The sequence below is a fragment of the Aegilops tauschii genome, chromosome 1 (genome assembly GCF_002575655.3).
Source record: "Aegilops tauschii subsp. strangulata cultivar AL8/78 chromosome 1, Aet v6.0, whole genome shotgun sequence".
Classification (NCBI taxonomy): domain Eukaryota; kingdom Viridiplantae; phylum Streptophyta; class Magnoliopsida; order Poales; family Poaceae; genus Aegilops; species Aegilops tauschii.
In genome coordinates this window covers 287,760,855-287,832,943 of record NC_053035.3, presented here as the reverse complement: position 1 = coordinate 287,832,943, position 72,089 = coordinate 287,760,855, and the positions used below count along the sequence as shown (strand labels likewise).

General features: G+C 48.3%; 2 protein-coding genes across 2 annotated transcripts; both read left to right on the top strand.

Moving 5' to 3' along the window:
• The first annotated feature begins 40,860 nt into the window (after positions 1 to 40,860).
• Positions 40,861 to 46,968, top strand: LOC109779414 (protein DGS1, mitochondrial). The gene is made up of 14 exons (XM_020338032.4): positions 40,861 to 41,269; positions 41,591 to 41,705; positions 41,812 to 42,015; positions 42,280 to 42,408; positions 42,503 to 42,670; positions 43,401 to 43,595; positions 44,130 to 44,230; positions 44,384 to 44,473; positions 45,274 to 45,346; positions 45,424 to 45,452; positions 45,571 to 45,694; positions 45,937 to 46,047; positions 46,346 to 46,446; positions 46,534 to 46,968. Exons 1-14 carry the CDS (start codon positions 41,013 to 41,015, stop codon positions 46,646 to 46,648), a joined length of 1,812 nt encoding a protein of 603 aa, XP_020193621.1. The 5' UTR covers positions 40,861 to 41,012; the 3' UTR covers positions 46,649 to 46,968.
• A 2,975-nt stretch (positions 46,969 to 49,943) lies between these two features.
• On the top strand, positions 49,944 to 51,923 carry LOC109779415 (uncharacterized). The gene has a single exon (XM_020338034.4). It carries the CDS (start codon positions 50,093 to 50,095, stop codon positions 51,656 to 51,658), a length of 1,566 nt encoding a protein of 521 aa, XP_020193623.1. The 5' UTR covers positions 49,944 to 50,092; the 3' UTR covers positions 51,659 to 51,923.
• Positions 51,924 to 72,089: the final 20,166 nt, after the last annotated feature.

Sequence of the window (72,089 nt, the reverse complement as noted above, 5' to 3'; positions counted from 1 at the left end):
GGCCTGGCCTCCTCTAGTTGGCCAGGGGTGTGGCCGGCTCCTAACAGCCGGCTACCCCCCTCCCTCGAAACATGTGCCTCATTAAGGAGACAAGACGAGGTAAGGCTACAGTGAGAGCCCGCAAGGCGGCGGCACTGTAGCCAGGCTTACCTCAACAAAGCTCTCGTCATCAGAGGCGAGGCAACAGTGACCAGCCACCGATAAAGCCCCCAAGCGGTGGGGCCGGCCTGTCGGCCAAGAGGCCGGCAGCCGGCGGGACCCACCAGTCGGCGGACCCCAATGACTGGCGGAGAAGCCGGCGTGCATAGACGCTGAGGGCTGGGACCCGTGCCCAGCCGGATTACCATTGTATCCCTGGGGGGTAGGCCTATATAAACCCCCCGGGACACCCATGCAAAGGGTTGATCTAAGAATTCCACACACCACATAGAGGGAAAAGGAGAGCTAATCTTGCCCTTCTTCTTCCTCTAGCCAAACAGCTCAAGGAGCGCTTGTAGCTACTTGTATTGGTCTAGTGATCATGCGGAGACCCCGCAGAGCAAGACTAGGGGTGTTATCTCCACGGAGAGCCCCGAACCTGGGTAAGATTCGCCGGCATGCATGTCTTCGCCTCATCCCGTTTCCAGGCACCGGCGACGTTTTACTGGCTCCCACTATGATAAGCCATCCGTTGGCATATGTCGCACCTACCACCCGACATTTGGCGCCCACCGTGGGGCCAGGTGCACCGTCGTCCGGAGACCTATTCTGGACGGGAACCCTTTTCCTCCCGCGCGAGCACAGCCAGCCTACTGCGCCCGATGGCGCTTGCCCCGACGCGCTGCTAGGCGTCGACGACGCCTGCACAGCAAGCTGCCTCGCCGATCTTCTTGGCGAGACTCGCATCTCCGACGAGCCCGCGTCCGACGCGGGCACGGACTGCCCCAAGAGCCGCCTCGTCAGCCTCCTCGACCAGCTTCATGTCTCCAGCGAGCTTGCTGTGGACTTGGAGTCGGTCGGCTCCACCGACCCGATGCTTGTCGACTCCGACACGGCATCGCTCGATGCCTACCTGTCACGCCCAATATGCGACCCTATCCTAAAGAAACTCGAAGGTCCCACCAAGGATAGACCCGCATATTGAAACGCTTTTGCAAGGTGGATACCATTACATCAACATTACATAATAGTTGGGGATACATACAAGGCATACAAATGCCGCAAGAATACATCAATATATCATACATAAGATCAACATCCGACTACGGATGGAACACAAACAGAAACTCAAACGACATACACCCTGCTAGCCCAGGCTGCCGACCTGGATCCTATCCCCTGATCAAAGAAGAAGCAGAAGAAGAACTCCAAAACAAGTAACATCGCTCTCGCGTCATGATCATCGCAAAACCTGTACCTGCAACTGGTGTTGTAGCAAACTGTGAGCCACGAGGACTCAGCAATCCCATTACCATGGGTATCAAGACTAGCAAAGCTTAATGGATAAGGAAGGGGGTAAAGTGGTGAGGTTGCAGCAGCGACTAAGCATCTATGGTGGCTAACATACGCAAATAAGAGCGAGAAGAGAAGCAACGGAACAGTTGTGAAACTAGCAACGATCAAGAAGTGATCCTGAACTCCTACTTACGTCAAACATAACCCAAAGACCGTGTTCACTTCCCGGACTCCGCCGAGAAGAGACCATCACGGCTACACACGCGGTTGATGCATTTTAGTTAAGTCAAGTGTCAAGTTCTCTACAACCGGATATTAACAAATTCCCATCTGCCACATAACCGCGGGCACGGCTCTCGAAAGTTTATACCCTGCAGGGGTGTCCCAACTTAGCCCATTATAAGCTCTCACGGTCAACGAAGGATATTCCTTCTCCCGGGAAGACCCGATCAGTCTCGGAATCCCGGTTTACAAGACATTTCGACAATGGTAAAACAAGACCAGCAAAGCCGCCCGATGTGCCGACAAATCCCGATAGGAGTTGCACATATCTCGTTCTCAGGGCACACCGGATGAGCAAGACGTCGGGTTGGCATAGACCCTGGTTGCCCAGGGGGCGCCGGACATCGCTCGGTTTGGACCAGCGCTCAGAGGAGAACTGGCCCGGGGGGGTAAATAAAGATGACCCTCGGGCTCCGGAAACCCAAGGGAAAAAGGCTTAGGTGGCAAATGGTAAAACCAAGTTTGGGCCTTGCTGGAAGAGTTTTATTCAAAGCAAACTGTCAAGGGGGTCCCATAAATCACCCAACCGCGTAAGGAACGCAAACTCAAGGAACATAATACCGGTATGACGGAAACTAGGGCGGCAAAAGTGGAACAAAACACCAGGCATAAGGACGAGCCTTCCACCCTTTACCAAATATATAGATGCATTAATTAAATAAGAGATATTGTGATATTCCAAAATATCCATGTTCCAACATGGAACCAACTTCAACTTCACCTGCAACTAGCAATGCTATAAGAAGGGCTGAGCAAAAGCGGTAACTTAGCCAAACAACGGTTTGCTAGGAAAGGATGGTTAGAGGCTTGACATGGCAATATGGGAGGCATGATATAGCAAGTGGTAGGTAGCGCACAATAGAACGAACAACTAGCAAAGCAAAGATAGAAGTGATTTCAAGGGTATGGTCATCTTGCCTGCAAGGTTCTCAGAGTTGTCGAAAGCTTGATCCTCGTAAGCGTACTCAATAGGTTCCTCATTCACAAACTCGCCTCCCGGCTCTACCCACAGCAATAACACAAGCAAATGAACCACAATCAATCACGGGATATGCACAAGCAACATGATGCAAAACATGCATGATATGCGAGATGTGGTATGCGATGCATATGCGTGCTCCGGAAAAAAATAATGAACAAGGCAGTAACTTGGCAAACCAAGTATTCCACTGGAAAGATGAGATGATTTCGGTCGAAATCGATATAAAGATCACCGGAAACGGATGCACGGTTTGCAAATGGCAAGCAAAACAAGAATGACACGATTCTGCGATTAACAGCATGATAGCACTTAGAATACATCAAGCAACTATGCTACAGCACCCCAACATAGCAACAAAGCATATGACAGTAATCTACAGGAGATGCTTGACAAAAGATGAACACTGAGCTACGGCTAGATCACACAATAACAGGTTCAAACAAGCATGGCAAAAGTGCAAAAGATATCAGGTTCACAGACTTGGTGAAATTACTGGACAGGGCATAAACAGCATCAGATAGCAATATTCAGTGCAAGCAAAACACATGCTACAGGAACTTAACATAGCAAAAAAGGCATGGTATGAATATACTAAATTCATAGAACAAAAGTCCCTTACTGACCATGAGCCAAAAAGGATCAGAAGATATGATGGCACCCATGTAAACATAGCAAATTTCGTTAACAGGTTTCAGACTTAGCAAACAGAGCATGGCAGTAAACAGAATTATGAAGGCATCTTGGTGAGCTTGATTCACTCATCACAAAGTAATGCATGGAAAAACAAGCATACCTACAGCAAGATGGCATGTTTATGAAGCTAACCATGGCAAGAGCAACTTCATAGCATGTATGGATCAACTACAACAACCTTGACAAAATTGAATATCATGTTAACATTCTGCCAGGAATATTTTATAGCAAAAGTAGAGCAAGATTAAGACATGCTAGGTCACTCCATAATTGCAAAAGGTGGCATGGATGGATAGAGCACAACTATATCTACAAAACATCCTTACTGAACATGACCAAAAGAAGCATGGATCTCACTGTAGACACATGGATACATAGCAACAAAATAACAGCAGTAAGAGAGCAAAAATCTGTCCCTGAAAACAGAAACATCACGAAGCCTAGTTTGCATGCTAGTGATAGTCACCAGATAAATCACAAAAATACATGGTATACACCTATTTAAAGATGGCATGGCATAGATCAAAACACCTGTAGAGCTCATGCCCATAAGATGCACACATCAAATGCAACAAAAATAACAAATCACCAAGTTCTGATAAGTAACAGCAGTAAACATCATATAGCACTCTTGCACCAGAGATTTGGGCACCGATATGAACTCAAACGAGCATGCCACAATGGAACAAAATGAAGAGCATCTTGAGGCAAACATTTCGATATATCATGCACGCAAAACGAAGCCGTATGTAATGAGATATGATGCGATGAACATGAGCACATAATGTGAAAATACTTCGGGACTTCGGATCTGGGGTCAACCTCTCTTTGGATCTGGCACGCGAACCGAGGCGGCGGCGGATCTCGCCGGATCTCTGCCGGAGAAGTGGCCGGAGGAGAGGGAGACGGAGGTCGGGCGGAGAGGGAGGAGACCGGAGTAGGCGGCGAGGCGCGGCGTCGGGGCACGCCGGCGCGGGGCGCGCAGGTACCGGCGACCAGGGCCGCGAGGCGCGGCACGGGCGAGGTGGCGGCGGTCGGCGGCGGACGGCGGACGCGGAGGAGCGAAGACGGCGGGCGGCGGCGGGAGCCACGCGGGGCGCGGGAGGCGCGCCGGCTCGGGCGCGCGGGCCGGGAGGGCCCGATCCGGGTCCCGGCGGGCCTCCGGCGCCGGGGAGCGGGCAGGGCGACGTGGCGCATGCCCGTTGGCTCGGGGCGGCGGCGGCGTTTCGTCCGGCTCGGGCCGGACGTGTCCGGCGGCGCGAGGGAAGGGAAGACTAGGGTTTGGACCCGAAATTTCGGAGGGGGAGGTGTTTATATAGGCATAGGGAGCTAGGAGAGTCCAAATGAGGCACGGTTTTCGCCCACACGATCGTGATCGAACGCCTGAGAGCATAGAGGTGACTTAGATGGGTTATTGGGCTGGTTTGGAGGGGTGTTGGGCTGCAACACACAAGAGGACTTTGCGGTTACCCGGTTAACCGTTGGAGCGTCAAACGACCTCCAAATGGAACGAAACTTGACAGGTGGTCTACCGGTGGTGTACCAAGGCCATTTGACAAACCTCGGTGCATTCCGAGAACGTTTAACACCCGCTCACGAAAAGAGACAAGAGGGGTGCACCGGTGCATGTGGGAGTGTCGGATTGCAAAACGGACAACGGGGAAAATGCTCGGATGCATGAGACGAACACGTATGCAAATGAGATGCGCATGATGACATGATATGAGATGCATGACATGAACAAAATGCAAAACAAAAACAAAACCCGACCACGAAGGGAATATCATAACACATAGCCGAAAATGGCAAGAGTTGGAGTTACAAATATGGAAAGTTACATCCGGGGTGTTACACTACCCCTCCGATGTGGTAGTCTTCGACGACCCTCTCCCTCGAGCTGACAGCGGCAGCAGCGCTGTCACTGAGGTGCTGGTCATCAGCCACATCGCTGACTCAGGCGAGAATGCCCACGACGCCCTACAAGCGGCGCTAGAAGAAGAAGACGATGTCGGCCCGCCATGCTTTGGCCCCCGCATCCGCGACGAGCCCTTCCCCAAAGGGTTCTCGCTCCCTAGAGACACGCCCAAGTACAACGGCTCTGTGAAGCCGGAAGATTGGCTCATCGACTACTCTACCGCTGTCAGCATAGCAAACGGCAACAGGCGCGTAGCCGTGAAGTACGTCCCTCTCATGCTGCAAGGCACAGCGCGCACCTGGCTCAACAGCCTCAAGCCCTTCAGCGTCAACAGCTGGCTGGACTTCACGGAAGTCTTCGTCCGCAACTTCACCAGCACGTACAAGCGGCCTCCCAAGCCCCGCCAGCTCTCCTTATGCGTCCAAGGGCCCAGCGAGTCGACCCGCGACTACCTCACGCGGTGCGCCGAGCTCCGCAACTCCTGCGAGGGGGTGCACGAGGTTCAAGCCATCGAATACTTCACCGCCGGGTGCCGAGAGGGCACCCTCCTCAAGAACCGACTCCTCTGTGACGAGCCGGCTACCCTCGATGAGCTGCTGGTCATTGCAGACAAGTACGACACGGCCGACTCCTTGATGAAGACCGAGCTCCGAGTCGACGCCTCTGGAAAGGTGCTCGCTCCGGCTCCTAAGACGCCGGCTGGCGACCCCAATCGGCACCCCTACCAGAACGACCACAAGCGCAAGGCCCATATGCCGCCTTCCACCAGCCGGCAGGTGGCCACGGTCGAAGATGAGCAGCCCGAAGAGCGGCCCGCTCCCAAGAAGAAGGGCGGCAGGCCGGCTTGGCAGCCAGCCTTCTCCTACGAGCAGACTCTCGATGCCCCCTGCAAGTTCCACAGCGGCGCGAAGCCGTCCAACCACACGACACGAAAGTGCCACTGGCTCACCCGGATCTCCAAGGGCGAGGGGCTGGTGCTGCCTCCGCCTCCCGGCCCGCCGCCTCCAGCCCCCAGCAGCCGGGTGCTCGACCAGCAGTCGGAGCCATCCAAGATGAGTTCCCTGATGAACACACCGCCTACGTCGTCTTCACAAGCCAGGTCAAAGACAAGCGCAGCCGGCGCCGACAGCACCAAGAGGTCAACGCAGTCGCCTCCAGCAACCCCGAGTTCATGCATTGGTCTGAAAGGCCTATCAACTGGAGCCAGGCCGACCACCCAGAGGTGATGCCGTCCCCTGGCTCCTACGCATTGGTGTTGGATGTCACCCTCGCAACAAAGAGGCAAGCTGCCCGATTCTCCCGCATTCTGATTGATGGCGGAAGCAGTATCAACATACTGTACCGCGATACCATGGAGAAGTTGAACCTCAAGGCGAAGCAGCTCATGCCAAGCCGGACCGTGTTCCATGGCATCGTACCCGGCCTGTCCTGTTCCCCGATCGGCAAGATCAAGATGGATGTTCTCTTCGGAGACAAGGATCACTTTCGCAGAGAAGCAATCTGGTTCGAGGTAGTGGATCTGGAAAGCCCTTACCACGCCTTGCTTGGCCGACCTGCTCTGGCCAAGTTCATGGCTGTGCCCCACTACGCCTACCTGAAGATGAAGATGCCGAGCTCGAAGGGGATCATCACTGTAGCCGGCGACTACAAGAAGTCCATCGAGTGCGCTGCAGCCAGCAGCCGGCTAGCTGAGTCCCTTGTAGTGGCAGAAGAGAAGAAGATGCTGGAGCGAGTTGTGGCCATGGCCGGCAAGCAGCCGGCCTTGTCCCCCAACCCCAAGGAATATGATGCGCAAGGCTCCTTCCAGCCGGCCAAGGAGACGAAGAAGATACCTCTAGACCCAGAGAACCCGGAGAGGTTTGCAGTCATTGGTGCAAACCTGGACAGCAAATAGGAAGGCGAGCTCGTCGACTTCCTCCGTGAGAATCGAGACATCTTTGCATGGTCCCCAAAGGACATGCCGGGTGTTCCAAAGGATTTCGCCGAGCACAAGTTACACGTCCGAGCGGACGCGAAGCCGGTCAAGCAGCCTCTCCGCCGACTGTCAGAAGAGAAAAGAAGAACCGTAGGAGAAGAGATAGCCCGGCTCCTTGCCGCCGGCTTTATTATGGAAGTGTTTTTCCCAGAGTGGCTTCCCAACCCAGTCTTGGTGTTGAAGAAGAACAACAAATGGCGTATGTGTATAGACTACACCAGCCTCAACAAGGCCTGCCCCAAAGATCCGTTTCCTCTACCACGGATTGACCAAGTGATAGACTCCACAACCGGATGCGAGCTGTTGAGTTTCTTGGATGCCTACTCAGGATACCACCAGATTAAGTTAGACCCAGCAGATCGCCTGAAGACCGCCTTCATCACACCATTCGGAGCTTTCTGTTACCTGACTATGACATTCGGCTTGAGGAATGCCAGTGCCACTTTTCAGCGTTGCATGCAGAAATGCGTCCTCAAGCAACTCGGCAGAAATGCCCACGTCTACGTAGACGATATCGTGGTGAAGACAGAGAAGCGCGGCACCCTGCTGGAAGACCTCAAAGGAACATTTGCCAACTTGCGCCGATTCCAGATCAAGCTTAACCCCGAGAAATGCGTGTTCGGAGTACCAGCCGGCCAGCTTCTAGGCTTTCTGGTCTCCGAACGCGGCATTGAGTGCAACTCGGCGAAGATCAAAGCCATTGAAAGAATGGAGATTCCCACCAAGTTGCGAGATGTGCAGAAGTTCACTGGGTGTCTGGCCTCCCTAAACCGCTTTATCAGCCGGCTAGGAGAGAAGGCTCTCCCCCTGTACCGACTCATGAAGAAATCCACCCATTTCGAGTGGAATGACCAAGCAGACCAATCCTTCCATGAGTTGAAGAAGATGCTGACCACTCCACCTGTCCTGGCGGCGCCGACTGAGAAGGAGCCCATGCTCCTCTACATTGCCGCAACTAGCCGAGTGGTCAGTACAGTCATCGTAGTTCAGCGCCCAGAAGAAGGCCGAGCCCAGCTAGTCCAGAGGCCGGTGTATTATCTAAGCGAAGTACTGTCCAGCTCAAAGCAAAACTACCCACAGTACCAGAAGATGTGCTATGGAGTGTACTTTGCCGCCAAGAAGCTGAAGCCCTACTTTCAAGAGCATCCCATCACGGTCGTATGCACCGCCCCGCTTGCCGAGATCATAGGCAGCCGGGATGCATCTGGCCGGGTGGCTAAATGGGCCATTGCGCTGGCACCTTACACAATCTTCTACCAGCCCCGCACCGCCATCAAGTCCCAAGCATTGGCCGACTTCCTCGTCGACTGGGCCAAGACCCAGTACCTACCGCCGGTTCCCGACTCTACTCATTGGCGGATGCACTTCGACGGGTCCAAGATGCGCACCGGCTTGGGAGCCGGCATCGTCCTCACCTCTCCCAAAGGCGACAAGCTTAGATACACGCTGCAAATCCACTTTGCCACCTCCAACAACGTGGCTGAATACGAGGCACTCATACACGGGCTCCGGCTAGCCAAAGAGCTCGGCATACGCCGGATCCTGTGTTATGGCGACTCCGACTTGGTGGTCCAGCAGTCATCTGGCGACTGGGACGCCAAGGATGCAAACATGGCGAGCTATCGATTCCTCGTCCAGCAGATCAGTGGGTACTTCGAAGGGTGCGAGTTCCTTCACGTACCACGGGCCGACAACGACCAAGCAGATGCCCTGGCACGAATCGGCTCCACCCGATAGGCTATACCAACCGGTGTCTCTCTCCAGTGCCTCCTCAAACCGTCTATCAAGTCGTCTCCAGAGTCGGACTCTATCTTCGTACCGCCCGCCCCCAATGCAGCCGGACCCGACTGGAGGAACCCAGCAGGTGGCTCGGGGACTTCGACAAGCGGCCCGGGGACTGCCGTAGTCGCACCCGGCTTGGGGACTTCAGAACCCGGCCCGGGGACTGCAGCAGTCGGCACGGGGACTGCAGCGACACAAGAAGCGGTGGCCGACTCCAACTCTCCACCACCCAACCCACCCATGTAACACCCCGCATGTAACTTGCCATATTTGTAACTCCGACTCTTGCCATTTTCGGCTATGTGTTATGATATTCCCTCCATGGTCGGGTTTTGTCTTTCGTTTTGCATTTTGTCATGTCATGCATTTTCATATCATGTCATCATGTGCATTGCATTTGCATACGTGTTTGTCTCGTGCATCCGAGCATTTTCCCCGTTGTCCGTTTTGCAATCCGGCGCTCCTATCTTCTCCGGTGCACCCCTCTTGTTTTCTTTCATGTGCGGGTGTCAAATATTCTCGGAATGGACCGAGACTTGTCAAGTGGCCTTAATATACCACCCGGAGACCACCGGTCAAGTTTCGTTCCATTTGGAGGTCGTTTGGTACTCCAACGGTTAACCGGGCATCCGCAAAGTCCATTTGATTGTCCAGCAAAAAACCCCTCAAAAACCAGCCCAAAACCCACCAAACTCTCTTCCATGCTCTAGGTCGTTCGATCACGATCGTGTGGGCGAAAACCGCACCTCATTTGGAGCCTCCTAACTCCCTCTACCTATAAATATGCATCTCCCCCAAAAAACAATCTCAGTCCGAACCCTAACCCTCATCCCCGTGCGCCGCCGGACACTTCCGCCCCGGACCGGACGCGTTCGCCGCCGCGACGAACCAGTGGCCACCACGTGTCGCCCGGCCCGCCGCCGTACGCCGCGCCGCCCGCGGCCCGGGGAGCCCGCAGCCGGCCCCCGCGGGCCCGCGCTCTCCTCCGCCACCGCGCGCCCAGCGCCGCCGCCTGCCCTCGCCGCCGACCGCCGCCGTCTTCCAGCTCGCCGGCCGCCGCCGCCAGTCGCCGTGCCGTCGGTGCCCGCATCGCCGCGCCGTCCGGCCTCGCCTCCCCGCCGGTGCCGCGGCCCCGCCGCCCTCCGGCTTCACCTCCCCCTCGCCTCCGGCCGCCGGCCTCACCTCCGCCATCTCCCTCCCGTCGCCGGCGAACAGGACCGGAGCCCGAGCTCGATCCGATCTGGGGTGAGCACTGCGTTGACTTTTCCCCCGTGCCCAAAATCCCCCAAGTCCTTGAATTTTATCAGCACATGCCCCTGTTCATTGTTGCACAACTTCTTGCATGTAGCTCCGATTCGTGCGTGTAATATGTCAAATTGTTTCTCTCATGATGCTCTACATTTTGTTCAATTGCACCATGTTCATTAGAGGTCATCTTGATGCCCAAATCTCTATTGGAAGAGGGCTAGTTGCTGTTATTCTTTGGTTCTTAGCAGAACTTGGAGATTTGTCATTTTTGTATCATTTAATCTATGCATCTTATGGGTTTGAGCTATACATGTGTTTTGAATTATACCATGCCATCTTTCCAGTGGTGTAGTCCATGTATTTTTGTGGTCTCTGTGGTGACTAGTACAAGCATGCAAAGTAGGCCCCGTAATATTTCTGATTTCAGGGACTTAGTGATTTCTCTAAGTCCTTGTCTGCTGTTATTTTGTTGCCATGTAAACTTGATGCTACAGAGAGATCCACGCATATTTTGGAGATGTTCAGTAAGGTTGTTTTGTAGCTATAGTTGTATTTGATACATTCCTGCAATTGTTTGAAATTATGGAGTGACATAGCATGACTCAATATTGCTCTACTTTTGCTATAAAATATTTCTGGAAGATTCTTAACATGACATGCAATTTTTCCAAGCTTATTGTAGTTGGTCCATACATGCTATGCTTTTGTTCTTGCCATGGATAGCTTCTTAAACATTCCATCTTGCTGTAGGTGTGCTTGGTTTGTTATGAATTGCTCTGTAGTGAGTGCATCAAGCTCATAAAGAGGCCTACATATTATTATTTCTGTCATGCTCTGTTTTCTGCTAAGTCTGAAACCTGATAACGAAACTTGCTATGTTTACATGCTTGCCATCATATCGTCTGGTCCTTTTTGGCTTATGGTAAGTAAGGGACTTTTGTCATGTGTATTTAGTAGAACACTGCCATGCCTTGTTTTGCTATGTTAAGTTCCTGTAGTATGTTGATTTCGTGCTCTGAACATTGCTACCTGATGCTGTTTTCTGCCATGTCCAGTTTTTCACCAAGTCTGTGAACCTGTTATCTTTTGCACTTTTGCCATGCTTATTTGAGCTTGATATGTTGTGAACTAGCCGTAGCTCAGTGTTCATCTTTTGTCAAGCACCTCCTGTAGATTACTTTCATGTGCTTTGTTGCTATGTTGGGGTGCTGTAGCATTGTTACTTGTTGCATTTTAAGTGCTATCATGCTGTTAATCGCAGATTCGTGTCATTCTTGTTTTGCTTGCCTTTTGCAAACCGTGCATCCGATTCCGGTGATCTTTATATCGATTTCGACCGAAATCATCTCATCTTTCCAGTGGCATACTTGGTTTGCCAAGTTACTGCCATGTTCATCATTTTCCTTCCGGAGCACGCATATGCATCGCATATCATATCTCGCATATCATACATGTTTTGCATCATGTTGCTTGTGCATTTCTCGTGGTTGATTGTGGTTCCGTTTGCTTGTGTTCTTGTCTTGGGTAGAGCCGGGAGACGAGTTCGTGAACGAGGAACCTGTCGAGTACGCTTACGAGGATCAAGCTTTCGACAACTCTGAGAACCTTGCAGGCAAGATGGCCACCCCTCGAAATCACTTCTATCTTTGCTATGCTAGTTGTTCGCTCTATTGCCATGCTCCGCTACCTATCACTTGCTATATCATGTCTCCCATTTTTGCCATGTCAGCCTCTAACCATCCTTTCCTAGCAAACCGTTGATTGGCTAAGTTACCTCTTTTGCTCAGCCCCTCTTATAGCGTTGCTAGTTGCAGGTGAAGTTGAAGTTTGTTCCATGTCGGAACATGGATATGTTGGGATATCACAATATCTCTTATTTATTTAATGCATCTATATATTTGGTAAAGGGTGGAAGGCTCGGCCTTATGCCTGGTGTTTTGTTCTACTCTTGCCGCCCTAGTTACTGATATACCGGGATTATGTTCCTTGAGTTTGCGTTCCTTACGCGGTCGGGTGATTTATGGGACCCCCTTGACAGTTCGCCTTGAATAAAACTCCTCCAGCAAAGCCCAACCTTGGTTTTACCATTTGCCGCCTAAGCCTTTTCCCCCGGGTTTTCGCGAGCCCGAGGGTCATCTTATTTTAACCCCCCCCCCCCCCCCCGGGCCAGTGCTCCTTCGAGTGTTGGTCCGAACCGAGCAGCCTGCGGGGCCACCTCGGGGAAACTCGAGGTCTGGTTTTACTCGTAGCTTGACTTATCCGGTGTGCCCTGAGAACGAGATATGTGCAGCTCCTATCAGGATTTGTCGGCACATTCGGGCGGCTTTGCTGGTCTTGTTTTACCATTGTCGAAATGTCTTGTAAACCGGGATTCCGAGACTGGTCGGGTTTTTCCGGGAGAAGGTTTATCCTTCGTTGACTGTGAGAGCTTATGATGGGCTAAGTTGGGACACCCCTGCAGGGTATTATCTTTCGTAAGCCGTGCCCGAGGTTATGAGGCAGATGGGAATTTGTTAATGTCCGGTTGTAGAGAACTTGTCACTTGACCCAATTAAAACACATCAACTGCGTGTGTAGCCGTGATGGTCTCTTCTCGGCGGAGTCCGGGAAGTGAACACGGTATGTGTTATGCATGACGTAAGTAGGCATTCAGGATCACTTCTTGGTCATTGCTAGATGACGTCCGTTCCTTTGCTTCTCTCCTCGCTCTCATTTGCGTATGTTAGCCACCATATATGCTTATTGCCGCTGCAGCTCCACCTCATTACACCATTCTCCCCTATAAGCTTAAATAGTCTTGATCTCGCGGGTGTGAGATTGCTGAGTCCCCGTGACTCACAGATTCTACCAAAATAGTTGCAGGTGCCGACGATGCCAGTGCAGATGATGGCGTCGATCTCAAGTGGGAGTTCGACGAGGAACGTGGTCGTTACTATGTGTCTTTTCCTGATGATCAGTAGTGGAGCCCAGTTGGGACGATCGGGGATCTAGCATTTGGGGTTGTCTTATTTTCATCTGGATTTTGACCGTAGTCGGTCTATATGCTTGTATTTTGGATGATGTATGAATAATATTTATGTATTGTGTGAAGTGGCGATTGTAAGCCAACTCTTTATCCCATTCTTATTCATTACATGGGATTGTGTGAAGATGACCCTTCTTGCGACAAAACCACTATGCGGTTATGCCTCTAAGTCGTGCCTCGACACGTGGGAGATATAGCCGCATCGTGGGCGTTACAACCCACCCGAGTCACAGTGGCCGTACTAACAGTAGAAGAAGTCACAGCTCCATCATGGGCCCAGCCCATCCTCAACTTCCTAGTCAACAGAGAGCTGCCGACTGATGAGATCTCGGCAAGACTAGTGCAACGCCGAGCCGGAGCATATGCTATAATAAACAGAGAACTTGTCAAGCGCAGCGTCACTGGAGTCTTCCAGCGCTGCGTCGAGCCAGAGAAGGGTGTGGCAATCCTCAAGGATATCCACCAAGGCGAATGCGGCCACCACGCAGCCTCAAGATCACTTGTGGCCAAAGCTTTCCGCCATGGTTTCTTCTGGCCGACTGCTTTGGAAGATGCCAAAGAGATAGTCAAATGCTGCAAAGGATGCCAAGTCTTCAGTTCCAAGCAACATCTGCCGGCTTCTGCACTCAAGACCATCCCCCTCACCTGGCCCTTTGCCGTCTGGGGGCTAGACATGGTGGGCCCATTCAAGACAGCCCGCGGCGGCTTGACACATCTGCTTGTCGCCGTTGACAAATTTACCAAGTGGATCGAAGCGAAGCCGATCAAGAAGCTCAACGGGCCGACTGCCGTGACATTCATTGCCGACATCACTACTCGGTATGGTGTGCCGCACAGCATCATCACCGACAACGGCACAAATTTTGCCAAGGGAGCCCTGGCACGTTTCTGCGCGACACAGGGCATCCGACTGGACTTAGCGTCCGTTGCCCACCCGCAGTCAAACGGCCAGGTCGAGCGAGCAAACGGCCTCATCCTTTCCGGCATCAAGCCCCGACTGGTCATACCACTGGAGCGCTCGGCCGGCTGCTGGCTCGACGAGCTGCCGGCTGTCCTCTGGAGTCTGCGTACTACCCCAAACAAGTCAACCGGCTTCACTCCGTTCTTCCTTGTGTATGGTGCCGAGGCTGTCATCCCAACTGACATCGAGTTCGACTCACCTCGGGTCACCATGTACACGGAGGCGGAGGCCAAGGAAGCACGAGAAGACGGCGTCGACCTGCTGGAAGAAGGCCGGCTGTTAGCACTCAGCCGGTCAGCCATCTACCAGCAGGGTTTGCGCCGTTACCACAAGCGAAAGGTCAGGCCAAGATCCTTCCAAGAGGGTGACCTTGTGCTCCGGCTGATCCAGCGAACAGCCGGCCAGCACAAGCTCTCGGCCCCTTGGGAAGGTCCTTTCGTCGTCAGCAAAGCACTAGGCAATGACTCCTACTACCTGATCGACGCACAGAAGCCAAGAGCACGCAAGAGGGATGATTCCGGCAAGGAGTCGGAACGACCATGGAACGCAAACCTCCTGAGAAGATTTTACAGTTGAAAGCAGTATGTATCATGCTACCGTTTTTATATTAAATATGAGACAAACGGGCACCCCGAGGTGCACTCGGGGACTGCCCTCCTTTATCTATGAATGACGAGTGTCATACTCATGAATGTATTATTACATTTGATTTCCTATCTGGCACCGGGTTTGACTAGTCGGCCCGGGGACTGGCCGCCTTAAGTTATATTAGAAGTTCTACCTGAAGTCAGACAAGTAGTGTGCCGGCACCCGAGCCCTCTCTTGTCGAAAGTCGCAGCTCGAAGAACCGACTGTTCGACTGGCAAGAGCCAAAGGCAGAAAGGATGCCCACACGAAAAACGGCTAAGGACTAACGAACTTATATAATGCAAAGACGGCCTCCAACCACGCCTACCGGCTGTCAAAACAGCCGGCTGGCCGGCCTCCCAGTCACTTCGCTATAATCCAACAAAGCTAGAGTACTTGCCCTCCCAACTGGCCAAGCACTTCTCCAGCCACAGATTGCAGAGCAGCTGTCCGGCTGGGAAGGCGGCAACCAAGGGAGGGCGGCAAAGGAAACAGCCGAAGGATGAAAAGCAAAGAACAAGGGAAAGCCAAACGCATGCATAATTATATTTACACACAAGGCCCCCAACAGGCCGGCAGTCAATATAGTTCGAATACACCCCCAGTGGGTGGAATTGTGCAAACTTAACAAAATACTGTTCCAAGAGTGGTAAAACAGGAAAGTAGAGGCAGCAGACTAGACTAAGGGCGCAGCAGGAGAGCCAGGCTGGTCGGTGGAGGCGGCGCCGCCGGCTGGAGGAGTGGTCGACTGGCGGGTCTCGGCTTGATCATCGCCGGCTGCAGGCGGTGCACCCGCGCGTGCCTTGTTGCTGGAGGCACGGTCAAGCTAAGGCTAACCGGCCGCTCCACCATCTGGCGCGGCGTCTTCACCCTCCTCCTCCTCCTCGCCCTCATCGCTGGAGTCGATCTCCTCCGTCGAGTCCTCACCGTCTGCCGGGTTCAGCCCGAACCACTCTTCCGGCTGGGCAATGCCGTTGTCGTCCACCTCAGGGGCGAAGGCGCTGGTGTCGGTGTAGTCGGCAATCGCCGAAGCCCGCTGGATGATAGCCGGCCGCGCCGGCTCCAGCTCCATGTCGGCCTCCTGCCGCCAGGTGGCCAGCTGGTCCAGACTCAGCTCGGGATACCAGGCCTTGATGAACTCCAGCACCCGCCTGGCGCCGGACCGAGCCGCAGAAGCCTTCCAGGCCTTGAAGCGGCCGACCGCCACCTCCAGCCAGTCGGCAGTCCGACTGGGGGTGCGGGAAATCACCTCACCAGGCCAAAGAGTGGTCAACACCTGCGCCCCAACACGCTGAAGCCGGCGGAGCATGCGGTGAGCCGGCTGGAGGCGGGCTTGAATCGCCAAGAGCTGCTCCTCCAGCGACCGGCGAGCGTCCGGCGCGATCTCGGTGCCAGCCTGCCTTTGTGCCTTGCGGTGGGCCTCGACGACTTGGTTGGCGGTAGTAGAGTAGCCAGGGAAGTACTCTGCGCAAGAAAGAAAGAGGAAGAAAATAAAAGCACCAAGTCAGAAAATGAGCCAAACGGCAAGCGGGCAAGCAAGGACGAAGAAGAGGGCGGCCTACCGTCAACCAAGTCTTCGATCTGGCCGTAGCCGTTGATCAGCGATTGCCTCGCTTCAGCCCAGCTTGCCGCCTCCGTCTCATATTCGGCTTGGAGGGCGGCCTCGCTGTCCTGCACCGCCTTCAGGGCCGCCTTGTGGCTCCTCTCCTGGTCGGCCAGCCTCTTGGCCAGACGGTCACGCTCCTGGGCCAAGGCGTCAAATTCGGCCTCCTTAGCGCGGAGGGCGGCCTGAGTCCCACCCAGCTGCTCCCTCAGTCTGGCGTTGGCCGCTGCAGGCATGGCAGAAAAGAAATAAGCAATAAGGAAGAAGTCGTCAAGGAAGATCCGACCCGACTGCTCAGCAGTCGGCCCGAATCTCGGGGACTACACCCAGTGGGTGCACTGACACGCCCCCACATGAGATAAAGGACGAAGCACTTACCCCGGCTCTCAGATAGGTCAGCATTCTTCTGGGTCAGCTCCCCAGCCTGGGAGTTGAAGGCAGCCGCGCGGAGGTTGTGGTAGTCCTGCAAGTCAGGCAGAGGAGCGAATGAGAACAAGATAGCAAAACAAAGCCCGCTAAGAAGTTCCAAGCCGCCTGCTCAGCAGCCGACTCGGAACTCGGGGACTACACCCAGTGGGTGCGCTGACGCGCCCCCACGGAAGAAACCAAGATCAAAAAAGCAAAAATAGGAAGACTAACTCAAATGGCCGCTCGCGTCGCAAGGAACTCATCGTTGTATTTCCTCAGCGCCGCAGCCTGGGACTGAAGCCGGTTCCGGACGTCCTGCACCGCCACGTTCACCACGGCCGTCCCTCCACCCAGCGTCCACCCCGAGCTGGCGCTGGCCGCCTCCACGTCACGGGCCGACGAGCCGGAGCCCGCGGCTTTCTGCGGGTCCGATGCGGCCTTCCCCGCGCGCTGGCGCGATGGCGACTGGACCACCAGGTCCGTCCTCGCAGCCGGCTCGCCCCCGGCCGATTGCGCAGGCGGCACGTTAGGCCGGCTGCCTTGAGCCGCCCCAGTCGGCGGGGCCGGTGCCGCCTCCCTCTCCGGGATGACGACGTCGTCCTCCCTCTCCAACCCCGGCTGGTCGCGGCCGGCTTCCTTCGGCGGGGGCTCCGGGGCCTCGGGCGCCGCAACACGTAGAGGGGTGACGAGCAAGGCCCCCTCCGCTGTTGCCACGGCCGCAGCCTCTGGTTGGGCCTTGGCCGCTGCGTCGGCGCGTGCCTTCGCCGCCTCCTCCTCCTCCTCCTCCTGTGTCGCCTTGTCGGCAGCCGCCCTCAACTCCTCCGCCTCCCGCTCCTCCCGCGCCTCCCGCGCGTTTTGCTCCATCGCCGCCTGAAGCTCGGCGCGGGGGTCCACGCGGCAGGTGCTCCCGGGTCCTCCCGGCAATCCAACGACGGAGGCGGCAGCAACCCGCTCGAGCGAAAGCGGAGCCCTGATTTTCGAGAAAGGACAAGGATTCAGAAATCACCAAGAAAAGAAGAAAGAATGTACAAAGGAATATACACTTGCGCCGACACCTTCTGCGGCTGCTTCACCACCTTGCGGAAGCGGGCCGCCTTCGCGGCCTCCTCATCCTGCCTGGTCGCCGCCGCCCCGCCCTTGGGCTTCTTCGGCCGACTGCTGAACAAGCCCGATGCGGCCCGGCGCTTTTGCCCGCCGCCCCGGGCAGGCGGCACGGCGGAGGAACCCGCGCCGTGGCCGGGCGCCGGCTGGCGGCGTGGGATGATTTCCGCCTCGTCGTCATCCGGCCAGTCGTCGAAGCTGGCTCCGAGCCCGGAGCCGCCTGCCTCGCCGCCGGCTTCGCCGCCACCCGCCTCGGTGTTTTCATCCATGGCGGCCGCCCCCAAGTCGTGGTCTTCCAGGTCATGCTCCGCCCGGTCGGGGAGGAATCGGCGCCCCGTCTCCGACCCGGTTGCCGGTCGAAGGAGAGGGCTCTGCCAAGGCGTGCCAATTGGTCAGAGCCGGCGAAGAGGAACTCGGCGACAAAACTAAGAGAAGAAAGGGAAAAGGAGAACATACCGTGGGCGGCGGATGTGCACGGGAATATGGCTCCTTGCCAAACCGCCACTCTGCGGAGAGCTTGCAGTTCGCAAGATAATTCACCATATGGGCCACCTCTTCATGCGGCATGTCCTTGGTGCACATCTGACTCGGATCGAGTTGGCCGCTCATCTGACAGATCAGGTGAGGGCGGCTCTGAAGCGGAAGCACCCGGCACGCGACGAAGGCGGCCAGCAAGTCAGATCCAACCAGTCCCTCCAACTGGATCATCACCCGCAGTCGGGTGACGGCCGCGGCTCCAGCCTGCGACAGCGTCACGGCCCGATAGGACCACTGGGGCCGCCTCCCAGCCGGCGGGCCGGCTATGTAAGCCGGCAAGTTGACGTACTCGCCTTGTGGGGCGACGTTCTTCACGTAGAAATATGACTTTTGCCAGAGCTTCACCGACTGGATTAACGTGATGACGGGGAAGTGATTGTCGGCCGCCGGCCTCCGCATCGCGATGAAGGCGCCGCTCTGGGCCGGCACGCCCTGCATGCGGGTGCCCAGCTTTGATTGGAAGAACTCCCCCCAGAGCTCAAGGGTGGGGATAACACCAAGAAAGCCTTCGCACAAGGTGACGAAGGCGGACAGCAGCACCACCGTGTTCGGAGTGAGGTGGTGCGGCTGGAGTTGATAGAATTCGAGGAAGGAGCGGAAGAAAGCGCTCGCCGGCAAGCCGATGCCGCGCAGGAAGTGCGAGCGGAAGACTACCCGCTCGCCTTCCTCCGGCGCCGGCGTGATCTCCTTCGCAGGTGCGAGACGGACCCGCACCTGGTCCACGCCGGGCAACCGCCGCGTCTTGCGGAGGAACTCGATGTGGATATGGACGTTGGAGTCGTCCCGGTCCCCGCCGTACTGCATGGTGGCGAGAAGCTAACAAGGAAGAGTGCGACGGCGGAGAAAGCACGGCCCTGCGGCGGCAAAGCTGCAGGGTGGAGTGAAGATTAATGGGACGGCGCGGCGGCGAGGCGCTGCTGCGAGAGAAAGCAGGAGGAAGAAGATGGCGGAGAGGAGAGGAGCGTGCGAGCGTCTGCCGCTTCCCCTCCTCCCCCTACTTATGGCCTCGTGCGGCGAAGCCGAGGAGGCAAGGCGTGGGGAGGAACGTGGAATTAACTGCACCCACTCCCCCACGCCCTGCGATTACTGCGCCCTAACGGCGTGCGGAAACTGCCGCCGGAAGACGTGCGGACAGCTTTGGGCCACAAAGAATCCGCGCCTGGGCCCAGGCGTTGGAGTGGTGGGCCCTCAGCCTGCGGCGACGTCTTGTCGCGCGCGTGGGTTAGCAGGCTCTTTTCAGCCAAGGGACGCCACGTGGTTCGCAGGCGGCGAGTGACCGGCCCGTGGCCCGGTGCACGCGCCAACACACTCCCGCCTTCCGACTTTAAAATTTTTGCCAAGACGGCGTGCCCAACCGAAACCAGCTCCCAGCTGATGGCTCGTCAAGATAAGAAGCTGACCGAGCTTCTCGACCTCCTCTCAGCCCTGAAGCCCAACCAGCTTCGGGGACTACTGTCGGAGTAAATGGCCACGGGTAGCCTAACCTACTCCCCCTGGCTCTTTGAAAAATTATCGGGCCATTCAAGCCTTCAAGCATACAAAGCATATGGCCGCCTTCCCCTAGCCGGCTATCCCCAAGGCCGACTTCCAGAAGCCGGCCATGAGGAAAGCCGACTCCCAGAAGCCGGCCATGAAGAAAGCCGACTTCCAGAAGCCGGCCATGAAGAAAGCCGGCTCCCAGAAGCCAGCCAAGACTGCACCCACTAAAGACTGTACCCACATAACAGCGATAGGATGGGGCGTGGCCGCAGTACAGCCCACTGCCCCTGAATCCCGGAACAGGCATGGCTACAGGGCGCCGTACGGGCCAGCCATCCTCCGTCCGGTGTGGCACTGTAGCCGTGTTGACCTCGATGTCACCCACGACAGGTGCCAGTACGGCCCGTAGGCGGCGGGCTCCTTTTGCGAGAGAGACATCCGAAGGCGGCCTGGCCTCCTCTAGTCGGCCAGGGGTGTGGCCGGATCCTAACAGCCAGCTACCCCCTCCCTCGAAACATGTGCCTCATTAAGGAGACAAGACGAGGTAAGGCTACAGTGAGAGCCCGCAAGGCGGTGGCACTGTAGCCATGCTTACCTCAACATAGCTCTCGTCATTAGAGGCGAGGCAACAGGGACCAGCCGCCGACAAAGCCCCCAAGCGGTGGGGCCGGCCTATCGGCCAAGAGGCCGGCAGCCGGCGGGACCCACCAGTCGGCGGGCCCCAATGACCGGCGGAGAAGCCGGCGTGCATAGACGCTGACGGCTGGGACCCGCGCCCAGCCGGATTGCCATTGTATCCCTGGGGGGTAGGCCTATATAAACCCCCTGGGACACCCATGCAAAGGGTTGATCTAAGAGAATTCCACACACCACATAGAGGGAAAAGGAGAGCTAACCTTGCCCTTCTTCTTCCTCTAGCCAAACAGCTCAAGGAGCGCTTGTAGCTACTTGTATTGGTCTAGTGATCATGCGGAGACCCCGCAGAGCAGGACTAGGGGTGTTATCTCCACGGAGAGCCCCGAACCTGGGTAAGATTCGCTGGCGTGCATGTCTTCGCCTCATTCCGTTTCCAGGCACCGGCGACGTTTTACTGGCTCCCACTATGATAAGCCATCCGTTGGCATATGTCGCACCTACCACCCGACAGCCGTGGTCTAGTCATGATGAACCGTTTTTCTGAGCCTGCCACTGCACGTGTTGCGAGGCGGTTTTATTGGCACGTCCTGTCGAAGCAGAGATCGTGTCCCTCTTTTCACGGGATTCTCATCAATACGGGTATGGGTAACCCAATCGTGCCTGCTGGTATGACTCCTCGATTTTAGGCAAGTTCCAAATGGCCACGCGGAGGACGCTTGATATTCACCCTCTTTATAAAGGGGCCAAGGCATGTCCTTTTCTTCTCGCGCTCGATCCTTCCCTTCCCCCCACCTTGAATTCCAACACTCAAGGCTCAGGCTAAGCGCTTCAGACCTTCATGTCCGGATCCAACCTTCAAGGCCGGTGGATGGCCTCCTCTGTCACAGAGGAGGACATCAAGAAGCTAAGAGAAGCCAGGTATCTGACCGCCGAAATCTCACACAGGCTGCCTGCTCAAGGGCAGGTCATCCCCACTCCCGAACCCAACGAGAGTGTCGTATTTATTTCCCACTTCCTCCGAGAGCTAGGCTTTAGTCTTGATCCCTTTGTTAGAGGGCTTATGTTCTACTACGGGCTCGATTTCCATGATCTGGCTCCGGATTCCATCCTTCACATCTCGTCGTTCATCATCGTGTGTGAAGCCTTCCTCCCACTACTAGGAAAAGGCCTACTAGTGGCGCACCAGTTTTGCCTACTAATGGCGCACTACTGGTGCGCCACTAGTACCACGCCACTAGTATTTTTTACTAATGGCGCACCACTGGTGCGCCATTAGTATCTGGTATACTAATGGGGCACCAGGAAGTGCGCCATTAGTATGCCTCCCAGGGGCCATATTTACCCATGTGCTTTCCCATACTAATGGCGCACTACGGGGTGATGCGCCATTAGTATCCTTTGGCATACTAATGGCGCACGTTGGGGTGATACGCCATTAGTATGTATATTAGGGATTTTTTTTTGTTTTCTGATATTTGCACAGATTACAAAATATATTATTGGACAGAATATAAATAGCACCACACAGCAACAGCAAATTCATCGAATACAATAGAAGATTAGTCTCCGAATACAATTCATCATATTAGTCTCCGAATTCAAAGACCGAACAAAGATAGAACATTACAAGTCTCAAGACCGCGAGTAGCGAGTTTGTCGAAAGTAATACTAATCCTAACAAGTCCTACTAATCATCATCATACAACTTCTACTCGTTATTAATAACAAGTCATACGATCATCATCCTGATAGTCATCGAACCAACCCTACTTAATTGTTCTTAGCACATGATCATCAGTATTAGGCAGGACCTAAATACCCTATTTAAGGTAAAATAGCATAAAACAATATAGACCCTGACTCTCCATTATGGAGAATGGAGATCATCCTATCTCCAATTCTTGCGCGGCGCTTCCTTTTGCTTCCAAGAACCTCCTTACGAATGTCCATACATTTTTTCCATTCTCTCATTAGCATGTCTCCACTTCTTCTAGAAATACGATATGGACAGTTGAGATTCGTAGGATGACCTGGATATAAGTTGAAAACACGAAGGCTGCCATTCTGATACATCAAATGAGGCACACAATCCTCAGGGATTCTCTATTGAAAAACATAGTAATAACTTCATAGTTAGCAATGATGTACTAGTTTTAGAAGTATGCAAAAGATGCACGGATGTCGTAATAGTAAAAAATCTTACCAGGGTATCTCCATGGTAGTTACCGTAGTTCAACACGTGCACTAGTGGCACGTATTGACCATAATGTTGAGGAGTTTGATTGTAGATATTGTAATTCTCAAGATCAGTACAAAATCCGACCAGATGATTTTTCTCCTGATAAGTTAACTCGGAGCCATCGGTGTAGTGGGTTTTGTCTACCATGTTCCGCACATTTTTTGAACAATCAAAATAAGCTATCAATGGAAATAAGTGGTCAACTATTTTGAAATAAACAATATAAATTAGTTAATAATTAACTATGTTTGAGAAACTCACATAGCGGTAGAACTGGAGGTGTATCAACAAGGACCCAAATGTCCATATTGTCATGGTCGGTGTCAGGATCACCAAGATCCATGGTGACAAGCATACCCTCATCAAAACCATACATCTTGCAAAATGCTTCCCAATTTTTGCAACCAAAATGGGTTACGCTCTCAGCATTATACAGATTTACTTCAAAATCCACATCATGATGTGTCCTTAGGTGAATTTTCTTCGTTTCAAAATTTTCATGATCGTCAAAATCCATCTTCTCCAAGACATAGCGTCTTGCATGGCATGGGATAAACTATACTCGAATTGTAAAAGATGAAATTACATGTTGAAATAGTTGAAGTCATGCTTAATTATGAAAAAAAAAACACTTGTCGTCGTTGCGTACCGTTTCAACTTCGAAGGTCTCCTCGAGCTTAATGTTGAAGCGTCGATCATCGTCCAGGTGAGGCCTGTCGCACAGACCTCGACCGTCGTGGCACCAGTCGCACTCCCCCGGGAGACTTTCGTCGTCCGATGACGACATTTCCTATGTTCATAATTCAAAACTACATCATCTCTGTTGGGTCCAATAAGATAATCCACAGTGTGGTGAAAACACGCCCTTCGAACTGGTTTGAGCAATTGGTGAATGGAGATGGTCTAATATTTTCAGTAGTAAGAAGTGAAGTGGTAATTTTGAGAGCAAATGGTTAGGATGAGTGGTTCCTACTTAATTAAGTACTAAGACCCCGGCCCATGCATTAGTCACAAGTACCCCATATGTCCTATTTTTAGCAAAGTCATGCTAAAATTCATGGAAAATTTTAGCATGACCTTTGCTGAAAATAGGACATATGGAGTACCCGTATTTGCCGGAACGGAAGTTAATCGACATTCCAGCAAACTCAAGGGCCTCTCGGGGTACAGCAGCAGCATCACAAGTTGACAAAATTTCAGTATTACAGACTTGTTGTCAGCATCACAAGTAGTACCAATGGAAGTGGAGCATTACTACTCTACAGAAAGATAACGCAATGTAACAAAAGTGTAACTCTATCTATCTACAATGAGTGGAAATGGCCAAGCCTAAACAACTTACTACTCGATTGATTAAGCATGTGGATTTGTCAATGATTAATATGATATAAGTGTAACTCTGGAATGAAAGACCATATAGATAAAACAATGCAACAGAAATGAAAGACCATGTGCATTTTCTCAGAACTTTAAGCACAAATGTCAAGAGCACAGAGTACACATTCTCAAAGAGAAGTTCAGTTCTGCAATCGACAAACCAGACACTTTAATTTTTATCAAGGAAGGGTTTACCCCTCTGATTTCCATTAAGAGAAACCAACAGCAAACTACAAGAACCAGCTATCTTACAAAGATAAAACCAAAAGCTACTTACTACAGGAGCTTATGTCTGGACCTGATGACAACACTGCTTATGGACCCTTATAACGCTAAAAAAAGTCAAGAGATTTTACAGAACAGAACTTAGTTACCAGCTTATCGACCTCGTTACAGATAATCCTTTTGTAGGTACCGTCCTTGATGCTTTTCTTTGGAGGTGACTGTGTTTTGTTATACGCAACAAAACTTGAATTAGAATATTTCCAAATCATAAACAGACAATAAAATGCAAATTTGGAGAAATTTGAGCAAATAGATGAATTGTGTAGGTATGCATGGATTTAAGATTATTTGTTCAAAGCCAATTTGTCAATGATTAATATGATATCTCAATTTCCACCAAATAATACATTTGTTATACACCACATTTTCTTTTCCTTTGGAAAAGAAAAAAGCACACTGGAGATTTCCACCAAATAATACATTTGTTCCTTCAATGTGCTTGACAATACATGTCTTGTGAGAGGCCCTTTCAAATATTAAAATAAAGTACTGCCTCATGAATCAAACTAACTCTAAAATGCCTTAATACCCCAAAAAATGTACAAGGAGGAAGGAGGAAGGAGGAGAGGGCTGCTCTTCATCAGAACTTCATAAGAGAGCTGCTCCAATTTCGGCAAAGTTTCTTTGCATAATGCTATGACTTCTGACTAATTAACATAAATTCAGTTCTCACGCAATCAACGAATTCCAACAAAGTCTATTTTATGATTTGTGACTCCGGATGGTCTGAAACTATCACTGAATTTCGTGTTCGGTTTTCAATTTTTTGGAGGCAGACAAAGTTGTAGAGAGGGGAAACTGACTTAACCTCGGGAGGGAGGAAGGAGGAAGGAGGAGAGGTACCTGGGCGGGCGCGGCCGGTCGCCGGAGGGGTCGGGGTCGGGGTCGGCGGCGGCGGCGTCGAAGGGATGGCTCGAGGGCGTCCGAGCTCGTCCGGGTCCTCGTAGTCGAAGAGGAAGACGGCGGCGGTCCTCACGTGCTTTGCGGGTCGGCGCGGGGGCGGCGGCACGGGGGAGCTGCAGTGGTGGGGGCGCGGGGGCGGCGGCGCGGGGGAGCTGCAGTGGTGGGGGCGCGGGGGCGGCGGGGGTGGAGTCTGGCGGGGGTCGGGGAGTTACTGGCGAGGGAGAGGGACGAAGGGGATCTGGCGAGGGAGAGGGAGGAATTAGCTAGGGGGGAACTTACTAATGGCGCACCCCGAAGCGGTGCGCCATTAGAATGTTTTTTATATAGCAATGGCGCACCGGCCAGAGGTGCGCCATTAGTAATCTTTTTTTTAAATAGCAATGGCGCACCAGCTAGAGGTGTGCCATAAGTAATTTTTTATTATTATTTTTTGTTGCATCTAATAAATTTTTAGAAAATGAATATGAATATGAAACAGTAATAATTTTTTATAAAAACAGTAATAATTTTTTGTGGCGGTGGAGCGGGCAGGGGAGGGTGCGGGGGGTCGGCGGCGGCAGTGGAGCGGGCCGGGGAGGGTGCGGTGGGTCGTCGGCGGCGGTGGAGCAGGGGAGGATGGGTGGGTCGTCGGCGGCGGTGGAGCAGGGGAGGGTGCGGTGGGTCGTCGGCGGCGGTGGAGCGGGGGAGGGTGGGGGGGTCGGCGGCGGCGGTGGAGCAGGGGAGGGTGCGGTGGGTCGTCGGCGGCGGTGGAGCGGGGGAGGGTGCGGGGGTCGGCGGCGGCGGCCGGTGGAGCGGGGTAGAGGGTGCGGGGGGTGCTCGCCGGCGAGGGGGACCGGATCTGGCAAGGTGGGATAGCGATCGAGATGGAGGGGGATCGAGATCAAGTGTCCATGAAATATACACTAATGGCGCACCAGGGAACAGTGCGCCATTACTAGATTAATCTAGTAATGGCCCACTCTTCCCCGGTGCGCCATTAGTAGTTTTGCAAAAATAAAAATAAACAAAAATATTGTAGTGGCGCACTATGAGGCTGGTGCGCCATTACTAGTTAGAACTAGTAATGGCGCACTGTGCCCTGGTGCGCCATTAGTATGTTTGGAAAAAAAATTGTTACTAATGGCGCACCGTGTTTCTGGTGCGCCATTAGTGTCTTTCACACTAATGGCGCACCAGCCCGTGGTGCGCCACTGCTATATAGTAGTGGCGCACCACATGTCTGGTGCACCATTAGTGGCCATTCCATCTATAACCCTTTTCCTAGTAGTGTCCGCATCACCCCACACTTTGGCTTATGGCTCAAGACCTTCAATGTGAAGCCGAAGATGATTGAGGGGCGACACGCAGAGTGCGGAGGTGCCATAATAAACAAAGGCGCCGATGCTCCATGGCCAAAGGGTTCCTTCCCGGAGACATCCAAGTTATGGCAGCGGGAGTGGTTTTACATCACCGCTCCCCGAAGCGCTAAGTGGGTAGCTGCCCCCGCCTTCCGTCCGGGCCACCCGCCACAATTGGCGTCATGGGTCAACAAAGGGCTGGACTGGGGGCCAGCTAATGATGTGCCGACATTGCAGAGCCGCATCCAAGATCTCTTCAAGGGAGATGTCAGCCTTGTCACGGTAATGCAAGTCATGCTAGTTCGTCGGGTCCTGTCATGCCAACGTCGACCTCTCCGTATGTGGGAGTTCAATCCGGAAGGACCATGAACTATTCAGCAATTCTTCGGCTCGACGCTCGAAGAGATGTATGGATTGTTCTTCGGATCACGAATAAAGTGTCCGGACACCACCGAGGATGCGGGTTTGAACTGCAATTGTCCAGACACCCAAGTAAGTAATTCCGCAGCCGAACACGTTGTCTTTTAATTTATCACAACATCATTTTGAAAAGTCGCCTTTTGACCAGGACTGGATAAAAAAGGCGAAGATGATCAGGTGTTCGGCCCCCCTTCCCGAAGGCTCACCGGATCCTGTACTAGCCAGGATGCTTGAGCTTGTGCCTTATCAAGCGCCATCAGGGGAAGATAAATGGAGGAACAAAGAAGCCGAAAGCGAGCCTCACTCATTATTCATCCAAACCAGGGGAATTAGTGCCTTCGCGAAGGAGGATAACTGGGGAGAAGAATCTAAAATTCCCTCTCCCCAAAGAAGGAAGAGGGCCGCCTCTGAAGACTTGGAAACAATGTTTTTCAAACGAGGGAAGAAACCTTTGTCAGGGGGCCCTACCCCGGAGGGCATCCTTACCGCACAGTACCCGCAAGGGGACCAGCCCTCCACCGAGCTGTAAGTAAACAAAAGTACTTTATAGCAAATATACCCTGCTTCATTTCTGAGAACAATAACCGAGACGTATGTCTTGTAGTTCGGATCGTAGCCCTTCTCGACAGAGTTCGTCTTCGGGGGATCTTCTTCCGGAGATGATGGAGAGCGAAACGCCTCCCCGTGCCTCCCCGCCTCGTGAAGCGGAGGACTCTGAGGTGTCATCACGGAGGATTTCTCCTGATCCGCCAAGGCCAGAAGGTAACCCTTCGGCCACCCAAAGTCCGGAGTATTTGGCTCCTAAGGAGAGCAACAGAAAGAGTCCGGGACTGTCCGGTGCGCGACCAGACGCACTGATGAATCTTCTGGAGCAAGCGGCTATCTCAGAAGCGCATCGTACGCTAATGGGTACGGTGGTTAAGAGGATTTCATCCGCAGAAAGCGGGTTGCATGAAGCTTTTATGAGCCTGCTGAGAGGCTTTGAGGTACGCAAAGTAATACATATTTTTTGACGATACCGCACACGCTAGGTGTGCCCTATGCAGATAGTAGCCCCTGAGACTCTGGTTGCTGTCGAAAAAGGCGGCAAATAGAGGATCATAGTCCCAGGTAATAACCGTGCTGCTTTCATGTGCAGGCGACTGAGGGTCCGGTGGCTAGCCGGACTGGTGAGTTTGCCGAACTGAAGCGGCAACTTGATGCGGCAGATGCCGACATCGTGCTTGTAAACAAGCGGCTTGACGAGGCACAGGGTATGTATTCTCCGGTGATCAACATATATTAAGAGGAGCATGATGCTAGTATCTGTAATATGTTTGACTGTAGATGGAGCTGCCGCCGTGGAGACCCTTCGGGTGGAACTTGCCCGAGCCAAGGAACAAGCCAGGAAGAGTGATGCGGCCGCCCTAAAGGCAGTCGAAGAGCTAAGAGCCGAACAGGCTGCGCATTGCCAGAGCAAAGAGAAAATAGCCAAGATGGCTGTTGAGTTGAAAGATGCCGCCGACCGTTATGAGCTTCTTGAAAAGGAAAGCCAAACGAAGATGGCGGACCTGGAGAAAGCCATGGTAGCAGCCAAGGAAGCCCGCTCTAAAATCAGAGCGGCGAAGGAGGAGCTACGTCAAGCCGGAGATATCGCGGCTGGGAAGCCCTTTTTGTTGCCGACGAAGTTTGGAGATCCTAAGTATGCCCTTCTGGATCAATTATGGAGTTCTGCAAACGCATACTTGGATTTGGCAGCGAGTGCTGCTGATGCGACCGAGTTTTTCAAAGATCAAAAAGATCACAAAGTGGAAAAGCTGTTCTGGTCGCAGTTCGATGTTCCAGTGCGTCCGCTACTGTTAAATGACCAAATGGCCGAGTGGGCCGAGCTCCATAGGTTGTCTGGGCTTGCCATGAGGTCTGTTGTGGATCATCTTTGGCCGGAAGGACCAAGGCCGAATAGTTATTTTGGCTTAGTGCAACGATTCCTTGGTGCTGTGCCGCATATCGACGCTGTGAAGAGGTCGGCGTGCATAGAGGGTGCGCGGATGGCTCTTGCCCGTGTCAAGACATACTGGGGAGAGATGGAGGCCACCGCTATTGCAACCCAGAGTTCGGCCGTAGGCCGGGTATCGGCCGAGCACTATTTTGAAGAAGTCCTAGAAGGCGCTCATTTAATAGAGGCTCAGTGCTCGAAGAGTATCTTGTTCTAGTGACATGTATCCCAATTGTAAGAACAATGTTATTTGAATTATAAAGGCTGTGTTTATACTTTTGCCTGAAAGTATTATTATGCCTCCTGTGCGGTCATTTATGTGTGTGTGTGTGTGTGTGTGTATAACCTGAAAGTTTGCAGTCGTCGGCTTTAGCCCCCATGCATATAATGCGGGGGTGTTCGCAAAAGCGCGTGTTCACACTTGATCCAACGTCTTGGTCCATTAAGGAGGTGGTAGCGCGGCGAACGAGGCAATCGGACTATATTGCTTTAACACTTTCACTTAACCATAGGAGTTTGACAGTGGGGCTACTATATAGCCCCTGGTATTTCCACGTCTATCCGAATATGGTGCGCGTACGTACATGACCGGGAAAACCGGTCCTTCGTTAATGCGGAGGAATCCCGAAGATTCCGATGAGTCATCGAGTGGTTGACCAGTCTCACACTTTATCATGACAGTCAGTTTTCGGCTTCCTCTACTGAGGTGCTCGTCAGATGAACCAGGGCACAATCGCAGTAGTTCTCCCGGTGCCACCTTAGCCGATAGAGCGGAACGTAAGGTAGCAAAACACGGGAGCCGGGCAAACCCAACATTTGACCAAAGACATGATTCGGAGCTGATGCATATAAGGCCAAACTCGCGACGCCGAACACTCCCTAAGGTATTCGGTCTTTACAACATATACTGGGCTGGGTAACGCCCTTGAACCCTGAATTTCCAGGTACGTGCATTAGTCTGACGTGGCGAAATGCCAATAACGCCAACATCCCTCTCGGTTGTGTTGAGTATCCGGAGGGTGTGAAGCAACAAGAGACAGTAAGAAAGGTTTACACAGGGTCTTAATCTAAAAAGAAACCTTTGAGCGGGGCCCTGCTGCACGTCTGCGCCTGTGTCTCCGTTGTGCCGTATCCTGGAAGGGTGTAGCACGATTATCATTTGTTAAAAGAGAAGAACTTAGATGAAATTTGTCGTGCAAAAAATTGGTTATTCTTAATAAACCATTAAAATTCAAAATAAGGTCGAGCCGAACTGTAGACTTTGTTTTATTTACATGCGGGAAGCCCCTAGCACCGTCTACGGGGGTATATTCATCAACCCCATCTCAGGTTTATCTAAGCTGTTACAGCTAGTGGTGCGCCGGACTCGTCTAGCCGTGTCCGTGGTCTTGACGACCGATCGTTTATGCTAGTTGGAGAGGCCAATTAGTGTTCAGCTGCTAAAGCTGCCGCACATTCTTCCGCGCGTAAGGAACGCTCAGTGTTTCCGCTAAATATGATGATGCCGCGTGAACCGGGCATCTTGAGCTTAAGATAGGCATAATGCGGCACTGCATTAAAACGAGCGAAGGCCGTTCTTCCGAGTAGTGCTTGATAGCCGCTTCGGAATGGAGCGATGTCGAAGGTTAACTTTTCACTTCGAAAGTTGTCAGGGGAACCGAATACAACCTCTAGTACGAGAGAGCCCGTGCAGCTGGCCTCTGGGCCTGGTATTACTCGTTCAAAGGTAGTATTGCTTTGGCTAATTCTCGTTGGGTCTATCCCCATTTTGCGGACTGTGTCCTGATATATCAGATTAAGACTACTGCCGCCGTCCATGAGGACTCGGGTGAGATGGTATCCGTTGATTATTGGGTCGAGCACCAAGGCAGCCGATCCTCCGTGCCGGACATTGGTCGGGCTATCCCTGCGATCAAAAGTGATCGGGCAGGTCGACCAAGGGTTGAACTTGGGGGTGACGGGCTCTACGGCGCATACGTCTCAGCGTGCGTGTTTGCTCCTCCTCTTCGTCACGTGAATCGTGTTCACTGTTTTGACCTCTGGTGGGAACTTTTTCTGTCCCCCAGTGTTTTGCTGACGAGGCTCATCCTCGTCTTCACTTGGTGTCTCCCTCCCCTTGTGTCCGGCGTTTAGCTTACTGGCCTGCTTGAAGACCCAGCATTCTCTGTGGGTGTGATTTGCAGGTTTATCGGAGGTGCCGTGAATCTGACATAATTTGTCTAGAAGCTTGTTGAGGCTGGACGGTCCATCTCTGTTTCCTTTGAAAGGCTTTTTCCGTTGACCGGGTTGAGAGCCCCTAAATCCGGCGTTTACCGCCATGTTGTCTGGGTTGTCTTCGTTATTTCGACGCTTGCTTTTACTGCGTCGTGGTTTTCCATTACCATCCCTGACTTCAGATGTGCCTGGGTCGCTGGTGCTACTATGGGCCAGCCAGCTATCTTCGCCCGCGCAAAAGCGGGTCATAAGGCTTGTTAGGGCTGCCATTGTCCTCGGTTTTTCTTGGCCGAGGTGTCTGGCGAGCCATTCGTCTCGGACGCTGTGTTTGAAAGCTGCTAAGGCTTCAGCGTCCGGGCAGTCGACGATTTGGTTCTTCTTAGTGAGAAATCTGTTCCAAAGCTTTCGGGCTGACTCTCCGGGCTGTTGAATTATATGACTTAAATCGTCTGCATCCGGAGGTCGGACATAGGTCCCTTGAAAGTTAGCCCTAAAAGCATCCTCAAGCTCCTCCCAACTTCCAATTGAATTTTCGGGGAGGCTCTTCAGCCAGTGCCGAGCTGGTCCTTTCACCTTGAGGGGCAAGTACTTGATGGCGTGGAGATCGTCTCCGCGAGCCATATGGATATGGAGGATGAAGTCCTCAATCCAGACCCCCGGGTCTGTCGTTCCGTCGTACGCCTCCATGTTCACGGGTTTGAATCCCTCTGGAAATTCGTGATCCAGCACCTCATCGATGAAACATAGGGGGTGCGCGGCACCCCTGTATTTGGATGTGTTATTGCGTTCTGACGGTTGTAGTGTTTGGTTTTGGTTATGCGCTGGAGCGCGCTTCCTAGATCCGTAGATGGATCTGGTCACGCCGGCCTTTTGATGCAAGTCCTCGCGTGGATCGTGTGCTGACTTATGTGCGGCCTCATTAGCCGCCCTATCGCGGCCATGAGGTGGTCGATCCGACCGGTCGTCCGTTTTATTTTTCGGCTGTGTAGGCTCTAAGGCCTCATCATCGAATTCAGGCAACAGCTTGCGCTTTGGATAGTTCTTTGTGTGGCGACTACCACCATACTTTTCTTCAGTGTCGAGCACTTTGTTCCATCTACTGTTGAGTGTATTCTGCGCGGCCTTAAGCCTTTGCTTCTGCTTCTTCAGACTCCTCGCGGTGGCAATAAGCCTTCTACAGAGGTTCTCTTGTTCCAAGTGCCTTTCCGAGATGATGTGTGCATCGTCGTCCGGACTGTTCTCCGGAGAGAGGTTGATGAGCTTTGTCCTCGGCGTCGCCGTGATCGGACTGCGGCTTCGTACTGTGTTCGCCGTCCGTTGGTTCATCCTGCTCTGTCGCTGGGTCCGTGTGGTCGTCGTTTCCTCTGGAGTCGACCGGGGTATTATTTTTTCTTGCGCTGTTATCGCTGTTTTTGCCGAGGCGGGATTTGGAGCGGCGCCTACGCCGTCGCTTTGGTTGCTTCTCGAGGGAGCTATCCTTCGCTGCATCCTTCCGTTCCTCGTCATTGTTTTCTTTGGGTGTATCCACCATATATATATATATATATATCGTGTGATGAAGTGGTTGTCCAGCGCCCTGTGGGCGGTGGTTCCTGTTCCTCTCCTGCATCGTCGTCCATACCGTCGATGTCTTCGGAGTCGAAGTCGAGCATGTCGGTTAAATCGTCGATAGTGGCTATTAAGTGGGTGGTGGGTGGGGAACGAATTTCTTCGTCGTCCGCTTCCCGTTCGGGCCGGACATAGTTCGGCCAAGGGCCTCCTGACAAGGAGAGAGACCTTAATGAATTTAGCACATCGCCAAAAGGCGAGTGCTGAAAGATATCCGCGGAGGTAAACTCCATGATCGGCGCCCAATCAGATTCGATAGGCATGGACGCAGGCGGTTCGGGGCCTGTGGCCGGGGATGAATCCGAGGATCCGGTGACACAGGTCTCATAGGAGGTGAAGTCAGTATTCGGCTCTATCGCCACTGAGTGTGTGGCCTCCAAGGCGGGGTCCATCCATCCGTCCTCGGATGGCGCAATTGACTCCGGATCTAGGGCCGGAGTAGGCATAGGTGTGATCTCCCGAACACCGTCCGACGGCAGAGCTAAGTCGTGCTCGTCGTGACTGTGCGGCGCACCTGACATGGGCTCGAATCCGTCAAAGATCAAGTCTCCGCGGATGTCGGCAGTGTAGTTTAAATTTCCAAACCTGACCTGACGACCAGGGGCGTAGCTCTCGATCTGCTCCAAATGGCCAAGCGAGTTGGCCCGCAGTACGAGGCCGCCGAATACGAAGATCTGTCCGGGGAGGAAAACCTCACCCTGGATCGCGTCATTGGCGTTGATCGAAGGGGCCATCAAGCCTTTATCGCGACGGCAAAGTGGAGCTCTCAATGAAAGCACCAATGTCGGTGTCAAAACCGGCGGATCTCGGGTAGGGGGTCCCGAACTGTGCGTCTAAGGCGGATGGTAACAGGAGGCGGGGGACACGATGTTTACCCAGGTTCGGGCCCTCTCGATGGAGGTGATACCCTACTTCCTGCTTGATTGATCTTGATGATATGAGTATTACAAGAGTTGATCTACCACGAGATCATAGAGGCTAAACCCTAGAAGCTAGCCTATGGTATGATTGTTGTCGTCCTACGGACTAAACCCTCCAGTTTATATAGACACCGGAGGGGGCTAGGGTTACACAGAGTCGGTTACAAGGGATGAGATCTACATATCCGTATTGCCAAGCTTGCCTTCCACGCCAAGGAGAGTCCCACCCGGACATGGAACGAAGTCTTCAATCTTGTATCTTCATAGTCCAATAGTCCGGCCAAAGGATATAGTCCGGCTGTCCGAGGACCCCCTAATCCAGGACTCCCTCAGGGGGCGCCGCCCCCTTCCCCACTCCAATTCGGACCCCTTCCAAGTGGGGGGCGTGCCAGCCCCTTGTGGCCTGGCGTGCCTCCCTCCCAAGGCCCATGTGGCCCATAACATTCCCCCAGGGGTTCCGGTAACCCCCCCGGTACTCCGATATGTACCTGATACATTTCGAAACACTTCCGATGTCTGAATACTATCGTCCAATATATCAATCTTTACCTCTCGACCATGTTGAGACTCCTCGTCATGTCCGTGATCTCATCCGGGACTCTGAACAATCTTCGGTCACCAAAAACACATAACTCATAATACAAATTGTCATCGAACGTTAAGCGTGCGGACCCTACGGGTTCGAGAACTATGTAGACATGAACGAGACACATCTCCGGTCAATAACCAATAGCGGAACCTGGATGCTCTTATTGGTTCCTACATATTCTACAAAGATCTTTATCGGTCAAACCGCAATGACAACATACGTCATTCCCTTTGTCATCGATATGTTACTTGCCCAAGATTTGATCGTCGGTATCTTCATACCTAGTTCAATCTCGTTACCGGCAAGTCTCTTTACTCGTTCCGTAATGTATCATCCCGCAACTAAATCATTAGTCACATTACTTGCAAGGCTTATCATGATGTGCATTACCGAGAGGGCCCAGAGATACCTCTCCGATACTCGGAGTGACAAATCCTAATCTCAATCTATGCCAACCCAACAAACACCTTCAGAGATACCTGTAGAGCATCTTTATGATCACCCAGTTACATTGTGACATTTGATAGCACACAAGGTATTCCTGCGGTATTCGGGAGTTGCATAATCTCATAGTCAAAGGAATATGTATTAGTCATGAAGAAAGCAATAGCAATAAAACTTAACGATCATTAAGCTAAGCTAACGGTTGGGTCTTGTCCCGTTCATCAAATGACAACACATGTCTATGGTTAGGAAACTTAACCATCTTTGATTAACAAGCTAGTCTAGTAGAGGCATACTAGGGACACAATGTTTTGTCTATGTATTCACACATGTATCAAGTTTCCGGTTAATACAATTCTAGCATGAATAATAAACATTTATCATGATATAAGGAAATATAAATAACAACTTTATTATTGCCTCTATGGCATATTTCCTTCACACTTATAACTTGATATTTTAGTAAGGGGTCATGTTATAATGCTACCGCCGTACTAAGCAAAATAAGATGCATAAAAGATAAACATCACATGCAATCATAATACGTGACATGATATGGCCATCATCATCTTGTGCCTTTGATCTCCATCTCCAAAGCACCGTCATCATCTCCATCGTCACTAGCTTGACACCTTGATCTCCATCGTAGCGTCGTGGTCATCTCGCCAACTATTGCTTCTACAACTATCGCTAACGCATAGTGATAAAGTAAAGAAATTACATGGCCTTTGCATTTCATACAATAAAGAGACAACCATAAGGCTCCTGCTGGTTGCCAGTAACTTTTACAAAACATGATCATCTCATACAATAACGTTTATCACATCATGTCTTGACCATATCACATCACAACATGCCCTGCAAAAACAAGTTAGACGTCCTCTACTTTGTTGTTGCAAGTTTTACGTGGCTGCTACAGGCTTCTAGCAAGAACCGTTCTTACCTACGTATCAAAACCACAACGGTGATTTATCAAGTTTCTGTTTTAACCTTCAACAAGGACCGGCCGCAGTCAAATTCGATTCAACTAAATTAGGAGAAACAGACACCCGCCAGCCACATTTATGCAAAACTAGTTGCATGTCTGTCGGTGGAACCAGTCTCATGAACGTGGTCATGTAAGGTTGGTCCGGGCCGCTTCATCCAACAATACCGCCGAATCAAAATAAGACATTGGTGGTAAGCAGTATGATGATCACCGCCCACAACTCTTTGTGTTCTATTCGTGCATATCATCTACGCATAGACCTGGCTCAGATGCCACTATTGGGAAACATAGCATGCAATTTCAGAATTTTCGTACGCTCACGCAAGATCTATCTAGGAGATGTGTAGCAACGAGAGGGGAGAGCATCTTCATACCCTTGAAGATCGCAAAGCGGAAGCGTTTTTCAACGCGGTTGATGTATTCGTACACCTTCACGATACGTCCCGATCAAGTACCAAACGTACGGCACCTCCGTGTCCAACACACGTTCAGCTCGATGACGTCCTCGCCTTCTTGATCCAGCAAGACGGGCGAAGTAGTAGATGAATTCCGGCAGCACGACGGCGTGGTGACGGTGTTGGTGAAGAATAATCCCCGCAGGGCTTCGCCAAGCACAACGGAAACTATGACGGAGGATAAACTAGAGGGGACGGGGTTGCCGGCACACGGCTTGGTGATTCTTGATGTGTTCCAGGTGCTAGCCCTGCCCCTCTATTTATATGTTGAGCCCTGGGGTCGAAACTTGGAGTAAAATCCTCCTCAAAGCCGGTTTTGCCCGCAAGGAAGAGTCCTTCTTGGACTTCCAGGACCAGACGCCAGGGTCTTCAGCGTTTGGCCCCTGGCCTCCGCAAAACTCCTTTTGCACCGACCTAAAGCCCCGTGGGTTTCACCCCTTGGCCGAACCATATCATCCTATATATCAATCTTTACCTCCGGACCATTTCAGAGCTCCTCGTCATGTCTGTGATCTCATCCGGGACTCCGAACAACATTCGGTCACCAACATACATAACTCATATAGTATTATATCGTCAACGAACGTTAAGCGTGCGGACCCTACGGGTTCGAGAACTATGTAGACATGACCGAGACACCTCTCTGGTCAATAACCAATAGCGGAACCTGGATGCCCATATTGGCTCCTACATATTCTACGAAGATCTTTATCGGTCGAACCTTATGACAACATACATAATTCCCTTTGTCTATCGGTATGTTACTTGCCCGAGATTTGATCGTTGGTATCTTCATACCTAGTTCAATCTCGTTACCGGCAAGTCTCTTTACTCGTTCTGTAATGCATCATCCCGTAACTAACTCATTAGTCACATTGCTTGCAAGGCTTATTATGATGTGCATTACCGAGAGGGCCCAGAGATACCTCTCTGATACTCGGAGTGACAAATCCTAATCTCGATCTATGCCAACCCAACAAACACCTTTGGAGATACCTGTAGAGCATCTTTATAATCACCCAGTTATGTTGTGACGTTTGATAGCACACAAGGTATTCCTCCGGTATCTGGGAGTTGCATAATCTCATAGTCGAAGGAATATGTATTTGACATTAAGAAAGTAGTAGCAATAAAACTAAACGATCAATATGCTAAGCTAACGGATGGGTCTTGTCCATCACATCATTCTCCTAATGATGTGATCCCGTTCATCAAATAACAACACATGTCTATGGTTAGGAAACTTCACCATCTTTGATTAACGAGCTAGTCTAGTAGAGGCTTACTAGGGACACGGTATTTTGTCTATGTATCCACACATGTATCAAGTTTCCGGTTAATACAATTCTAGCATGAATAATAAACATTTATCATGATATAAGGAAATATAAAATAACAACTTTATTATTGCCTCTAGGGCATATTTCCTTCATAAATTTCCCTCGGTTCCATCTTCTAGAGTTTTGAGAGCACCCCTGAAGAGCTTAAAAGAAATAAGGAGTTATACCCTAGATTCTAGTTTTTTGCGGAGCGACATATCATGAAGCTACCCGTTTGGCTTGCATTTTTAGAGTGGAGCTGAATATTAGGGAGCAGACCAGTCCTAAACAGGCTCTTATAGTGAATAGTACATATGCTAGGAATTCATGTTGTTTCTAATACACCAATTTTTTTCATGGTAATACTGTCTCGTTTATATTATAAAGATTATAGTATAAGTCAGGTAGACATGCTAGGATTTGCATAGAGGAAACACATCTAAGAAGGAAAATTACAATCAAAACCGAAGAATCCCTTGAGCTTGACATCAACGCACGTCATCTGCCTTCGACACCACCACAACAGCCACCAAAGGAAAAAATGACGGATCATTTCCTCAACCGAGCTCGACGCGGCTCCATTGTTGATATGCAACTTTGCAGACCTTCAAAGTGGCTAAACAAAGGCGAAATCATTGCCGTTTAAATCAGACTGGGGCAACAACCTGAACACGTTGTCGAACTCCAGATCTGGCACCCCCGCACAACGACAACACCGGAGGAAGAAATCACACCTGCCAGCCACGAACCACCAAACCAGCACACGATCCACCATCTTCTAGATCCCGCCGATGCAGACCACAATCTGCCATCCTAGACTAGCTCCCAAGCTCCATGCCGGCGCTTGAGCAAACGTCATCGTAACAGCGGAGCCCTAGGGCACAAGTCCACCATGAGGATGCCGCCGCCACATCATCCTTGCTTGAACTCACTAGTTTCTAAATCCATCCCCAACTATAGGTCTGATCGCCTCGTCGGGAAAGGATTTGAAGCTTCTTTATTCAGCGCCGCCATCACCACCACCGAAGTGAAGACAATGAACAACTCAAAAACCTAAGTGACTAGGGCCTAAAATTTAAAACCTACACGATCCGTGCACGTGGATTCGGCGACCCCTCACCACCGACGACCGATGTCGTCGGCGGAGGGGAGCCGCCGAAGGACAGGGCGGAAGGAAATACTCCTGGCGGCCTTTTCTTTCTTCGTCACATCAAAACATATTTCATCATAAAACTTTACAAACATGTAGTCCCTCCATAACTAATGCGCTTTGTTGTTTAATTAGTTGTAGTACATGTTCCAACATATGTGTGTGTTTTTTTTGAAAGAACCAGTGTATCACTGGCATTCATATATTAAGCGGGGAGAAGATGGAAAATGCGTTCATGACCAAAAAACTTTGGTCATGGTGGTTACAAGAGGTTTTGACTGAAAAAAAGGAAAAGAGGCCTCTCAGCCTGGGTCGCCGAGTGGTGTTTGGAGGCACTTTGCGCCGGCGAGCTTCCAACAGTCCATGTCACTACGGATGGCGGCTAGCGTGTCACTGATCTGTCTCGGCGAATTCCTGAAGATGCGATTGTTCCTCTCCGTCCAAATGTGCCAAGTAACAAGGAAGATCATTGTTTTGAGCTTCGCCCTGAGGTTGGGTCTTGTCTGATGCAGCACGTTCCTGATTCTTTGGTCGGAGGGCTCATGTGTGGGCAGCGTTAGGAGGGCAAGCTGCCCGCAGGCCGGCCACAATGAGACTCGCTGCCATATCTCCTTTGTCACCGGGCAATCTCAGAACAGATGGCAGCAGTTTCTAGGTTTCTCATGCATAGGGGGCAGAAATATCCAGCAGCCAGAAGAAGGCTTTTATCTTTCTGGGGCCCAAGTCTTCCAGATCAGCTCCTTGTAATCAGTCTTTGCCAGATGATCGAACTGAGCTGTGTATGCAGATTTTGCCATGTACATCCCTGAGCTGTGCAAACGCCAGAGAATTTTGTCGTCGGACTGAGGTTGCAGCGTGATATTTGCAGCCCGGATTGCTCTCCATAGAATGAGAAAATTTTGAATCAGATCGATGTTGGTTGGCTGTCTGAGGTCTGATATCCATTTGTCATTGTTGAGAGCATCCTCTGAACACCTTTTCTTGCCCCTCGATCGGTTGTATAGGTCTGGGAAAAGCGTAGCAAGGCATGGCGAGGTGAACCAGGGAGAGGTCCAGATGGAGGCAAGTTTACCGTTTCCCAGAGTCACCGTTGTTGCATTGTCGAAGAGGGCTCTGTCGGAGCTGTCACATGGCAGCTCGGACCCTTTCCAGAGTCTCTCTTCATTTTGCCAGGCTAGCCATAACCATCGCTGGCGTAGAGCACTGGAGAATCTTCCCAGGTCATGTAAACCTAGCCCACCATTTTCTGTTAGTGTGCAAATTTTCTTCCATGCGACTTTGCAGTGTCCGGCAGTTAGGTCTTTTTCTTGTGCCCAGAGGAAACGGCGACGGATCTTGTCAATGTCTTTGAGCAATCTCTTTGGCGGTCCCAGCACAGACAGGGCGAAAGTTAGGATGGCGGAGAGCACGCATCGGACTAATACCCTTCTTCCGGCGAAAGATATCAATCTACCTTTCCAACCGGCCAATCTTGCTCTAATCCGATCAAGAATGAATTGAAAGTGAACTAGTCTCGCTCTTCCCAGGGTGATCGGCAACCCTAGATATTTGATGGGGAACTGTGTTGTCTGGCCTCCAAAATTTTGCAGGATTTTTTGGAGGTTTTTGTCATTGCACCTGTTTGGCGTGATCATGCTCTTTTCGATGTTCAGACGTAGGCCAAAGGCATCATCAAACAGAGTTATGATTTGTAGCAGCTTGTCAACCTCTTCCTTGTTTGGGTTTGCAAAAATGACAGCGTCATCTACATATAGGCTGATGAGCAGTTTGAGCTCGCGGCCTGGAAGCGGTGCCAGAATACTCAGCTCAGTTGCTCTTGCAATTAGGCGATGCAAATTTTATCATATTTTCAAAAACTCAAAAGATTCATTTATTATTATTATTTTCAAAATCCGGGCGCTATTTGCAATTTCCGCGATAACTAGATCGTGATTTTTCAAAAAAAAAAAAGAAACTACTCATAGATTGTGATTTCCTCCACATTGCGCAGGACCCATCGGTCCTGTGCTTCGTCTGAACTCTGAAGCGCATTCATATGTCCAACTCCAAACCCATCCCAGAACCCGACTAAAGTTTCAAACCGGACATCTTCCCGATCCTTATGGCGACCTCGCCGCCGCGGAGCCCTAACTCAGGCGATCGGCCAGATACCGCTGACCTCGCTCTCGCCGCTCCGGCACAGCCCGCTCGCATATGGAACTCCCTCGTCGCCCGCCTCCCTACGCTACCGAACTCCCTCCTCCTCGTCGCCGCCTCCGATCTCCTCCGCCGCCTCTTGGCGGTCCGCAGACGACGCCGCCGCCGCCGCCGCCCTGCTCTCCCACTCCCCATCTACGATGACGCCGCAAGCTCCGCCCGGTGAGAACCTCTACTCGAATCGGCGCGGCGCCTGTGATTCCCATGCCGCGCAGGCTTTTGCTGGAGTAGTGCTGCGCTTCGTGCTCTCGTTGACTGCGGACAGAACAAAGTAGATTTGTGCGGATTTAGTGTTACAGGTTACGAGATGGCCCGTGATGAACTTGTAGAAACGTGTTCAGGAATTGATCACTTGACCAAAATATAGGACCCACCACTACTCTTGAGCTAACGCATCATAGATCTGGTCATCTAGCTATCTGTTCGGTGTTCCTTGTTTGTGAAGAATTACCTGGAATGCTTTTGACTATATGTTACTAACAGGGTTTCTGGTGAGATGCCCAAAGCTTTTGCCATCTTAGAAGATATCGTGCAGCATACTTTGTCTGATTTGCATAGCATTCAGAAGAGCTTACTTTATTGGAAGTCCAAAGCTGAGGTATTAAGTCAATTGATAACTTTGAAGTATTTTTTTGCCTTTTTAGTATGTAGAGAAGTTATATTATTTTGCTACTTACCTACTTTTGCCTGTGGGATATTTTCAGGGAACAAACTCACATAAAATGTACTTTATGATGTTTGAAAGAGGTCCAAGGGCCTTCCTTGAAGCAACATGTCAAACACTAACTAGACTCAGGAGCAATGGGAGTCCATCTGAGTACCTTTTAGGCTCTGCATCTGATATAGTCTCAGTAAAACTTGCTGTCCTGACGAATATGCAACATCGATTGGCTGCTTTTCTGGCTGAGGTTTGCTACTCTAACGTGTTTATCGTGAAAATGTAGCAATAGCGCTATGGTTTCAACTTTCTGCTGATGTGAAGTAGAATAAAACAGTCAAAAAGCATTTTCGTGATTAACCTTGCTCCTGCTCTCCAAAAAAAAAGGAAACAAAAAGAAATTGTTGTATCGCTGTAGTCAAATTTCAAAGTTATCTTTATTTGAGTAATGTTGCTTTGTGCTACATGACTTGTCATTTACATGAACTTAAACTCTGGCTTGCTTCTTCTATAGGTTTACTCTGAAGTTGATAAATGCAGAGAAGGATTAACTGAAAGTTCAGATAAATCACTACATACACTATTTCTTATTTTGAACACCGTCTTCCCCAAACTGGAGGTATCGCTTACAAATGCTAGTGAGGTATGCAATGCCTGTTGTCCATATATTTGGATTTGTAACATGTTTTGCCTCTTTGATGCTATGTCGTTTAATTAGTTAAAACACATGTCTTCAGGGGCAAACTCTATCATTCACTCATGACGAAAACTCATCTCAACTTATCTTCGAAAGATTGCCAGAGGTTGATGTTGAGAGTCCACAATGGAGTGAGGCCTTAGCAACAGATGCTATTAGTCTGATCTATCAAAACCTCCAGAAGTTAGATAGTTTTATTTCCTCTCAGGTAAGTAACTCATTTCAACGATGACACATGTGAGATCATCTACTTCCCAGCCTCATAGCACAATGGCCTTAGGCCATTACAGGGTTAACACATTTGAGGGGATAACTTGGCAGTGACGGCTCCTTCAGGGGGGATGTGAGAGTAGAGATGTGGATGAACCTTCCTTTTCTGTCCGTCTTAAAAGAAATCAGGATACAAGTGCCTGTCTTCATGGGGTGCCATCTCTAGTAGATGGAAACCATCATTAGGAAATAGATAACTAGCATATATAAATAGGAAATAGATAAACAGGCAGGTGGATTTTAGAAATATTTCGCTGAAATATATAAAAAAGCTACCCTCCAGTCATGGGGATCATTGCCAGTTTCCCACCCTTCTGCATGTCTTTCGTCCTCTATGCCATAAAACTCAGGTTCTTGATTTCTGTTACCTGAGTTGTTGGAGGGGTATTAAAGTTCCAATTTCAGTATTTTATATTTACCCGTTTGTGCTTATCTATATCTATATGCCAGTCACACATGCTTTCTTATTATAAATTGGTGGTAGGATTACAGCTATACCAATACCAGTATAGTACCAATGACAGAATTGAAAATATCAAACATGAGGTATCTGAATTAATCCTGTGGATAACATAGTGATAATGTGTAGCTTGTATGGCACTCCATGTAAAGTACATGCTGCTTAGTATTACGTAATTTATCTGAAGCGTGTTTTTGTTTGCGGATAGCTTTCAAGTCATAAAAAGCCAAGAAATATGACCATATACTGGTTACCCTACACGTGTGGAGCAATTGGCCTCTCTGCATGTTCCCTATGGCTTTTGCGCCATAGTAGCTTGATGGGAAGTTCTGACATGGACAACTGGATTCAAGATGCTAAGGAGTCAGTTGCTGGATTCTGGGATGAACATGTTGAGAGACCAGTAAGACACTTTCTTTATATGTCTTCTACTATTATTTATTTTATATGGCATTCTAGTGTAAGTTAACTGAAGGTAAATCAAGCTATTTAATGAAGGCAGAGGCTTTTCAGGTTGGTTCTGGTTGTACATTTACTTATGCAAGATATCCTGTGAGGTCCTGCAAGAAGCATTGGTTTGTTTGTCATATATAACTGAAAAAAGAAGCATGCCGCCTTGTGCGTTACTGGCTGTAGTGTTTGCTTATGGTGGTAACAGATTGATGGAAGTGAATTCATGTTTTCCTTACGGGATCATTTGTATATGTTAAGATGAACATGCTTTAGTAGATGAGCATATATTCATATATAAGCCACAAAGCTTGTCAATATTCACCTTCATCGGTGTTGTAACTGTCAAAATACTGTTAAATTTTTATGCGGAACCGTTGAAGTCCAGGAAGCATTGCTACAAGCTGGTCTACATTTCTATAAATTTGGAAATCAGTCGAGTTATTGCGCTCGCATCATGACTGCCTTTATGTTTTGACAATTGCAGATAATTTCTATTAGAGATGAGCTATTCGAGACATTCAAGCGAACAGATAAACGTGTAATGGAAAGGGAAGAGGTTCAGCTAACAGAAGAATCATTGCACAGGTTGTTCCCAATGCTGTCATTCTCTAATCTGAATAAAAAATCTATTTGTTCACATTTTCTTGAATATGTAAAACTTTAGCGTCGCATTTTATGTTCTGAAATGCAATAGAGTACCAAATCACATTGTGCATTATTTGACCATGCTGGTTATAGGATGTTAATTACCTTTTGTGAGCAAACTTCAAAGGAAAAACCGGCACAAGATGCATCATTGCAGGAGTTGCTGGAGATTGTCATGAAAAGGTAAGACTGAACTTTTAACCATACATACTGTTGTTCATTCATCTCGTATCTTCAGCCAGTTGTTGCAAGTTCAATGGCCACTTGAATATTGTGATTTCTTGTTGCTTACTCTGGAGCAATACTACATTTCCACCTTCCTGTTCTGCCTTATAAAGACATCTTCAATCGCTTTTCAGTTCCCTTGTGCAACTAAAATAGTGTTGGCACTGGGGCTGACAAAAGATAAGCATTTTATGGGGGCGTAAGATAGCCATCTGAACTAGTTTAAGTCATATGGAATATATGAAAAATCTTGGTCATAGCAGCAAATAATTCCACTCAGTGGATTTTATTTAATGCTTATTTACATTTGCATTTAAATGTTTAGTACCTATTTTTGAGAATCCCAATCGAACTTGAGTTTCTGCTGTGAGTGATAGAAACAAACTTCAGGAAGCTAGGGCTATTTGTTCAGCATGACTCCTAAGAAGCGGTCGATACAAATACAATTAATCACGTTTACTCTTAAATTCTTAATCACCCCACCTTTCTAACTTGTTAACACAACATACATCTACAATTGCATCCAGAGAGTCGCATGCTTTACAGATACTTTAGGCATGTTGCTTATATATCTTGATATCTAGTAATTTACATGTGTTTTGGCTCATCCCGCAATGGATTAGTTCTTTATATGGTGTTTGTTTCCTTCAAAGCTGTCTTGGCAGTTTATATTCTATGGACCATCTGAGTAATGTGTGAAAAAGGACGACATTGATCCTGTTTATTTGTGCATTGAGCTGTATTGTACATAAATGCAGATATGAGAAGGAATCAATGCATCCAATTCAGAATCTGTTCAGTGGAGAATTAGCACGTGCCATGCTTATTCAGGTTTTTTTTTTTTCATTTCTTGTGCATTCAACTCAAGTTAACTTGCATTTTTTTCTCACCCATCTTGGAAATTTCAGGTTCAGAAGCTAAAACTGGATCTTCAGGAGTAAGTTGTATTATTATATCTGATAATATTAGTTACATGCATAATGATAAAATGTGCATTTCTTTGTATTTATATATTATTTATTTACGCCAGAGATGATTGAATTGGTCTTATACAGGGCAATGCTGGAACTGGATCAGATTCTCAAGGCAAATGAGATAAACTTTGCTATTCTTGCAGCTCTGCCTGCATTTGGTCTTCTGCTTCTCCTGCTGTTTTTAGTGCGAGCATGGGCTATGCATGTATGTATATAGATTTCTGTTCATTATCTTCTTGATTACAATACATCTGAGGCATCTGGCGCAAGTGGTTATAGGTCTTCGAGACATTCATATGTTTTGCTTTCTAATATGTTTGTGCTATACATCTTGTGCGGTTTGCACCATGGTCATGTCCTATTTGCCATTCGTACCATGAACAGGCGTGTGAAAGTTAATAGGATTGCAGTTTAAATGTCTTAACATTTACTGTCACAATAATATAGGACCAAGGTGCAGAGGGAAGAGGAAGGATTGCACGTCATCAGCGGTGGCAGCTACTCATAGAAGTAGAGCGAAGGCTTAAAGAGTTCAAGAAATGCATGATTAATGAGATGGTAATATCATCTATAGATGTTTAGTCTATCCTACGCATTAATCTTGACGTGTACACATATTCCATTTCAAGTTTTAGGTCACATCTGGCCTGTTGGTGGGTAACTAGTTTCCTTATTATGACTATCAAACTTGCCGGTTGCTTTTAATCTGCACAATATTGCCCGTTCACCAAAATATGAGGGGGCCAGAATTTTGAAGACGAAGAGACGAAAGTGATGTTTTGTTGATGAGATGAAACTCCTTGTTTGTCAGGAACTTTCAACTAGTGATTGATTCTCTTAATTTCCTGCTTTACAGGATGAGGAGGCGAGCTGTAAATTCGGATTGACTCTGTACACCCTTGATAGATTATACAAAGCTGTTGAGGTGCATGCGAAGGAAACAGGCGAGTGGTCAAGGTCAGTCATCTAAAAATTCTCTTTCCGGCCTCTCTACTTGATTATTGTGGATGGCCTGTGGACCAAACTAAATCGTTTGCATTGCAGTTTGAGAGATGACATGTTCAATCTGGCAAAGCCTAATGTCGGAGTGGCGGACAAGCTGGATGTTCTTAAAGGGCTCAAGTGGAACTACGCCTGCTTACGTCCATCGCTGTCATGAACTTTAGCTGTGATTCATTTTTGAGGTGGTTTTACCCTGAAACCATACGGTGGCATGCAATCCACTTTGCATTTTTTTTTAGGAATAGTCTTTTGATGTGAAATGCTTGGGAGCCTTTTGCTCTGTGCAACGGGATAGAGTGACTCTGCCACCACACCGTAAGTTTGCGCCAGGGGTTCCTGAGTTTGCATCTATTGCAATCTGTGTGTTGCTGCTAAACGCAATGGGCCTGTGGCGTTGCTGCTACACCCATTTGACCTTTAAACTGGAATATACTTCTGTAAACATGACTTTTTACACGTTCGTTTGTGTTTGTTGCACCGTTCGCGTTTTTCTTTGAACTTTCACCGCTGGTGTTGTTTATTTCTCGTGTCTAAAAGAAACAGATTCCGAGGATGAAGGGCATTCCCTTTCTTAGGAACAAAATGAACAGGATTTCACAGGCTTATTTTCTTTTTTTGAAAAAAGGATTTCAGTCTTATACTCCCTCCGTAAACTAATATAAGAGCATTTAGATCATTAAAGTAGTTATGTAAACGCTCTTATATTAGTTTACGGAGGGAGTACAAAAGAGTAGTATTATTGGGCTTTTAGCCCATTTATTATTTTCAATAATTCCTGAAAATCTTAGAGGCCCTGATTGTGATGAAATCAGTAATTAAGTGAAAAGTTTAGCCTCACCCTGATTGTGATGAAATCACTAATTAAGTGGTACCCTTGCAAACCATTGCAAAGGTCACGTGTTGATTACCCTAAAAAAAGTAACGTGTTGAAAAGTGGCGCACTGTACCACTTGTCGTAACCTGTGAGTTCTTTTTTTTGTATATTTGTTTCCTCAAAATGTTTTATCTCTTGAATCATGTGTCGAAATCATGAACCATTTTCATTGCTGGATTTTTCACGCCGAGATCTTGGAAACTACATCCCATGTTAATAGGTTTTGACAAAAAAATAAAAAAACTTAGAAATACAAAAACATAACCCAAAAAAAGAGAAACCAAAAAGACGAAGCAAAAAAATGACCGAAACCCAGAACAAAAAAGGCGTAACCCGAAAGCACGGTTGTGTCATTTTTTTGGGGAAGACTACTTTTCCCTTTTCGCGAAGCACATGTTGTGCTTTTTTGTTTTCGGGAAGCACAACTGTTCTTCTCGCGGGAGCATATGCTCTGCTTTTCCCTTTTCGATAGGCACTATCTCTTTTTTTTAGGAAGCACATTGTCATTGTTCCTTTTCGGGAAGCACAATTATGCTTTTCGTGGAAGTAGATGTTGCGTTTTTTGGGGAAACACAATTGTGGACGTGCTTTTCCTTGTTGTGCTTCTCATAGAAGCACATGCCGGGCTTCTAAAAAAGTCAAATGGAAAACCAAAAATAAAAAATAAAAAGCCAGAAAAAAGTGTGACCCAAAGGAAAAAAACAGAAATTCTGAGGGCGCGCCCAATGCACGACATGTGGCGGCTGCTGGATGCACCACTTGGTGCACTCCCAGGGGCCTAAATTGACCTCTGCGGAAGCCTCAAAAGGGTACCCATTAGGTAGTTGCTCCCCGATTGTGAAGGGTGTGTTGGACCACCCCCACTATAGGGCTATTGAGCGCCTCTCTGTAAATAACCGAGCACTATTTTTTTAGGGGTGACGAGCACTAGCTTTTTCTAGGGGTAAACCAAGTTCTATTCGGCAAAAGCCCCAGAATGTGGGTACGATTCTAGTCATGGGATTGACCAAACCAAACGTGACGTCCCAGACGTAATGAAAGGGCAAACTTGGCTAAACTGTATGTTACGACATTGACAACACGACTTTCGAAAGTAAAATTACAATTAAATAAAGATGCTTGAAGATTTATTTTACTGATAATGGATCCATTTTGCCTCAACAACCTTTGTGGATAGCTCCGATAACCTCCTTTCCATCCAATGCAACCACAAAATTATGGAGGTTGAGATTTTGTGCTAGAGATAGGACCTCCCTGCAGCTATTGCCTCCAAAATCGAAGGATCATCGACTGCTCCTATAACAAGAACAGAGCTACCCAAATAGGTATCATCTGTATCTCAGCGGCAGACCCCCCTACTTCCTTTCGGCATCCTGTGTTGACATGTATTTTTGCATAGCTCATTGGCGGGGGTTTTAGGCGCTGGTTGTTGACCACGGGTATGGATGGCTGGCCTTGAGAAGGAACCGAAGGAATTTCTTTCATCATGCCCAACAAATCGATGAACCTGTTGAACAATGAATAGATTGGGGACTTTGAAAAATGATCTCATGGATGTCCTTGCGGCATGCTGTCCATATTGCCCAAAGAGTGTCTAAGAGCTTCACAAAGAGAGCATGTGATAACGAGTCCATGAGAGTAAAGAGCCACTGTGTTTGCATAGTTGTTGTTACTAGGTTTTTGAGCCAATTCCTCATCCACCAATGCCCATGAATCCAGTGAACCGCACATGCCACAAGACTCGAATATGTCATGTGTCGAGCACTAGCTGCTAGGCGACATGGCAATGCCTTGACAAATCCTGTTTGGACGTCCGTTGCATTAGCATGGCACCTAGGAATTGCTTCCACGGACCGGGCCCATTACTTGAGTTTATTGCCAGTTTTTTTATTATGTTCTCGGTTTCTTCCAATTTAGACTATGTTCTTTCGTTTTCCTTTTACATTTCTTCATGTTTTCTAATTTTTCCTTTTAGATATATACTAATTTTTTATAGATGGATTTCCCCACAGTATACAAACATATATTCATAGGAGTATGAACACTATTTTCATCTTTGAACTTTTAAAAAATACTTACATTTTGTAATGCATGTGTATTTTTTTTCAAACTCATGATGAATATTTTCCAAATATGTGATGATTTTCTTAAGTATGCAATGAACATTCTTTCAAATATGTGATGGATATTTTTCAAATTCAGGATGAACATTTTTTAAAATACATGAATGAACAAAATTTTAAAATACACAATGAGAGACTAATAGTTTTGAAATGCACGATCTTTATTTTAAATTATGCATACTTGAACATTTTAATTTTTCGCAAAATTTTATTCCTTTTTGACAGCCCATACAAGGGCTGTGTGGGCGTTTCACCTCCTATCCGGCGCTTTAAGCGTCAGATAGGATTGTTTTGTTTTTTGAGGAAAAGCGTCAGATAGGAGCACTCCGCCATTCCCCGTCGGCTAGGGCTGCTTTGCTTGTAGAACCAAAAGGCCCATTTCGCCCAACGGTGCAGCATCCTGGTTGGTCCAAAAGCCCACGCGGTGTTGGACAACGTAATCGCCTTCGTCACCGCGACCACAGCGCCGCCGCCTCTCCCTCTCTTCCCCACCTACAAAGCCTACAAAACCCTAGCGAAATATCTCCATCCGATCGAGCCCCCTCCCCCCCCGCCCCCACCCCAGCCGATTCGATTCGATTCGATTCAAGCCGCCCCGCGCAAGATGATGCCGGGGTCAGCCCCGCCGGCCGCCGGGAGCGGCATGTTCGTGCCGACGCAGACGGCGGGCACGGTGCTCTGCTGCATCTGCGGCGTCTCCATGCAGCCCAACCCGGCCAACATGTGCGCCCGCTGCCTCCGGGCGCGCGTCGACATCACCGAGGGCGTCCCGCGCAACGCCGCCGTCGTCTACTGCCCCGACTGCTTCTCCTACCTCCAGCCGCCGCGCTCCTGGCTCCGCGCCGGCCCGGAGTCCCCCGAGCTCCTGCAGATCCTCCTCCGCCGCCTCAAGCACCCGCTCGCCCGCCTCAAGGTCTCGCTCTCCGGCGCCGAGTTCGTCTTCTCCGAGCCCCACTCCAAGCGCCTCCGCCTCAAGCTCCGCCTCCGCCGCGAGGTCCTCAACGGCATCGTCCTCGAGCAGACCCACCCCGTCGAGTTCGTCGTCCACGACCGCCTCTGCGACTCCTGCGCCCGCGCCCAGGCCAACCCCGACCAGTGGGTCGCCGTCGTCCAGCTCCGCCAGCACGTCCCGCACCGCCGCACCTTCCTCTACCTCGAGCAGCTCCTCATCAAGCATGGCCAGGCCGCGCTCGCCATCCGCGTCGCCTCCGCGCCCGGCGGCCTCGACTTCTTCTTCGGCTCGCGCTCGCACGCTGCCCGCCTCGTCGACTTCCTTGGTACAGTCGCTCCCATCCAGACCAACACAGCCAAGCAGCTCGTCTCTCATGACACAAAGAGTTTTATCTACAACTACAAGTACACTTTCTCGGTCGAGATCTGCCCCATATGCCGTGAGGACCTGATTGCCCTCAGCCCCAAGGCGTCCCGTGATCTTGGTGGGCTAGGCCCGCTCGTCCTCTGCACCAAGGTCACCAATGCCATTGCGCTGCTTGACCCCCTCACTCTGCGTGTGCACCATCTGGAGGAGAAGAAGTACCGGGTGTACAACTTCAAGGCCGCTCTGACTAGCAAGCAGCTCGTGCAGTACATGGTGCTTGATATTGAGCCAGAGTCACCTGAGATCACCATTGATGGATCTCGGTACCAGCTGGCATATGCGCAGGTCGCCCGGATGTCTGATTTTGGGAAAAATGATACTGTGTTTACAGTCCGAACTCATCTTGGGCACCGTCTGAACCCTGGTGACCTTGCCCTTGGGTATGATCTCTATGGTGCCAATATGAATGATGATGATATGGACAAGGCTTTATTACGCCAGAATTTGCCTGAAGTGGTTCTGGTCAAGAAGAGTTACGAGAAGAGGCCACGCACACGCAGATGGAAGCTGAAGAGGCTGCCTGTTGAGGAAGACCTTGGGAACAAGGCCAAAGGCGAGGAAGAGAGGAGGGAAAATGAGTATGATATGTTTGTTCGTGATTTGGAGTCCGATCCAGAACTAAGGTTTGGGATAAATTTGTACAAGAACGAGGACTACAGGTCAGAAATGGCATCCACGATTGGCGACGATGTCCCTACTGTGCCAATTGAGGAGTTGATTGAGGACCTAACCCTTGGTGATGATGAGGATGAAGAGGAGGAAGAGGGTGCAGATGCTGGTATGGTGGAATGAGCGAGCATGTCTACCTAGACCATCAGTCATGACTGTTCATGCCCACTGCCGATCATAGGGCTGACTGCATCTGTTTAATTCATATAAGTTTTGTTTTTCTTTACTGCTATAAGCTATGAATGTCGGAGGTGTTGCTTAAAAGGTCAAAGTTTTGGATTTCTCTGTTTATTGATGTCGACATTGTTTGAAACCATATCTCGTATCTTGGTGTAACAGTAATGTCTGAAGTTAAATACATTTCCTATCATGTCATATGTTTGTGGTATGGTTTTCAGTTGTCATTTTTGATTGGTCACAATATCATGGAGTGGATGCAAGATTTGATTCTTCAAACATGTGTTTATATTGCTGTGTGATTACTGATTATTGGACGTCTCTCAGGGATTAGCTGAATGTTCTTTCCTAGAATGGTCACATGAGAGCTTTTCCCCTCTTGCTCTGTCTCAATTATTGCTGTGTGATTACTGATTATTGGATGTCTCTCAGGGATTAGCTGAATGTTCTTTCCTAGAATGGTCACCTGAGAGCTTTTCCCCTCTTGCTCTGTCTCAATTGTATCTATGAATGCAGCTGAATAGCTATTGTGATTTTGTTGAGGCTGCATTACAGGTCTCACTGAAAATTGTTCAGCGGGTGGTGTGCTCTGCAGCCCTCTGCTGGTTTGTAATGCATGGACTCACCCGTGACTAATTTAGAAGTTAAACAACTTGGTAAGATGGTTATGACATACTATAACGCATGTTTGCTTTCCTTTTCTTTTCAGTAGAGAATGGCAGAGCTGTTTGTAGTATAATTTGTCAATCGGGATGTTTAGAACATGAATGCACCACACTATGTCTCGTATCTTTGTGCCAAAACAGCCCAGTGAACTGATTTGAAATGATGCAGTGTGTGTAGTTGCATTGCTTGTGTGTTGTACTATAAGTTGAGACATACCTATATCTTTCTGTTCTTCAGTTAGAAATTATTCAACATAGGTGGCTACTTTCTCCAAGCTCGTGGCCTCTGGTCTCCCATGTTCCTCTTTTGAACCCAATTCCTTCCATTTCTGCGAAAAGCTTTTTGTACCGATCTCTGGTTTCTCCCCGTGAGAAAACCCACTACCTCGATTACAGTCATGTTAGCAACAGAGTCTCACCTGCAATGTCATATAGCGCTACGGACTCAGAAGGTGCTGCTTGTGTGGTACCCATTTGTGGTGGAGTACTAACTTAAAGTTGATGAGTTATTTTTCCCAACGTCCCTCATCCCCAAGGCACAGACATACCAGGATAGCAATTGCAGTGTCTGTCGCTCAAAGATCTGAAGCTTTGACTAATATAGATTGGGGTAAGAAAACAATATCTGCAACTCTGTTTGCTTCACTGCATGGGAGGTGTCACCACTCATGTCTTATGGTATATATAAACATGAAAAATGTATGATGCCTTGGAGAAGTAGGTTTGGCCTTACTTATCACATCAACCATATTAATGTTCCAAGTACAATGGTGGTAAAAGAATGTAGTTTAAGCAGATAGATACCACCGAGTGGATTTACACACACTGAAATCTTACAATCTCATAACAAAGTTGCCAAGCATATGCCCCCCCTTGAGAAAACAACGTTCCGCCGGCAAGTAAGTACATCCAGTATCTCACCGATAGACCACAAGTAGTAAGCACATAGCAGTATCTCACTGAAAGACCACATGTACTACTTGATGATTAGGAGTTAAAAGGTCAGGATACTCAGAAGCTGAACATGCCATGTAGAAAGTAACCATAGCCGCAGGCCCTTAAACTGGGAAAGAAAAGAGCTATAGCAGGATTAAGAATGAACATTTAGTCACAAACTGGTTTGATAACCAAACACTGAAACAAAACCACCAATACCCTGCTCTGTTTCGAGAGCCTGCTGTATCACCAACCATAAACAAATGGATATTTGTCTAACCAAACACTTTATGTGCTCTATGGCATCGTGTTCGCACAGATAATGACACCATATCACAAAAAACAGAGGATAACGTTACGTTGAAATGCAAATATAATTGTTGAATCCTCCATAGCGCAGGCGCAATGTCTCTGAGATTTACTTTAGTGCCTCTGTTCATGCCCACTGCAGATCATAGTTCTGACTGCATCTGTTTAATTCATATGTTTTTGTTTTTCTTCACTGCTACTCCCTCCGTTCCAAATTACTTGTCGTGGTTTTAGTTCAAATTTGAACTAAAACCACGACAAGTAATTTTTGAACTAAAACCACGACAAGTAATTTGAAACGGAGGGAGTATAAGCTAAGAATGTCAGAGGTGTTGCTTACATGGTCTAAGTTTTGGATTTCTCTGTTTGTCGGTGTCAACATTGTTTGTAACCTTGTCTCATATCCGTGTTTAACAATCATGTCTGAAATACATTTGGGATCACATTCTACCTTGTTTTGTTGTTATATGGTGTTCAGTTCATCAATTGTCATTCTTTGGTCAGCCACAATACCATCACGTCTGCAACAGAACCCCACCTGCGCCTCTATCCTGGCCTACACCCCATTGGGAATTGACTATACTTTCATGTGGAGTCTTTGCTAGTATCTCAGAAGACACTGGTTATGTGGTGCCATTTTTTGGTGGAGTTTTTCCTTGAAGTTGATGAGTTGTTTTTCCCAATGCCCCTCACCCCTAAGGTCCCGCTTGGATTGTCCGTTTCCTTCTAAATACCTCCGTAAAACATGGTATGGTAAGATACGGTCAGGTGGATTTGTTCCAGGTGCTTGGGCCGCCGTTTACGCCTGTTTTCCCTCCTACGCTTGTATCCAACCGGTATACAATACACGTCTCTGTACATCGTCTCGTTTCCGGCCCGAAATCTCTTGCGGTTGGTAAAATACATTTGTAAGCTAAATACCTCTGTGTAAAATTACATCGATGCCAAGCACTGCCTAAGGCACAACCATACCAGGATAGCAATTGCAATGTCTATGGCTCAAAGATCTGAAGCTTTGGTGAATATAGATTGGGGTAAGGAAACAATATCTATAGCTCTGTTTGCTTCTTTGCATGGAAAGTGTCACCACTCATGTCTATGTTATATATCGAAAGGAAAAGCTTGAATAAGTAGGTCCGCATTACTGATTGCATCAACAACCATTTTAATGTTCCAAGTACAATGGTGGTAAAAGAAAGTACTCCCTCTATTCCAAAATAAGTGACTCAACTAGCGTTAGTACAAAGTTAGTTGAGTCACTTATTTTGGGACGGAGGGAGGCTTCAGTAGATAGGTTCTACCAAGTGGATTTGTACACACTGAAATATTACAATCTCATAACAGGTTGCCAAGCGCATGGCTCCTTGAAAAATAATGTTCCCATGAAAAGCTAAAAGTACATGATATCTCTGGCTCACTAGTCACTAACCATATCCAGTATCCCTCACTCAGAGACCACATGTAGTGATTGTTGATTAGGAGTTAAAAGGTCAGGGTAGTCAGATGCCTATCCTTGTTGTGGCATCGACAGTTGACCAGCGAACCACTATGATGTTATCAACCTGCTTGAATTACGATGATGGCAGAACCATTTGGCTTGATGAAGCTGCAAATACAAACATCCCTCTTTCACAAAGAACCATTTGATAACGAGTCTTGAAACATGTATTTATGTTGACATCTCTCAGAGGTCAACTGAATGTTCCTTTTTAGAATGATCACAAGTTTTTCACCTTTCGCCTTCTCCCACTTGTAGCTATGATTTTTCTTCTTCTTTTCTTTTTGGGAATAGCTATAAATATAATTGAATGAACTATTGCAATTTTGTTGGGGATCCATTACAGGTCTCATAGCAAGGTGCCTGGAGGGTGGTCTGGCACTGAGAGGATAGTGTGCTGTGCTGATACAAAAAGCATTTGGACTCACTCGTGATTAGTTTAGAAGTTAAGAAATTTGTGTACTTGTTGCCTTCCAGGGTGAAGTAACTTACCGAAAAAGGCTTTCGCCCCGCTTTATAGATAAAGCAAGACACCAAAGACAAGGTCCAGTACAGAAGCAAAACACACCACATGCCACCCGACATAGCACAAAGTACACACAAAGTACACAGGGTTCTGCTGAGGGCACAACTCAACAAGCCCTAAAAACTAAAAAAGAAAGGCAACATACATGCCGCACATCCAGAAAGGAGGCGACTAATCAGGCTCGGGTGGCGGAGGTGGGAGCGGCGGCTACAGGCAAAGCGCGATGGAGCGGAGGCCGGCGGTGATGGAGGTCGATGCAAGCGTGCGCCTGGTGATGACTAAGCGGTTTCCAGAGTTGTAAGAATCCACAAAGTTTGTAAAGTGCATCAGTAGACCGTCGAAGAGGTGCATGCTCAATCACAAGCTTGTTAGGGATCGTCCAAAGAGTCCATGCAAGAACTTCGACCCCAAGCCACCTAATGTGGCGGGAGCCCACAAGAGTGGTTTGGAGTTCTGCGAACAGGTCAGGGAAGTTTGTGTGACAGCATGGACCGCCACACACTTCCCTGAAACAACTCCACAGGAATTGGGGCATAACACAAGTGAAGAATATATGGTTCAAGTCTTTCGTGGTGTCGCAAAGAAGGCAATGACCATCTCCGGGGCTGTTTCGTTTGAGAACCTCTACTTCGGAGGGAAGATGGCCACGGATCCGCTGCCATAAGAAGATCTTGATCTTCAGCGGCAGCCTGATCGACCATAGCAAGGATAGTGGCTCTGGTTAGATGGTCGCAGCTGAAGGAAATATGCCCTAGAGGCAATAATAAAGTTGTTATTTATATTTCCTTATATCATGATAAATGTTTATTATTCATGCTAGAATTGTATTAACCGGAAACTTAGTACATGTGTGAATACATAGACAAAAGAGAGTGTCTCTAGTATGCCTCTACTTGACTAGCTCGTTAATCAAAGATGGTTAAGTTTCCTGACCATACACATGTGTTGTCATTTGATGAACGGGATCACATCATTAGAGAATGATGTGATGGACAAGACCCATCCGTTAGCTTAGCATAATGACCGTTTAAGTTTTATTGCTATTGCTTTCTTCATGACTTATACATATTCCTATGACTATGAGATTATGCAACTCCCGAATACCGGAGGAACACCTTGTGTGCTATCAAACGTCACAACGTAACTGTGTGATTATAAAGATGCTCTACAGGTGTCTCCGAAGGTGTTTGTTGGGTTGGCATAGATCGAGATTAGGATTTGTCACTCCGAGTATCGGAGAGGTATCTCTGGGCCCTCTCGGTAATGCACATCACTATAAGCCTTGCAAGCAATGTGACTAATGAGTTAGTTACGGGATGATGCATTACGGAACGAGTAAAGAGACTTTCCGGTAACGAGATTGAACTAAGTATGATGATACCGATGATCGAATCTCGGGCAAGTAACATACCGATGACAAAGGGAATGACGTATGTTGTTATGCGGTTTGACCGATAAAGATCTTCGTAGAATATCTAGGAACCAATATGAGCATCCAGGCTCCGCTATTGGTTATTGACAGGAGATGTGTCTCGGTCATGTCTACATAGTTCTTGAACCCATAGGGTCCACACGCTTAACGTTCAATGACGATTTGTATTATGAGTTGTGTGTTTTGGTGACCGAAGTTTATTCGGAATCCCGGATGAGATCACAGACATGACGAGGAGTCTCAAAATGGTCGAGAGGTAAAGATTCATATATTGGAAGGTTATATACGGACACCGGAATGGTTCCGAAGAGGTTCGGGGTTTTATCGGAGTACCGGGAGGCTATCGGAACCCCCCGGGAAAGTTAATGGGCCTCATGGGCCATAGTGGAGAGAGGGAGGAAGGCCACAAGAGGTGGCGCGCGCCTCCCCCTGCCCAATATGAATTGGACAAGGGGTGGGGGCGCGGCCCCCCCTTTCCTTCTCCCTCTCCCTTCTTTCCCCTTTCCCCCTCTCCGTTGGAAGGAAGGGGGGAGGGCGAATCCTACTAGGAGTGGAGTCCTAGTAGGACTCCCCCCCTTGATGCGCCTCCTCCTGGCCGGCCACTAAAAGTGCAACTATCGCTGGGTGGTTTTGGTAATTCCTAACAACATATAGCTCATTGAACTAATGCTATTTCAAGATGATCATTTTAGAAAGTTCAATGATTGGCATGGCATGGATCAGGAATGTGGACCCCTCAAAATGCTAAGGACACATATTGGCTCAAGCTCAAGACTCTACATTTTCATTTTAGTGATCCAAGATCACATTGAGTCCATAGGAAAAGCCAATACTATTAAAAGGGGATGAGGTGTTGCTTAATGGCTTGCTTGCTCAAAATGCTTAGTGATATGCTCCAAAGCCCTCAACCACTTTCTCATATCCACATATGTCCCAAACCAAAAGTCAAACTCGGCCCTACCGATTTGATCTATCCGGCGCCACCGAGTTCATTTGACATAGCCACTGCCAGAAACCCTAGTCACTTCTGTCTCACCGATAGGGATCTCAGTCTCACCGAGATGGGATTGCAAACTCTCTGTTTCCCTTCGTAACGTTTCAGTCCAACCGAAATGAGCGATCGGTCCCACCGAGTTCGCAATGCAAACTCTGTGTTTCCCTTTCGTAACGTTTCGGTCTCACCGAAATGAGTGAATCGGTCCCACCGAGTTTGCCCGACCAACTCTCTGTTTGCCTATTACAGAAATCGGTCCTACCGAGTTTATGTGATTGGTCTCACCGAGATTACATTATGCCCTAACCCTAATGAAATCGGTCCCTCCGAGTTGATATGTCGGTCGCAACGAAAATCCTAACGTTCACATTTTGAACTAAATCGGTCTGGCCGAGTTTAACGATTCGGTCCCACCGAGTTTGGTAAATTGTGTGTAACGGTTAGATTTTGTGTGGAGGCTATAAATACCCCTCCACCCACTCTTCATTTGTGGAGAGAGCCATCAGAACGTGCCTACACTTCCAGCATACATTTTCTGAGAAAGAACCACCTACTCATGTGTTGAGACCAAGATATTCCATTCCAACCACAAGAATCTTGATCTCTAGCCTTCTCCAAGTTGCTTTCCACTCAAATCATCTTTCCACCAAATCCAAATCTGTGAGAGAGAGAGAGTTGAGTGTTGGGGAGACTATCATTTGAAGTACAAGAGCAAGGAGTTCATCATCAACACACCATCTATTACTTTTTGGACAGTGGTGTCTCCTAGATTGGTTAGGTGTCACTTGGGAGCCTCCGACAAGATTGTGGAGTTGAACCAAGGAGTTTGTACTGGCAAGGAGATCGCCTACTTCGTGAAGATCTACCCTAGTGAGGCAAGTCCTTCTTGGGCGATGGCCATGGTGGGATAGACAAGGTTGCTTCACTGGTGCGCGTCGGTCCTAAACAAACGGTTTTTTACCCCTTTCCGCGATGGCATTTGGAACCGTCGCCAAGTGAGTGTGGGCGATAGGGGGGGTCCTTCCCACACAACCCAGAAACCGTTGGGGATATGCCCTCCTGGCACACACGCTCGGCAAAATGAGGTCGTGTGCGACCGACGAGCACTCAAATACAGAAATACGTACAGTAGTGCTAAAAAAATACAATTATACAGGCAAAATCATTTCTGGTCGTAAGTACATCCCACACAGTCAGTCACCACTAAACGTTTCCGTTCGTATATACATCCCATACAGTCACTACAAGGAAAACTTTTGCGCAAGGTGGCGTAACGCAAACAATTTTGAAGAGAATGTCGTGTGTGATTGTTCATTGATCCAACACGGTTTATTCCTAGAAACTGTGTGCGTTGCCTTAGGTCATCGCCCACGGTGTTTTCTCATTAACCGTTTGCAATAGGAAAACCCAATTAGCAAGCTAATTGGCCAATTAGCAAGCTAATTGGCCAATTAGCAAGCTAATTGGCCAATTAGCGGGATAATTGCCCTATTATTAATAATCCATTTACTAATCTAATTGACATTCATATTAAGCACATAATATATTCCATTTAAGGAAGCAGGATTTCATAATTGAAATACATGAGAGTACAACATGATATAGCTTCAGCACTCAGCTACCCCATTACACAACTGCACCAGCAGCAAGTTTCACATGCAACATCTAGAACCTTTCAAAATTAGCATCATAGACGGTACATAGAGAGATGCATCTCATCTGGAAAACTGCTGAAGCGGAAGGCAAATATTGAGCCTTCATTCATGTTGAAGGTCTTTGCAACTTTAGGCCAGTGCCTGTGGATGATTGACCGTCCATCCTTCGACCTCTTCAGGAACACTTCAATATTGAACCGTGGGTGTTGTATGAAAACTTTCCTTGCCTCCTGACCACATAGGTGGTTTGAGAGGTAATCATCAGTGAAGCCTGAAAACAAGGATGTGCATAAATATCTTCTCCATATTGGAAATGGGGCAAATGAATACAAAAAGGCAAGGTATAATAGTTAGTACCATCTTGTAAACCTCAGTGCTTCCCATTGTTTCCCTGCAACACATATAAGGTAGTTAGTCATCAGGTTTAGTAAGGGTTCGCATGCTATGAGTAAAATATGTTGATGATAAATAAGCACATTGCAGATTCATCAGATTAATTCAAGCCACATGGAAAACCCATTTATCCAAACCAAGCATGATTAAGAACTAGGAAATATAGCACTTGTATATGTTTCTCATGTATTAAGTGCAACAAAATTCGATTTATTCCTCACATGGTATACAATAACAGAATGCAGCCACAACAATTGAACATCGCATTGCAGAATTGAACCAAGCAGTTAACTAAACACCACAACAAATGAACCAAATGTTAACTGAGCACCACATTGCACAATATAACATACTCCTAATAGAAGATCAGACAGTTAACCAAACCAAGCATGCTCAACAAATTGGAAATATAGCAATTGTATTTGTTTCTCATGTATTTAGTACAGCCAAATTCGATTTATTCCTCACATGGTATACAATAAGAGAATGCAGCCACAACAATTGAACATCGCATTGCAGAGTTGAACCAAGCAGTTAACTAAACACCACAACAAATGAACCAAACGTTAACTGAGCACCACATTGCACAATATAACATACTCCTAATAGAAGATCAGACAGTTAACCAAACCAAGCATGCTTAACAACTTGGAAATATGGAAATTGTATTTCTTTCTCATGTATTTAGTACAACTAAATTCGATTTATTCCTCACATGGTATACAATAACAGAATACAACCACAACAATTGAACATCGCATTGCAGAATTGAACCAAACAGTTAACTAAACACCACAACAAGTGAACCAAGCCACAACAAATGAACCAAGCAGTTAAGTAAACACCAATTGAACAATATAACATACTCCTAATAGAAGATCAGATAGTTAACCAAACCAAGCATGCTTAACAACTTGGAAATATTGCACCTTGAAGAATTGAACATCACATTTGCAGAATTGAACCAAGCAGTTAATTGAACACCACATTGCACGACATATAGAACATATACACTATAGCAGAAGATTGCACAGTGAAAGTAGATAGCACAATTCACTAGAATTTGTTAAGGAAAGGCAGTAGCTAGCAAACTGAACATGGGTCCTTATAGTGAGCTAATAACACAAGCTACTCCTCATTGTCGGAGATATCAATGACGATTGGCTCCTTAGACATGGAAGAGGGCGAGGCCTCCGCATCGTGGGTGCACTCGTTGTAGTGGTGAGTTGCCTGAGCCGCTCCGGGCAACAACCTTCTGGCTCTCGAGATGAGGTAAGCACGTGCACGCTAAGAAAACACCTCGTAGTCTTTGTTGAAGGCACCGACGGTGGCCTCGAGAAAACACCACGAACTGTCGTTTAAAGCAGCCAACCGCGTCGCAGCGTCGGCGCGCGAGGCGTCAACGGTGGCCTCGACGGCGAGGTGCTCCTCCAAGATCTGGGGGTCGGCATGAATGGAAGCCATCACGACCTCATCCGCGCGTGCGTCCGCGATTTGTTTCTCCGCTGCCAAATGCTCCTTGAGGTCCTGGCTATACTGTGTGCACCATGGCTTAGGCTGGCGCTTATTTAGTGGAGGGGTCGGTGATTTGGGTGGAAGGTGTCGCGCTTGCATCGGCGGTCGGGGCATGTGGGATGTGGAAGGAGGAGGAGGATGGGTTCGGGTGTGGATTACCTGCCTGGATAGGCGAGGCCGAGCAGTGTGAAGGAGGGTCGCAGGCGAGGAGGCGGCGACGCTGCAAGCAAGGAGTGAAGGTTTCAACTTGGAAAGGAAGGCGGAAAGGGGGGAATGTGGTTTTTGGTAAGGGGGAGGGGTCGGGGAGGTAGATATTTCCGCGGAAGCCAAAACTTTGGAATCACTTCAGACAAAAAACTGGCGCGCAAAGTGTCATTAGACGCGGTCCCTTATTCAGACACGGTCCGAAGATATTTTGTGCTGCATCTCACACGGTTGGTTATAATAAACTGTGTGGGATCTACTTGATTTTTGGTCTTGATTTGAATTACATAATGGGGTCACAGCGGCCATGGACGGTGTTTGAATTGCTAGACCTTTTATCTACAGTGATCATAAAAGAATTGGAATTATTCAGGGTTCGTTTGGACATTTTTATGCATTAAGTGGGTTTTCAATGCATTTATGTGCATAATTCAAATTTGAACTACATGCACATGCTCCAGTGCATATAAATTCATTGAAAAATCAAATCTTTGTCCTTGGGTGCATGCTTAGGTCCCATGCAAGAAATGGGAATGAATTTCAAACACCATGGCACCGTTGATTGCCGGCAAAACATTGAGATGCCTGGTTTTTAAATTCTAGTAAATCCAAAACTCGTCTGAAATTCATGAAACTTGGCATGCTATCATGGAGCGGCATCAACATGCTATGGTACAAATTTTGTCCCATTTGGGGCAGGTTTGGGTATATGCTTCTCACAAACCGGAGCTTCTCACAACAAGCATGATGGTTTTCGGTAGGGAGCGTCCCACCTTTGGGGACGAAACGATATCCATTGCCTCTTATTGCTTTCAAGTTTTTTTCTCGTGTCAACATATAACAACATGAGTGTTGTGTGAATTTTTGTGATTTTTCAGGGTTTGTTTGGACATTTTTATGCATTAACTGAATTTTCAATGCATTTATGTGCATAATTCAAATTTGAACTACATGCGCATGCTCCAATGCATATAAATTGGTTGAAAAATCAAATATGTGTCCTTGGGTGCATGCTTAGGTCCCATGCAAGAAATGGGAATGAATTTCAAACACCATGGCACCATTGATTGCCGGCAAAACATTGAGATGCCTGGTTTTTAAATTCTAGTAAATCCAAAGCTCGTCTGATATTCATGAAACTTGGCATGCTATCATGGAGCGCCATCAACATGCCGTGGTACAAATTTTGTCCCATTTGGGGCAGGTTTGGGTATATGTTTCTCACAAACCGGAGCTTCTCACAACAAGCATGATGGTTTTCGGTAGGGAACGTCCCACCTTTGGCAACGAAACAATATCCATTGGCTCTTATTGCTTTCAAGTTTTTTTCTTGTGTCAAACATAGAACAACAAGAGTGTTGTGTGAATTTTTGTGATTTTTCGGGGTTCGTTTGGACATTTTTATGCATTAACTGAGTTTTCAATGCATTTATATGCATAATGCAAATTTGAACTACATGCGCATGCTCCAGTGCATATAAGTTCATTGAAAAATCAAATCTTTGTCCTTGGGTGCATGCTTAGGTCCCATGCAAGAAATGGGAATGAATTTCAAACGCCATGGCACCGTTGATTGCCGGCAAAACATTGAGATGCCTGGTTTTTAAATTATAGTAAATCCAAAACTCATCTGAAATTCATGAAACTTGGCATGCTATCATGGAGCGGCATCAACATGTCGTGGTACAAATTTTGTCCCATTTGGTGCAGGTTTGGGTATATGCTTCTCACAAACCGGAGCTTCTCAAAATAAGCATGATGGTTTTCGGTAGGGACCGTCTCACCTTTGGGGACGAAACGATATCCACTGCCTCTTATTGCTTTCAAGTTTTTTTCTTGTGTCAACATAGAACAATAGTAGTGTTGTGTGAATTTTTGTGATTTTTCGGGGTTCGTTTGGACATTTTTATGCATTAACTGAGTTTTCAATGCATTTATGTGCATAATTCAAATTTGAACTACATGCGCATGCTCCAGTGCATATAAATTGGTTGAAAAATCAAATCTGTGTCCTTGGGTGCATGCTTAGGTCCCATTCAAGAAATGGGAATGAATTTCAAACACTAGGGCACCATTGATTGCCGGCAAAACATTGAGATGCCTGGTTTTTAAATTCTAGTAAATCCAAAACTCGTCTGAAATTCATGAAACTTGGCATGCTATCATGGAGTGGCATCAACATGCCGTGGTACAAATTTTGTCCCATTTGGGGCAGGTTTGGGTATATGCTTCTCACAAACCGGAGCTTCTCACAACAAGCATGATGGTTTTCGGTCGGGACATCCCACCTTTGGGGACGAAACGATATCCATTGCCTCTTATTGCTTTCAAGTTTTTTTCTCGTGTCAACATATTACAACAGGAGTGCTGTGTGAATTTTTGTGATTTTTCGGGGTTCGTTTGGACATTTTTATGCATTAACTGAGTTTTCAATGCATTTATGTGCATAATTCAAATTTGAACTACATGCACATGCTCCAGTGCATATAAATTGGTTGAAAAATCAAATTTGTGTCCTTGGGTGCATGCTTAGGTCCCATGCAAGAAATGGGAATGAATTTCAAAGACCAGGGCACCGTTGATTGCCGGCAAAACATTGAGATGCCTGGTTTTTAAATTCTAGTAAATCCAAAACTCGTCTAAAATTCATGAAACTTGGCATGCTATCATGGAGCGGCATCAACATGCCGTGGTACAAATTTTGTCCCATTTGGGGCAGGTTTGGGTACATGCTTCTCACAAACCGGAGCTTCTCACAACAAGCATGATGGTTTTCGGTAGGGAACGTCCCACCTTTGGGGACGAAACGATATCCATTGCGTCTTATTGCTTTCAAGTTTTTTTCTCGTGTCAACATATTACAACAGGAGTGCTGTGTGAATTTTTGTGATTTTTCGGGGTTCGTTTGCACATTTTTATGCATTAACTGAGTTTTCAATGCATTTATGTGCATAATTCAAATTTGAACTACATGCGCATGCTCCAGTGCATAGAAATTGGTTGAAAAATCAAATCTGTGTCCTTGGGTGCATGCTTAGGTCCCATGCAAGAAATGGGAATGAATTTCAAACACCAGGGCACCGTTGATTGCCGGCAAAACATTGAGATGCCTGGTTTTTAAATTCTAGTAAATCCAAAACTCGTCTGAAATTCATGAAACTTGGCATGCTATCATGGAGCGGCATCAACATGCTGTGGTACAAATTTTGTCCCATTTGGGGCAGGTTTGGGTATATGCTTCTCACAAACCGGAGCTTCTCACAACAAGCATGATGATTTTCGTTGGGAACGTCCCACCTTTGGGGACGAAACGATATCCATTGCCTCTTATTGCTTTCATGTTTTTTCTCGTGTCAACATAGAACAACAGGAGTGTTGTGTGAATTTTTGTGATTTTTCAGGGTTTGTTTGGACATTTTTATGCATTAACTGAGTTTTCAATGCATTTATGTGCATAATTCAAATTTGAACTACATGTGCATGCTCCAGTGCATATAAATTGGTTCAAAAATCAAATTTGTGTCCTTGGGTGCATGCTTAGGTCCCATGCAAGAAATGGGAATGAATTTCAAACACCAGGGCACCGTTGATTGCCCGCAAAACATTGAGATGCCTGGTTTTTAAATTCTAGTAACTCCAAAACTCGTGTGAAATTCACGAAACTTGGCATGCTATCATGGAAGGGCACCCGACATGCTGTGGTATTTTTCGTGTCCATTTTGAGAGAAGGCGCACTCAAATAATGACAGCCAACAAAGGCATTTAAAAAAATAGCTGCCACTTTAATATCTCAAACGTTTGTATAATTCAAATCATGTGCGTTCGGTTAACCATTCACGTGACGCCACGTGTCTTGGTTTTAATGGCTATAGAAGGTGCCATTTGGACAGCTGCTTGACTGAACGGGGGGCGTGCGAGCGCAGTCCGGTGTGCAGGCTCACCGAGAAGCGTACAAGCTGTTCAACATAGGATCTGTGCATCTCTTCAACGCAAACGGTTCAGATTATGGTATACAAATTAAAGCCAGACTTCGGCGCTAAGCCAAGAGACACTACGATTTGTCAAAATATGCAGCTAAAAATCAATATCATTATCTATTTTTTGCAACTAAAATTCAGTAATTAAGCATAGATTTCATTCATACTAGAGATTAAGCAGTCGTTCTCACCGGGAAGCGAGACAGCCTTGGACCGCCGCCCGCCTCGCTCCCACTGGTCTATATTAATGGCGCTGCCGAGCGGCCGCACCCCCCATCCTCGCCACACACACAATTCCTCTCTCTCCGCCCGCATCCTCGACGCCGCTCTGAGTCCTCAAAGCCGTCAGTGTACGAGGATGCCGCCGAAGCGCCCCATCGGAGGGAGTGGCGACGCCGGGGCTGCTGAAGCACCGGAGCACGACGTGAATATGGAGACAGAGGTTCCCGTCCCCGCCGACGAGGTGGAGAATGAGGCTGCCAACAAGCGGAGGCGGGTCGAGAAAGAACCGCAAGCGACTCCAGCAGGCCTAGACTTCATCAACAACCTCCCCGATGATATGTTGATAGTCATCATATCCCTCCTCCCAATCCGAAATCGGGCGAGGAAAGCCGCCATTTCCCGGCGGTGGCGCACCCTATGGCTCCGCACCCCTGTCGACCTCCTCCACGCTCACAAGCTCTGCCATGGCTATCGCCAAAGCTTGGATGCGTTCTCCCAGATCCTCGGCAGTCACCATGGCCCAATCAAAGGCTTTATCGCGGGCAAGTTCCGTTCCAATGGCAGGGAGCGAGCCAAGCTTGACGAGTGGTTCCGATCCCGCGCCATAGATCAGCTCGAGAAGCTAAGTTATAATGATGGGCAGCTTGCTGCCAACGTTCGCGCTCCGCTTCGCGCCCAAGCTGCGCCTCGCCAAGTTTATGAACTGTCATTTCCCGCCTTAATGACGCGCCCACTCTTTTTCTACCACGACCGAAGCACCTCGAGCTCGTCACCGTCCGCATCCCAAAGGATGACATGGAGCACCTGCTCCGCGGCTGTACTGCACTTGAGTTCCTTCGTCTTCAGGCGATGAATTGGTCGAGTACCTTGCACATCACCTCCAGGACTCTCCGCACTATTTATGTGTGTTGCTGGTGCTGCAACGAGAGATCACAAAAGGTGGACCACAATATGGTCATCCAGGACACACCTTCACTTGAGAGATTACTTGTAGTTGATCAACAAAGTCCAACAAGAATCAATGTCATTTCTGCACCGAAATTGAAAGTGGTGGGCTACTCGTCTGTCAAATACTACAACTTTCTGGTACAATAGTCGCCTTATATACCTCTCCTTCTTGATATCAATGTTATTTCTAGTTTTGAAGATGTATGTTCGTCTGTCATCCAGCGAAGCTTCACCCAGACTCTGGGCACAGTGAAGGTCTTGACACTAGAATCTGTCGTCCCCAACCTGGACCAAGTTTTCAGTTGCCTGAGATGCTTTCCATGCCTGAAGAAGCTGTATATCGACGTGATGTTCCTTTCCTGTTAAATGTTAACCATAAGGGAGTTCAATTTGTTGCACCTTTTCCCAAGTTTACAATGACTATGTACTACGATTTCTGAAGGAATTTTGGAGGATTTTAGGACATACACCCCACCCCATATTGGCTGCTTCATTCATATGGTTACAATCATCCATAAGCATTTCTCCTTTGGATTCATCAATACTAGTTTTCTTAGGGAATTTTTCATCCAATCCAACCTCTTGTGAAGAAGGCTACATGTTTCTAGATTGTAATCAAATTAATGCCCATGTTAATCATGACAGATGAAGATGGCACGTTGGTGCATTTTACAAATCCCGCAAACCAAATGGGCGTGTAGCAGTGTTCAAAACTGCATGTAGGCACTAACACGTTCTCTTCTTTTGCAGTGCATATTAGGCCCGGTGGAAGATGTTGATAACGACAATCACATCGAATGCCTGGATCTGCATCTCTCAAATATCACTTTGAACTCCTATCGAGGGACCCCACCGGAGATTACACTCGCCATGTTCTTTCTTGGCAGAGCAAAGGTGCTGAGGGTACTAAGGTTGAACACACATTTAATTAGGAAAGATCAATGGTATGATTATCAAAGGCGGCTGGTACTGCGGAATGGAAGTGACTCCAAAAATGCCAAACTTCGTATTGGAAGAGCATATGGCAAAGCAATTGGTAGTTATTGTGTCAAATACATACATGACTTGTCAGTGGCTGATCCCTTTTCAGAAATGACGCAGCTTGCAATGTTTGAATTTGGGCGTTGTAATCTTTGAACTTGAACCTTGCCATATTTATGGTATTTGTTATATTGAACCATTTCTGTTCTCTTGTCTCAACGCAAACAGTTCATCCGGGTGAACCGCATGTCGTACATTGCACACACCTTGATCTGGTTGGCCGTTTCTTTTGTGTTGCCTAATCACAAACAGTTCATCCGAGTGAACTGTATGCTGTACATCGCACACACCTTGATCTGGCTGACCGTTTCTTTTGTGTTGCCTAATCACAAACAGTTCATCCGAGTGAACCGTATGCTGTACATCGCACACGCCTTCATCAGGCTGCCCATTTCTTTTGTTCTGCCTCATCGCAAATGGTTCATTGGACTGAACCGTATGCCCTGGATCGCACACGCAACTGAAATCCGAACCGTGTTTGATGCATCCTCCATTGCAAACGTTTTGCACCTTTTTCGATGGTTTTTTACATCCTCGTTTGTGATTAATGCATCGCACACAGTTTCGTGAAAGGGTCTCTGATCGTAGTGTCGCGTTAGCAGCATCCTGCAATAGTGCTTCTTCGTGGACCCTTCATGGGTGGAGCCCTCCGTGGACTCGCGCAGCCGTTACCCTTCGTGGGTTGAAGTCTCCATCAACGTGGATGTACGATAGCACCACCTATCGGAACCACGCCAAAAATCTCCGTGTCTGCATTGCGTTTGCTCCCTCCAAACTCCTCCCTTTACCTTCATATGCAAATGTTTTACATTCCGCTGCTATACTCTTAGATTTGCATGTGTAGGTTGATTGCTTGACTTGTGCTAAGTTGCTAAAATCTGCCAAGACTTAAAATTGGGAAAAGGCTAGCTTTTTATTTGGTCAAGTAGTTTAATCACCCCCTCTAGACATACTTTCGATCCTACAAGTGGTATCAGAACTTTGGTCTCCATTTGCCTTGATTTCCATAGCTTTTGGTGATCATAGCCTTGGTTTCACAACCTAGGAGAGTATGGCGTCTAGTGAGGGAAATTACCACCGTAGAGGTCCTTACTTTGATGGTACTAATTTTGCTAGTTGGAAGCATAGGATGAAAATGCATATTCTTGGACATAACCCTGCCATTTGGGCTATTGTGTGTATTGGCTTGCAAGGTGAATTCTTTGATGGGAGAGAACCGAACTGTGAAGCTACCGCGGAAGAGTTGAAGATGCTGCAATACAATGCTCAAGCTTGCGATATCCTCTTCAACGGATTGTGCCCCGAAGAATTCAACAAAATCTGCCGTCTTGAGAATGCAAAGGAAATTTGGGATACTTTGATTGATATGCAGGAGGGTATCGACTCCGTCAAGCTCCAAATTGGATGTGCTTCAAAGTCAGCTTGACAAGTTCAAAATGAAGGATGGTGAAGGTATTGCTGAAATGTACTCTAGGCTTGCTGTCATCACAAATGAGATTGCCGGCTTAGGAAGTTAAGAGATGACCGATAGATTCATCATCAAGAAGATCCTAAGAGCCTTGGATGGAAAATATGATACCATGTGCACATTGATCCAAATGATGCCCAATTACAAAGATCTCAAGCCAACGGAAGTCATTGGAAGAATAGTTGTTCATGAGATGTCACTCAAGGATAAGGAAGAGCTTCACAACAAGTCAAGTGGTGCTTACAAAGCCTCATGTGATGCTCCTACATCATCAAGTGAGAAACAAACCTTCAATGAAGAATTGAGCCTAATGGTGAAGAATTTCAACAAGTTCTACAAGAGTAGAAGCAAAGAAAGAAGTTCCAAGTCAAGGTCCTACAATGACAAAAGATCTTCGAATCATGAGCGTAATTGCTACAATTGTGGAAGACCCGGACACTACTCCAATGAGTGTACGCCCCCCTACAAAAGAAGAGAATATTCACACAAAAGCAGAAGTAGAAGAGAAGAATCACCACCAAGAGAGAGAATGAGTAGAGATGATCGTTATGAACGAAGAAACTCTCGGAGAAGCAAGGACTCGGAAAGGAAGGACAAGTCATCAAAGAGCTACACAAAACGAAGACATTAAGCTCATGTTGGTGAATGGGTATCCGGCTCCGACTCCGACCATCACTCCGAAAGAAGTTATCACTCCAACTCCGCATATACTCAAGATGAAGGTGTTGCCGGTCTAGCACTTGTGTCAACCAACTCCTATGACATATTTGACTCATCACCAAATGAAGGAATTGGAAGATGCTTCATGGCTAAAGGCCCCAAGGTATCACACCCCGAGTATGTTGATTTCAATAGTGATGAAGATGATTTTCTAGGAGATGATGATTTACTTGTTGACAACTCTAGTGATGAGAACTATGATGAACTTGCTATTAATCATGCTAATCAAGATAAAACAAATGATGATGATAAGAAGGAGATTGAGCGTCTGACTAAAGAACTAAACACTCTTAAGTTATCTCATGAAACTACCTTGGAAGATCATCGAGAACTTGTAAAGACTCATGAGAAGCTACGCTTTGAAAATCTCAACCTTGAGCAAGAGCATGGGTTCTTAAAGGCAATCAATGATGATCTTCGCAAGAAAAGTTCTTACATTGCCAAGCATTTACTCTTGTCTACTTATATGCCACAAGTTAAATCTAGTAACAAGAGCAAGAAAGATTCTTCTTCTAGTAGTAACAATAATCATGTTAAATCCAGTGTTGTTGCTTCTAGTAGTTCTCTTGATTCCACTAATGATTCTCTTAGCCAAGTTACACTTGAGCAAGAAAATAGCTTATTGAAGGGAATTATAGAGAAAGGTGTTTACAAGAGCCTTGACGGGAGTAAGCAATTTGAGGAAATTGTACGCAAGCAAGGAAGGCACCGGAAGAATCAAGGTGTTGGTTTTGAACGAAAGTTCAATGCCAATGGAGTTGAGTGGGAAGAAGATCAATACCCCAAGACAAAGTTTGTTCCTTAACAAGAGAAGTATGATCCTACTTCTTTCCAAGGGACACAAGCTCAAGATGATCTTCCACCACAAGACCACAAGCAAAAGGGCAAAGACAAGCTTCAAGAGGAGATTGATGCATTTGAAGAAGCTCCTAAGGCCTTGGTCAAGTGTGTTCCCAAGACTACATCAAGTTCTACTTCATCAAGTACGACTACAACTCCAAGGATTCCCATCAAGATGATGTGGATCCCGAAGAAGAAGAACTAGAGAGTTTTTGAGGGTGACTCCGCCAACATACTTCACTCATATCATCTTGTCGAGGACAAGTGCAAACGACTTCCACATCTTGCACTAGTTCAAGGAGTCACAAACCCTCTTGTTGGTAATACAAGGCACTACAAAAAAAGACACATTCGTGACATTTTGGGCCGAACAATTTTTTTTCTGTCATGCTTATGACACTTCTATGACGATAATTGTGACAAAACCCGGTATCATCATAGATGTGGTGGGCTCCTACTTCTATGACAAAAAATCATGACAGAAAATGGGCTTTTCATCCTGGGCGGGCCGGAGACGCAGCTGCATGACATTCTTTGGACCGTCCATGACCAAAAAAGCCATGGTAGAAGCGAGGGCGAGGAAAATATCGGGGAGTTCCCGGTTACGGTGGGTGGTCAGGGGCCGAGCGATGCGCGCTTCTCTCGTACGTACGTGCATGTGTGCGAGGCGTTGCGCTCAAACTGAACCTGAGCGAGGCGTTGGGCTCTAAATGAACAGGAGCGATTGCACTGCAGGCTACGCGTTACTGAACCCGAGCGATCGATCGATCCCTTGCTGTTAACTGAACCCGAGTGATTCCTTCGCTACTGCTGCTAACTGAAGCCAATTGAACACTACTGCCTCCTTCCCTTGATGAATAGTGAGTGTTGTTGAGGGGGTTTGGATGAATAGTTCCCGGTGGGGGGTTGGATGAACAGGACCCCGTGGTAGTAGAGGACGTTGCCGCTGGATGAACAGGACCCCGATCGATCGAGCCGGTGGATGAACAGGGCCTTGTGGAGGGCTGGATGAACAGGACGACCCCGTGGAGGGC

What these genes read in the sequence shown, in the direction of transcription:
- LOC109779414 (XM_020338032.4), top strand. Translation starts at nt 41,013, where the DNA reads ATGGCGACCTCGCCGCCGCGGAGCCCTAACTCAGGCGATCGGCCAGAT. An exon ending in ATTGGAAGTCCAAAGCTGAG is followed by an intron (nt 41,706 to 41,811) that starts GTATTAAGTCAA and finishes GGATATTTTCAG; the next exon opens with GGAACAAACTCACATAAAAT. An exon ending in CGCTTACAAATGCTAGTGAG is followed by an intron (nt 42,409 to 42,502) that starts GTATGCAATGCC and finishes ACATGTCTTCAG; the next exon opens with GGGCAAACTCTATCATTCAC.
- LOC109779415 (XM_020338034.4), top strand. Translation starts at nt 50,093, where the DNA reads ATGATGCCGGGGTCAGCCCCGCCGGCCGCCGGGAGCGGCATGTTCGTG.